At 41.6% G+C, this 71,207-nt stretch overlaps 6 protein-coding genes across 9 annotated transcripts; 3 read left to right on the top strand and 3 right to left on the bottom strand.

Moving 5' to 3' along the window:
• Positions 1 to 13,805: 13,805 nt before the first annotated feature.
• Positions 13,806 to 23,424, bottom strand: stoml2 (stomatin (EPB72)-like 2). Its single transcript, XM_084051179.1, has 10 exons — positions 23,236 to 23,424; positions 21,179 to 21,331; positions 20,706 to 20,805; positions 19,564 to 19,622; positions 18,706 to 18,807; positions 18,192 to 18,326; positions 16,071 to 16,215; positions 15,231 to 15,310; positions 15,012 to 15,140; positions 13,806 to 14,504 (listed from the first exon to the last, which is right to left on the bottom strand). Exons 1-10 carry the CDS (start codon positions 23,293 to 23,295, stop codon positions 14,385 to 14,387), a joined length of 1,083 nt encoding a protein of 360 aa, XP_083907305.1. The 5' UTR covers positions 23,296 to 23,424; the 3' UTR covers positions 13,806 to 14,384.
• Positions 23,425 to 26,583: 3,159 nt separating this feature from the next.
• LOC311040662 (carboxypeptidase O-like) lies at positions 26,584 to 29,152 on the top strand (the record flags this gene model as incomplete). Its single annotated transcript, XM_084050991.1, has 8 exons — positions 26,584 to 26,622; positions 26,715 to 26,816; positions 26,910 to 27,014; positions 27,180 to 27,296; positions 27,753 to 27,855; positions 28,016 to 28,218; positions 28,694 to 28,778; positions 28,887 to 29,152. The coding sequence occupies 8 exons, from the start codon at positions 26,584 to 26,586 to the stop codon at positions 29,150 to 29,152; spliced, it is 1,020 nt and encodes a 339-aa protein (XP_083907117.1).
• Positions 29,153 to 30,609: 1,457 nt separating this feature from the next.
• Positions 30,610 to 36,740, top strand: LOC311040749 (carboxypeptidase O-like). 3 transcript variants are annotated; one of them, XM_084051101.1, is made up of 9 exons: positions 30,610 to 30,711; positions 31,356 to 31,395; positions 31,648 to 31,749; positions 31,908 to 32,021; positions 32,116 to 32,235; positions 33,432 to 33,528; positions 34,579 to 34,781; positions 35,237 to 35,306; positions 35,656 to 36,740. In XM_084051101.1, exons 1-9 carry the CDS (start codon positions 30,644 to 30,646, stop codon positions 35,976 to 35,978), a joined length of 1,137 nt encoding a protein of 378 aa, XP_083907227.1. In that variant the 5' UTR covers positions 30,610 to 30,643; the 3' UTR covers positions 35,979 to 36,740. The 3 variants fall into 3 exon arrangements, with proteins under 3 accessions (XP_083907227.1, XP_083907229.1, XP_083907228.1); XM_084051103.1 differs by lacking the exon at positions 35,656 to 36,740 and adding an exon at positions 35,551 to 35,602; XM_084051102.1 differs by having other exon boundaries at positions 30,649 to 30,740.
• A 2,920-nt stretch (positions 36,741 to 39,660) lies between these two features.
• Positions 39,661 to 41,202, top strand: LOC311040661 (GTP-binding protein 2-like; the record flags this gene model as incomplete). Its single annotated transcript, XM_084050990.1, has 1 exon — positions 39,661 to 41,202. The coding sequence occupies one exon, from the start codon at positions 39,661 to 39,663 to the stop codon at positions 41,200 to 41,202; it is 1,542 nt and encodes a 513-aa protein (XP_083907116.1).
• A 3,243-nt stretch (positions 41,203 to 44,445) lies between these two features.
• Positions 44,446 to 61,877, bottom strand: gart (phosphoribosylglycinamide formyltransferase). Its single transcript, XM_084051047.1, has 22 exons — positions 61,746 to 61,877; positions 59,310 to 59,459; positions 58,690 to 58,785; positions 58,363 to 58,537; positions 57,608 to 57,719; positions 56,935 to 57,003; positions 56,653 to 56,778; positions 55,862 to 55,949; positions 55,219 to 55,304; positions 54,617 to 54,785; positions 53,373 to 53,604; positions 52,520 to 52,614; positions 51,984 to 52,093; positions 51,427 to 51,625; positions 50,904 to 51,155; positions 49,659 to 49,811; positions 48,955 to 49,158; positions 48,077 to 48,232; positions 47,382 to 47,512; positions 46,864 to 47,005; positions 45,329 to 45,444; positions 44,446 to 45,127 (listed from the first exon to the last, which is right to left on the bottom strand). The coding sequence occupies exons 2-22, from the start codon at positions 59,452 to 59,454 to the stop codon at positions 44,930 to 44,932; spliced, it is 3,054 nt and encodes a 1,017-aa protein (XP_083907173.1). The 5' UTR covers positions 59,455 to 59,459; positions 61,746 to 61,877; the 3' UTR covers positions 44,446 to 44,929.
• Positions 61,878 to 63,584: 1,707 nt separating this feature from the next.
• On the bottom strand, positions 63,585 to 68,690 carry LOC311041191 (uncharacterized protein). Of its 2 annotated transcripts, none has more exons than XM_084051723.1 (5): positions 68,333 to 68,690; positions 66,395 to 66,696; positions 64,925 to 65,191; positions 64,308 to 64,460; positions 63,585 to 63,890 (listed from the first exon to the last, which is right to left on the bottom strand). In XM_084051723.1, the coding sequence occupies exons 2-5, from the start codon at positions 66,681 to 66,683 to the stop codon at positions 63,727 to 63,729; spliced, it is 873 nt and encodes a 290-aa protein (XP_083907849.1). In that variant the 5' UTR covers positions 66,684 to 66,696; positions 68,333 to 68,690; the 3' UTR covers positions 63,585 to 63,726. The 2 variants fall into 2 exon arrangements, with proteins under 2 accessions (XP_083907849.1, XP_083907850.1); XM_084051724.1 differs by having other exon boundaries at positions 68,371 to 68,690.
• Between the last annotated feature and the right edge of the window lie 2,517 nt (positions 68,691 to 71,207).

Below are 71,207 nucleotides of genomic sequence, written 5' to 3'. Positions count from 1 at the left end.
CCTTGGCCCCAGTGTGACCACTCTGGCTGCACTGTCTATACCAGGGGTCTTCAACGTTTTCAGGCCAAGGACCCCCTAGCTGAGAGAGAGATGAAGCAGGGACCCCCTACTCTATATTGTATAAAATTGTGTTTCAGATTAAAGGCTTTTTTTTGTACTTAGTCTGCTATTTTTTCCCTCTACACCTATAGCCTCTTTGCCAAAAATAGTCGATCTACAAGCTCTCAACGCCTCGCAGCGTGAGGCGTTGAGAGCTTGTAGATCTGCTATTTTCGGCTAATGTTCCCCTCAGAAAAGGAATTCTAGGGTTCAAGTGGTTAATGTAAAAAAACAAAATCCTATCACACAAAGATTTGGCGGACCCCCTATATGACCTGGGATCTGATCATTATTCTACTGTAAAAGAGCAACAGTGAAATGAATGGATTGTAAATATCTCTTTGTGCATCGATTTGTGACCCATGACCTTTGTGTTTGACCTCAGTGTGGATCCATTGTTGAGGGAGTCGATCGGGATCCTGATGCAGAGAACTGCACCTTCTATAGACCACACCCTGCCAGAGTGTTACCAGAGGTTAACACTAACACCACCCTAACACCACTCCCTGCCAGAAATTTACCAGAGGGTAAGAATTTAACCCACACATGAGAACTGAGTACCGACGGTACTTTCATTGAGGATTTCAAATGAGCTCCAACATCATTCAGGACAAGAAATATATATATATATGGTTTGAAGCTATTTTCCTTTTGACTGGATGGGTCATTCATGTTAGAATCATTTAGAAATTAAAGCACAGTGATCCACTGCTTTCTCCCATCTTTCTCTTTTGTTTTGTCTGTGATGCTTTGCCTTTAATTTCATGCGAATCGTTTTTCAGTAAGTTAGACATTAGTTTAGTTACTATTAGTTGATTGTAGTGACTGATGTAGGATCTGATCCTTGTACTCCTCCTTACTATTGGTTGATTGAAATGTCACAGTTAGGCCTGTCAAAATTATTAAATCATCACCGTCATGATCCATGTTGCAAAATGTTCATATATTTTCCAACTTTTTCAAAAATAGTGGAAATAGCAGATCTATAAGCTCACAACGCACCATGTGACATGTTGTGAGCTTGTAGATTGGCTATTTCCACTACTTTTGTAAAACATATTTTAATTTCATGATCATGATAGCCCTAGTCACTGATGTAGGATCTGATCCTTGTACTACTATTGATTAATTGTAATGTCACTGATCTAAGAAGAACCCCTGCCCCAAATTAAGCTGCTCATTTTGTTATCAGACTTTTTTACTTAAACAAATGAAAACCGTGGCTGCGTTTTCAAGGGTATAGAGCACCGAAGTCTGACGTAATTTACACATCCTACCTGGTTCGCGGTTTTCCACTCCCGTTCTGAATTCCCATAGACGTCTTTAATATCGCGTCAAATAAGAACTGTGTTCCAAAAATAAACAAATGGCCCCGGCGGTTTGACTCTTATGGATATGAAGCATCAACTGACGGTGAGAAAATGATAATGTTACTTCCGCCGAATTAGTTATTTATTTTATTTTTTTAACACAGGCATACTTTTGTTTCAAGACGTAATCTGAATCACTTTCAAAGGGCCCGTTCTTGGCCCAACATACTGCAGGTGGGCCAAGAACAGGACCCCCACCCTAAGGGCCCAAGTGTGACCACTCTGTCTGCACTGTCTATACAGTAGCTACACCACTGTGATCTAAATCTGATCATTATTTTAATGTTGTAAAAGAGCAACTGTGAAATGAATGGATTGTAAATATCATTGTGTGCATCGGTATGTTACCTATGACCTTTGTGTTTGACCTCAGTGTGGATTATTGCGGGAGTCGTTCGAATCGGGATCCTGATGCAGAGAACTCCACCTCTACACCACACCCTGTCTGGATGCTACCAGAGGGTAAGAATTGAACCCTAACACCACAAAAATACAGCCTAACACCCACCCTAGCACTACACCTTGCCAGAATGCTAAGAATCATCCAATGCTTCTGATCCCATCTTTGATGCTGCTTTAATTACATGTAAATAGTTTTTCAGAAAGTTAGACATTAGTTTTGTTACTATTGGTTGATGGTTGATTGTAATGTCACTGATCTAGTGATGTTGCTTATCAGTGGTGTAGCGTAGTTACAGCTGGGCCCCAGTAAAGGCTATTTAGGACGGATGTAGTTTTTATAGATTGTGAAGGCCAGAGACTTTGTTTTTGCTCCTGTCCCTCTGTGTGTGTGTGTGTGTGTGTGTGTGTGTGTGTGTGTGTGTGTGTGTGTGTGTGTGTGTGTGTGTGTGTGTGTGTGTGTGTGTGTGTGTGTGTGTGTGTGTGTGTGTGTGTGTGTGTGTGTGTGTGTGTGTGTGTGTATATGTGTGTGTGTGTGTGTGTGTGTGTGTGTGTGTGTGTGTCTGTGAGCACCAATCTCCGGCACTGCTGGACTGATGCGACGGGTTGTGAACTTGTAGATCTGCTATTTTTAAATGTTTTTAAAATAATAATAAAAATGTAATGGTTTTGTACATTGGGTTGATGATGGAAGATTGGCTGGATTTGTAAGTAGTTTTCTGACCGATGCTTTTTCAGGACAGTTTTGAAAGAAGCTAGTGAGTAGTCAGGGCATTCCACATTATAGTGTCAGAGTAGTAGAATGAGTATTTATTTTCCAATGTCTGTGCTAAATTTGGGGGGTACAAGATCGTAGGTGCTCCCTCTGATGTTGTGACTGTGGGTATCACTCACTTTGGAGAAGTAGTTAGACAGGTATGAGGGCACTGTCCCTCTGAGTATCTTAAATGTCAATCCCATTGATATTTGCTTGGTCTTCTACCCTGAGCCATCCCAAACTAGCAAAGTGTTTTGGAATTAGGTGGTCATGTGCTTAAGGCCGAGAAGTAGTCATATCAGTTTGTTCTGGGAGGTCTGAAGCTTAGTTTTTTGTGACATTGAGATGCTGGAGAACCAAGAGGTAGAGCATGATCAAAATGGCATTGAATAAGGGCTCCAGCTAGAGTCTTAAGAGCACTTTTGTTGACAAAATAGGAAGTCCTGCCCAAAAATCTTGTTCTTTGATTGACTTTCTTAATCACTTTTTATTTAAAAAAGTTGGTTGTCAAGGATACAGCCTCTTCTTTGCTTGTGATTACTATATCGTCAACTCTGACCTTGAAATCATTTGCATTACTAAGGGTATGTTTGGACACAAAAATATTGGATTCTGTGTGTGATACACACTGTACTTGGTCTGTTCTTTTCTCCCTCGACAGCAAATGTCTTTGGCAAAAATCGCCGATCTACAAGCTCACAATTGTCTGCGAATGTTCCTAGGGTTGGTTTTTATATAGGCCTACTGCTACTGTATAGCAATTCGTTTTTAAAGCACTAAATGGACTAGCACCACCCTACATCACTGGACTACTGGGCCCCCCGGACAGCACTCGGCCATTGAGATCCTCTGACCAGAGGCTTCTCAAGGTTCCGAACGCCCGGTTGAGGCAAAAAGGCGACCGAGCCTTTTCCGTGGCTGGCCCAAATTTGTGGAACAGCCTTCCATCCACGGTTAGGTTCGCACCATCCCTGGACACTTTTAAATCCCTACTCAAAACACACCTCTTCTCCCTAGCTTTTGATCCACCCTAGATCTATCTCCATCCAGCCTGCACCCCCCATGCAACCCCCCTCCCCCATGCTCTTATCTTGTGGTCTGTCATTGTTTTAACTTTTTGCTGTTTTTGAAATATTTTTGCAATGAAGTTTATTTAAATTTTATTTTGTATGTTGTTTTTATCATGCTGTACAGCACTTTGGTCAACCTGGTTGTTTTTAAACGTGCTTTATAAATAAAATTGACTTGACTTGACTTGAACAAAGGCGTACTTTAGAGGTGCAATCTGAATCACTCGCAAAGGGACGTTTTTGACCCATTCTTCTTGACCCAAGACTTGATTCTATAAATGCCTTCTAAATTTTAACAATTTTCTGAAAAACTTTTGTTGCTTTATAGCGTCTCTGTCCGGTGGAAACCTCATATGTCCAAAACTGTGACTTTTCAGGATTCAAATTCAAAAATAGCAAAAGTAGCAGACCTACAAGCGCAAAGTGACACGTTTCCAGCTTGTGGATCTGCTACTTTTGATACTTTTGCGTGACGGACGCTGTAGTATGATGAAGTAGGGTGTTAGTTTACGAAAAAAACACAACAAGTTAGAATATGGAGATAAGAGGTTTCTGACTGACAGCAACGATACATAGCTAAAATCTAAAATGACACAGACGCTTTCCTGGTTTTAATGGGTGAATTGACCCAACATACCACAGGCCAACATTTAGACCGGGAAGTTCGTGAACGCATCTGTGTCATTTTAGATTTCTTTGGCTGTTCAAAAATAGCAGCTCTACAAGCTCATAGCGCGGCACTCGGTGCCGCGCTATGAGCTTGTAGAGCTGCTATTTTTTAGAAAAATCGTGAAAATGTTTGCAAATCTTTTATATACATTTTTAACTCAAATCTTTGCTTCTGGCGGTCCCTGGAACAAAATATGTTTAGATGGGAGGGGGTCCACGGACAAATACATGTTATTATGTTGTGGGTCCTTGAAATGAAAAAAGTTTGAAATCCATTGATAATAATATTATCAATGGTTTTCAAACTTTTTATTTATAGCAACATAAGTAAAGAAAACAAAACATAAAAACGTGTAGAATCCCCAGAAGCAAAGATTTTAGTTAAAATGTAAAAAGTATATATATATATGTTCAAACTAAAGATTTGCACACGTTTCACGATTTTTCAAAAACAATTGCAGATCTACAAGCTCATAGCGTCATCATCATGAGCTTGTAGATCTGCTATTTTTGAATAGCCCAAAGAAATCACACATGACACAGATGCGTTCCCCGGTCTTAATGGATTAAGAGGCGAGTGGCAGCGTTTAAGAGGCGAGTGGCACCCCCCACCCCACGGACCCCCAGTGACCACTCTGGATAACGTGCGCGCCGCGCACACACACGCACACACGCACGCACGCATGCAAACACACACACATTGACCACTGCTTCCGTTCCAGCGGTGCGACTGACACTGTCACAATAATGCACTGTCTATAGCTACACCACTGTTGTTGAACTACGATCTGATCATTATTATTATATTGTTGAAATGAATGGGTTATAAATATCACTGTGTGCATTGGTTTGTGACCTATGACCTTTGTGTTTGACCTCAGTGTGGATCCATCGTTGAGGGAGTGGATCAGGATCCTGATGCAGAGAACTCCACCTTCTATAGACCATGCACACCCTGGTTGAATGCTACCAGAGGGTAAGAATTTAACCCTAACACCATAAGAATATATACCCTGACACCCCCCTAACACCACAAGAACATACCCTGACACTACCCTAACACAGTGGTTCTCAAACGTTTTCATGCCAAGGACCCCCAAAATGATATGTATTTGGCCGCGGACCCCCATTTCAAAATATTTTGTTCCAGGGACCCCCAGAAGCAAGATGTAGTTACAAATGTTTGCTTTAATTTTTTTTTAAAATACGTTTTTTTTAAATAGCAGATCTACAAGCTCATATGAGCTCGTATATCTGCTATTTTTGAATAGCCAAAGTATAAAATATGGACAAAGGGGTTAAAATAATTGTGATGCCAAGACACCACAAGACACCAAGGACAAGACACCACAAAACGACACTATTTGAGATTGAGAAACAGGTTTTATACACCTGTTTAGTCATGTTATTTTAGAGTTTTTCTGTAATAATTATATCTGCTCTCCTCCCAACAGACACGCACGCACGCACGCACGCACGCACCCACACACGCACACACACGCACACACACAAAGGAGTTGTTACAGACCTGAGTTACAGACCTGTAAAGGTAATTTAAGGCTATGGCTCTTTATGTGTTTCTGGTAATATTATTGTCTGCTCATTTGTATGTCCATGGCAAAAATAGAATTTTGACAAAAATGTCCACCACAAGCCAGCAGTGAAGTTTACCATTTGTTGAGGCCCATGATATAAGCTGTGTTGTGAATGAAGCCTAAATAAACTATAATGTGGGACATCTCTGATAGCCCTGGGCATTTACAGAGCTATGAATCACGAGCCATGGCTTGACTCACACACTATATAATTATAATATAATTAAGAATATCAACTTGTTTCAAAAATAAATATGTCTAATGTATGAATCTATCTAATACTTTCTCTTCTTCATTTGTGATAGGCAAACATGCACTGAAGAGTGTCCTATTTCCCTGGAAGAGTACATGTTACTTTCCGGTCTCAAACTGGTCTCAACAAAACAGAGAGTGGAGGCCAAAGCCCAGAGAAAGAGGAAACTCCCAGACACTCAACCTAGCGGACGACTTTGCCGTTTCTGCCGCCAGGGGCTCAAGCAGGGCCCAAACAGTCCGCATATCCATACTGCGTTTCCAGGAGTGACTGGGAAGTACATTTACTGTCCATCAAAAGTGCTTTTATTGTACAAAGGCATGGCAAAGGAGATGTCATGGAAGGAATTCCAACAATCCTCCTTCTATGCCATGGAGAAGGATAGGTAGACAGCAGAGAGGAAGAAATGAGAGATATGCCAACCCCCCATTTTTCCCAGCGGCTTTTAGTGCCCTGATCATGGACAAGGTCTGAAAGAACTGAATCTAAACTGTAAAGAATCCTGAGCAGCTATTTGCAAAATGTACGTACTGTACATAGACAAGTGAAATTCCATTCATATTGAATGTATGGCTTCTGCTTCTTGGACATTTTTATATACTGTGAATGATGGCTGCTTCTAGCACATTTTATGTACATGTATGACTTCTGCTTCTTGCACATAACCCACGGCTGCAAAAAATATCATATATGCCTTAGGACAGTGGTTCTCAAACTTTCATGTCAAAATATGTTGTTCCAGGGACCCCCAGAAGCAAAGATTTGAGTTACAAATGTTCGCTTAAAAAAATATTATATTCAAAGATTTGCACAAAGTTTTACAATTTTTCAAAAATAGCAGATCTACAAGCTCATAGCGCAGCACTCGGTGCCGCGCTATGACCTTGTATATCTGCCATTTTTTAATAGCCAAATTATAAACGGTTAAAATTATCATGATGCTATATTAACACATTTTGCTGGGGACCCCCTGGAACACCCCCAAGGACCCCTGGGGGTTCCCGGACCCCACTTTGAGAACCAATGCCTTAAGAGTTCTGTCATACCTGCCGTTCTACCTGTACAATATTTACCTCTGTCTTACCTATAATGTGTGTGTATATATATATATATATATATATATATATGTGTGTGTGTATATATATATATATATATATATATATATATATATATATATATATATATTGTATTTCATTATATCCAGAATTATTACGTTTTTATTATCTTTTTGTATTGTGTTGCATTAGCAGTGCAAAACATATGGCATAAACATTTCAATAAGTCAGTATAAGTGACAAAATAAATCCCTCTTGATTCTCTGAAACTATGATCATGTTTTCTCACAATTGAAAGCTGACAAATGACAATTAGCATGATATGAAAATTGTAAAGCTCTGAATAAATATCTGGTTCATGTTTTTTTGAAAATAAATAGTTTCAGTGATTCTCAACCTTTTTACTTTCATGGACCCTTACTTTGATAGGCATTAGACCACGGATGAAAAAGGTTGTGCACACACATCCGTGGCCCAGGTGCAAGACAAACAAAAGTATTATAAAAAAGGAATAAAGTCTGTACACTGGTAATGCTGAAAAAAGCGTTTGTCAACGTTTCGGCCTGTTCAGACCTTCATCAGGACATATACTGTATATGTCGTAATGAAGGTCTGAACAGGCCGAAACGTTGACAACCTCAATAATTAATGAGTTCCAGGGACCCCCAGACGCAAAGATTTGAGTTAGAAATGTTCGCTTTAAAAAATATTATATTCAGATTTGCACAAATCTTCACGATTTTTCTAAAATAGCCAAAGTATGAAAGATTAAAGTGGTTACAATTATTGTGATGCTATGTTAACACTTTTTGCAAACTGAAAAATGAAATGATTCTTAGAAACGCTAGTTTTAACATTTCAGTGCTTTTTGAAAATATTCGGATACATAATTGCTCGCAGCAGGATTTTACATGAAGCAGAGCATCTGAGAGACACACTGCCGTGGTCGGGTCTTGAACCTGTGACCTTCTGCTCACCAGACAGTCACTGTGCCCATTCACCTATGGCTCCCTTTGATCACAGAGGTTCTCAAACATTTTAATGTGAAGGACCCCCAAATATTTGGCCGTGGACCCCCATATGAAAAGATGTAGTGCCAGACAGATTTATATTTAAAACTTTTTAGAAAAATTGTCAAGGAAAATTATTTTTTGTTGTTGATCAAAGCAGAGTAAAGAATGTAAGAACACTGTAGTACAGAGAGGCAGCAAATAGCTTAGCCTGTTAAGACGCTGTCTACATGAACTAGATGATGCGGGTTCAAACGGTAACCCACTCTACTCTTTAACCTGGGGCTATCAGATCTACAAGCTCACATTGAGTCACATCCTAAGCTTGTAGATCTGCCATGTTCACTACTTACCGCAGCTAAAAGGTTTGGGAACCTCTGGTTTAAAAGATGCTAATAATATATTGTTTATTGTAGCTACTCCACGTATTCATTAACTAATCTACTAATCTACTAATCTACAATGCTATTAAATGCGCCATGCATGCAATGTTGAGATGACATGGAATCCATCTATTTATATATCTGCAGTACCGTCCCGCCGTCCGCGGTGGTAAGGGGTGTGTTTTTGGGACGAGCGTTCCGTAACGCAAACTGAGAATTAGGCTAACAACTAGCCTGATTTAACAGGCTGCACGCGCTGAAGCTGCATAATGGTATCAGTCAAGCAAGGGATAATGCATGGGGAGGTAGTCATTATTGAAATTTAAAGCCCGACAGGGCGATTAACCACCGAGGCCAAGCCGAGGTGGTTAATCGCCCTGAAGGGCTTTAAAGATGGTTAATTGATGTGATGTAGGTGGACGCCTTTTTAGGAGACAGGAAGCAAGTTGGAGTGTATTGATTCCAATGGAAGAATCGCGCAGAAACGGGAAGTAAACCGGACATTGCGTATCTTGCTGAACTAACCATCTTTGACTGATAGCATTACGCAGCTTCATCGCGTGTAGCCTGTTAATCATGGCTAGTTGTTAGCCTGATTCTGAGTTTGCTTAACTACCGTTACGGAACGGTCGTCCCAAAAACACACCCCTTACCGACGCGGGTAACGGCGACCCCCGGGAAATTATATGGCTGGGAAACTTCTGGTTGCAAGCCCTGTATCTAAACCACAGCTCCACCATGGCTAATAGTTTCTCTGGTCTCTTGCATGCTCTTCAGTGAAAGATTAGATAAAGGTGCAAGAGTAAGGTAAAAGTTGGAAAAGAATCCTGATTGGATTTCAACCGGGAAACCTCTGGTTGCAAGCCCTGTATCTAAACCACAGCACCACAGATATTCTTACACATTCTGTTCACTTGCGTGGTCTTCATTAAAAGATTAGATAAAGGTAAAAGCCCCAGGTAAAAGTTGAAAGGATGTTCTTGCTGGTTTTGAACCAGAACCTTCTGTGTGCAAGGCCTGTATCTTAACCACTGTTCCACTGTGATTAATACTTGTTCTATTATCCTCTTGAATATGGATATGAACTAGCAACCCACAGGTTGCAAGGCCTGTATCCTAACCACTGCTGCACCATGGTTAATACTTTCTCTGGTCTCTTGCACGCTCTTCAGTGAAAGATTAGATAAAGGTGCAAGAGTCAGGTAAAAGTTTGAAAAATGTCCTGGTTGGATTTAAACCAGGAACCTTCTGGTTATAAGTCCTGTGTCTAAACCACTGCACCACAAAGGTTCTGACTCAGTCTGTTCACTTGTGTGGTCTTCATTGAAAGATAAGATAAAGGTAAAAGCCCCAGGTAAAAGTTGGAAGGATGTCCTGGGTGGTTTTTGAACTCAGGGCGGTAAGGGACCTGGATATTGATAGGGAAGAATGGCCCAAAAAAGGTTGAGAAACACTGGATTGCGTCTCTAAAGTACGCCAAATTATCAGTGAGCTGCTGCCATTTGCTATACAGTATACTGTATAGCAAATGGCAGCAGCTCACTGATAATTTGGCGTACTTTAGAGACGCAATCTGAATCACTTGCAAGCCTGTCCTTGGTCCAACAAACAGGTGGACGAAGAACGGGGGCCCCACCCCTACGGGCCCCAGTGTGACCACTCTGGCTGCACTGTCTATATCTATACAGTAGCTACACCACTGTTGGTGATCTAGGATCTGATCATTATTCTACTGTAAAAGAGGAACAGTGAACTGAATGGATTGTAAATATCACTTTGCGTATCGATTTGTGACCTATGACCTTTGTGTTTGACCTCGGTGTGGATCCATTGTTGAGGGAGTCGATCGGGATCTTGATGCAGAGAACTGCACCTTCTATAGACCACACCCTGCCAGAGTGTTACCAGAGGTTAACACCACCCTAACACCACTCCCTGTCAGAATGCTACCAGACTGTAAGAATTTAACTCTAACACCACAGAAATATACCCTAACACCACACCCTGCCTTAGCGTTACCAAAGGGTAAGAATTTAACCCTAACACCACCTCCTGCCAGAATGCTACCAGAGGGTAAGACACTATAACAACACAAAACCCCACTATATGTGACATTAAGAACATGTTCCATATACCCATATTGTTAGTTGTATGGTTAATTGGAAATGTAATTAATTCATTTACAGTAATATTGCTTTCATTTTTCTGTAATAATTGTCTGTTCTCTTCCCAACACAGACAGACAGACAGACAGAATACACAAAGGACCACAATTTGACAGATGTTTATTCATATGCATTCTTGTCAATAAAGATCATGAAATCAAAACCCATCTGTTCATAGTTTTTTGATGACATAGGGTTAGTTAGGTTAGGGCAGGGGTTTTCAACAGGTGGTCCGTGAAGGTATTGCATGTGGTCCCTGACCATGCATTTAGTAATTCAAATTTATTTTCTTCCACGGAACAGTGCACTAAATTATCTCTGGTGACCTATGATGGCTGTCAATGTTGTCAGTTACTGGGAAGTCGGAGGTCAAGAAATTCCACAGAAAAGGGAGTTAGCATTTCAAGAAGGGGAAGTGTACCAGATTGAAGGAGCATGGAGGCAGCCCACCTCCAGAGGAAGGAATAAGACATGCACATATTAAGCAATTTTAAATATTTGTATTAGCTTGATCTAACAGTTATTTCATTTTACTGAGGCACTTGATGTATCTATTATTTGAGTTATATTAAGGCATCTGAACCATTTTTAGCCGCCAGCTGAAAGCGCGGCTCTGTATTCACTCTGACTCTGACCCGACAGATTTCCGACATGTATTCAACACTTTTTAGCCGCCAGCTGAAAGCGCGGCTCTGTATTCACTCTGACTCTGACCCGACAGATTTCCGACATGTATTCAACACTTTTTTTGCTATTGGCTGTCCTGGCTGTCCTTCACTACTTCACAGCCAATGGGGAGACACTACTTTAAAGCCAATGGACGGCCGTCCTAGCCAATGGACGGCCGTCGTTTACAGCACCCGCCTTGGTATGTTGTTAGCTGCTAGCATGGCCTGCTACTTGTATTGTGTAACTGCTGGTTCATAATGCAACCTGATAATAATGTCCAAAGCATGTCTGTGAACGTTTACATCCATTACTGTGTTGGCATTAGTTGGGATTAATGATTATTAGCCAAACCAACTTAATATGAGCCGTTAGCGTGTTGCTAAGCTAACGGACGTTTAGCGTTAGCATGCGGCTAACGTTAATGCTAACGTCGTCACCGTGACTGAACTAACAATGTAAACATCTCATCTACAAACTTTATGAACCTTACTGTGGTTAATGTTATCAGTGCTACCCAAGTAGTCCATTGAAAAGTATTATTTTGGTGTATTTTGTGTATTGTAACTTGGACACTGTAACTTAATGGTAGAGGGGGACGCGTTGTACGTTCAGAATGCCTCATGGGTAATGTAGTCATTTTCTGCTATTTCGGTTCTACTGTGATGAGACTGTATTGGGGCAAAAAAAGCCTGCCGCTGGCGGCTATATTATGACTTGTCATATCTTGTTTTTGTATGGCACCAGTTAGATTTTTATAGTTGTTATAGTTTGTTTATAGTTGTATGCGTTTTTTAGTTTTTTTTGTTGAATATAGAACTTTCAGTCTATAAACCTCTGACCTTATTGCTTGCGCCATACTGGCATGGAAGATATGAGTGAAAACGAAATACTTAACCGTGTAGAATTGAGATGGAGAATGGAAATGTGAAAATGTGGCCAATGGTGGTCTTGAACCCCAAACCTTATGCTTAACAAGTCCTGACTGCAGCTCACGTGCCACAGAAGCACGGAAGATGCATCTGAGAACGAAATCATTAACCTTGTAAACTTAGGTGGGAAGTGGAAATGTGAAAATGTGCCTAATGGTGATCTTGAACACCAAACCTTGTACAAACAACTGACTGCAGCTCTTGTGCCACAGAACCATGGAAGATACATGTGAAAACGAAATACTTGACCTTGTAGCATTTAGATGGAGTAAACGTTTTCTTACCACTGGTATCAAACTAAGAACCTTGTGCATACAAACCACAGACACATAGCCTGTGCTACAGCAGCTATGAACTTTTATTTATAGCACCTATGAGCCATTTTAAGTTTAAATCATGCTTCTACCTGACAGTATGCCAGAGTAATGCGGCTCTAATGTGAGGTGGGTTTGATGATTCTTTTGGACTTTTTCACCATTCGTGTTTTGCCACCAAATTTACTGGTTTGTGGGGAAAAGCAAAATACCCCTTTTAGGCCCTAAATACATTTTCATCCAACACATAGCTAAAATAACTGATCTACTAGCTCACAACGGTGAGCTATTTGACAAATATTTTTTACTAGAAAAATACATTTGAAAGCTAGGGACACCAGGGTTAATGTGGTTCAAAGTAGCTTTGTGCAAACTGTGCTCATGGTCTAGCTGATGTGGGAATGTATTATTTGACAAGCTGCATTGCCAGACCGATTTAGGTGAAATATTTTAGGCAAAATATTCCATCTATGTAAACATATAAATGGTCCACATTGAAAGCCCACATCCTAGAAACCACACAACTGTAGTTTGTGTTAAATCAAACAATGTATTCATCATAGAAAATAAATGTTTTATCTGTCGCTGCATTAGTGAGTACAACGCTGAAGTTTGACTCACATACAGTAAATGTTTTCAGTATACACAGGTGGAAAGATGGAATTCCCACATCATAGAGAAACCATTTAACTCTACAATTTGTGTTAAATGAAAGGACTTCAGTTCCATATAGTAAAACACTTCTGAGTTTTATCTCTGCCGCTCCACTAGTGAATATCAACACTGCATTTTGACTCATGTAAATACTTTTAGAAGACGCCCGATGCACACCTCAAAAGGTTGGTGACATAGAACAAAGGTGTAAATGTTCAGAAGGTGATTGCTGATAATAAAATAAAAGAAAGAGGTCCCGCACACCGAATTTGCAAAAAAATTGCTCTTTATTAAGTCAACAGTCGTTAGACCTTCATCAGGACAGACATGAAGGTCTAATGACCGAAACGTCGGACATGTCTGTCCTGATGAAGGTCTAACAACTGAAACGTCGACTTAGGAGCAATTTTTTTTTTCAAGTTCCAGACAGTGTGCAGGACATTTTTCATTGATTTTATTATCAGAGATCCCCTTCTGACTCAGTGTGTACTGAAAATATTTAATGAAAAGGTTTAAACGATAAACAAATGCTTTGAAATGAAGGAAATCTTGCACTTTTACATTGGCACATAATGCCCATATATTTTTTATTCACAATGCTTTATATCCAAAAAAAAAGAAGAGGAGAACAAAAAACTGCTTTTACTCTACACCGAGTAGTGAGGCACGCTGTATAAATGGATGATTTTTTATTATTTTGGGATGGCAGTTATTATGAAATAATTAACAGTATTTTGGAACTGTTGCTGCACTAGTGAGCAAGGACAGTTAACTTTCTGGAATAAACGGCACAACAGTTAAATTGTACTGTGCGCAACTTCAGGGGTCGACACTCATAACTACGTTGACACTGACAAAAACTCTGCAGAAACCCCCAGTTGTGCAGACCGTCTTCTATTGTGTATTTTCAAATGAACATTTTTTACAGAACAACGCGGTCGTGCAACAAACTATATAAATTATCCTTATTTGTTTCCAATGGTTCAAGCTCCACTACTGGGTTGATGTGGATTGAGGCGCATACTGCTCTTGGCTCGTCTGCTCTTCTGTGCTTGGTGTTGAGATCTCTGCCTTTGGGCTCTGCTTGGCTAGTGTGCTGTAAATGGTCATAGCCTGAGGGCAGAAGAGCGAGACGGAAGTCACAATCTGATTCATAATCCGACACTTTATTGTCGAGTATAGATGTCATACATGGACTCTACTTTGGAGCGTGGGGTAGTCATTTAAAGATAAACACAGAGCTAAGGATAAAGAATGCGACATAAAGGACTCGCATACTGGAGCATAACATTGCAGCATATACATTCAGATATCAGAAAAGCACTTATGTTGTGACAAAAGACCCTAAGATGCGTAGGAATTGCTCTCGACAAGTAAAGAAGCACTGTAAAATATTGAATGGGAATAATTTATATGGAGACTTAACATGTGACAGAGTGGTAGATGTCCGCAAGAACAACCAGTTCAGAGTACACATGTAAACAGGTTAACTTCTGTATTGATCGCAGCTTGATTTGACTATAGTAGCCCATATAGCCAATATGTGACATGAAAGACATTTGAACTAAGTGCACCTCTAGTCTTTTACATTTATGAAAATAATTGTGCATGCACACATACCTGTGTGACCATTCCACTAATGTCACCAGTATTGGTAGGCAGAAGGATGGTGTTTGACTCTTTGGCCAGTTTTGAGAATGCAGTGACGTACTGTTCAGCCACACTGAGGGAGGCTGCTGCATTGCCATTCTGTACAAAAGAAAAATCAAAGATCTCCGGATTACTCAAAATGTCCTTTTTAATGAGGTTCTAATTATGAAACTGCCTAGTTCACTGTACCTGTTCAGCTAGAGCGTCTGACAGGAGACGAATGGCCTTGGATTTGGCCTCTGCTTTGGCTAGGACAGCCTGGGCTTCACCTTGAGGAAGCACAATAAGAGCTGGACGTCACAAACTATGACCTTGCATAGCTCAAGGAGACAAGACGTTCAGAAAGATACATCTTTAAGTGTGAATAACACACATGACCATGTAAATATTTTAGAAATACGGTGTGTGACATGCATATCCAGATCTAGATGCTAGGCTCAGTGCTGACAATAGACTACATTAATCTTATTATTATTATAATTATTCCAAAAGATTTTCAAAAAGAAAAAAAATAAGCCATTTTCACTAGTTTGGGTCCCGGGGAGACAAATTTCTCTTTTTGGGTCTCGAGCTACAAAAGTTTGGGAACCACTGATTCACAGAGTAAATTGTTATCACAAACATGAGCTCCTTGTTTTTTCATGCATACATACAGAAATGAAAATGTTGTAGCCATGTAGTTTTTAAAAAATGCAATAAATAATCTTGTATTTTGTGTATAAAGTGTATTTTTTGGCTATTCTAAAATAGCTGGTCTACAGAGAGCTTGTCAACATTTAGAAAAATGTTGACAAATCTTTTCTTATGGGGTCCCTGGCACAAAACCTTTTCAAATGGGACTCCGCCACCAAATAAATCCTTGATATGAAAGAGTTAGAGAACCACGGGTCTAGGATGCTGCGTTGCTTCTGTCATGTTAACCGCTTAAATAATGAGATGCAGAGCCATCTATGAAAAAGGACATGGAAAATGAAGGACAAGGAAGTACCATCCACAGATATCTGATCTATAATGATCGGATGTGCCTACCGGCTGCTCTGTTGATCTGCTCTGCTTTCTCTCCCTCGGAGGCCAGGATCTGAGCCTGCTTATGACCCTCGGCCACGTTGATGTGTGCCTCCCTGGTGCCTTCAGACTCCAGGACTGTAGCTCTCTTCCTGCGCTCAGCCTCCACCTGCAGAGACAGAGAGCAACGTTAAGTGACTGACAAAACCTTTATGATGTGATGTTACACCATCTATGGGCCACAGGGAAACGACAATGAAACTTACTTGGGAGTTTATAAATAAAGAATACAAAGCAATCGTTTCCCCCTTGTTTTGATGTTATTATAGAATTTGTGACAGCCAGCAATATTGGATAATGATGCATACAATGGATGAATCACAGCTCTGGACAGAGAAGGCAGTTCAGCTGTCACTAGTGCACGTGTCGGCACATCAAAGCAGTGTGCATCCCACTTTAGAATGAAATGATTGTATTACTAATGAATGTATTATACAGTCTGAGAACTGCTGACAGTTACATTGAAAAACTGAGTATTTAAATGATATATTATATGATTATATATAATGAGCTATATTTAAGTAATGTATCTGTGTGTATGTTTAAATAAATCAGGGTTATTCCTTCTTAAAACATTAGTATTCTGTGCAAATTACAAGCATGACCGGCTGCTCAACTGCCATACATGCATATGCAGAGATTGCACACCGTGCTGAGTGCAAAAATGGAGACAGAGCACGCTCTGCTGGACAAAGTACATAATTACACAATTTTTGATATGTTAAGTAAAAGGTCAATCTGTGCATATTGTAAAACACATAAGCAAATACCATTACCAATATATCTGTGATAGGCCAATATCGCCCTAGTCAAAAGCCCAGTTAATCTATTAACTACTTTAACCCTATACTGAGTTGCATGTCAAACAAACAAAAAGAGACGATATACAAGACAAGCTCTCAAGCTTGTAGATTGGCGCCTTCGCTTATTTGTTTATGAGTTGAGTGCTATTACTTTCATACAATTGTGAAGTACTTTGAGCAATCTGATGTCCTCATCCGTTGCGCTACTACAACATCCTAACTTGGATGTTAAGAGGAATAGACCGTTCGCTAGGCTCCACCTATCACCGCCCCCCTAAATTAGGCACCCAGAGAGCTTCTCCATTGACTTGAATGGGAAATGCATGCATTTTCCACATTAAATTATGGATGATTTGTGGTGCCAGAGTGCCAAAATCTCTTCCTAATCTCAGTCATCAACAATGCCTGTAGAATGCACCGGGAAAATGTGCATTCCATTACTATTTCAACAGAATACAGGCTTTATCAGTCCCAAGAAAGAGGGATCTACCGGAATCTCTATATCAATCAACTAAGCGTTGTTAAGTACATTATCAATGGAAATTATCAATGGCAGATAATAAATAGACAAAAAAATGAATAAACACTTTGACGAGCAGAATGACAGAGCTTTGCTTCGCTCCGCGATTCTGGTGTGTTGAACTGGAACTGACCGATCCAAACTCCTTATGGAAGTCGCAGACTGTTTTCATCACAAATACACATCTGTGATTTATAATATAACATACTGCACATGTTTCTAAACATGCTTATGAGTCTAAATAGTGATTCAGGATGCATCATGCCAAACACATCAGTATCAGTGACGAGTGTAACATTTGTTCGTTTTCTATGATTTGCAACTTTATTACGATTAATGTTATTATACAGTAATCATTAATATTATTGCCATCACCTGGGCCGGTGAGCCGTGACGTTAACCTGTGTGTGTCTTCAGCAACGGTCACAGCCTGCAGTTTCAGTGCATATTTCAGCTTGTGGAAATGGATAAAAAAAAATAACCATTCCAACCACTCTGGGCACGTGCAATCATTATTGCAGATTACACAGTAGCAATGTTTGACCTGGTATTCCTATTCATGTTATTAATGTTCTTAGTTATCGTTTATGTGCGTGTAGATTACTATCGACTCCTATGGTAGAATGGGAGCGTTGTCTAACACGGTAACAGTTGCTGAGCTAGCATTGGACAATAGCTATTGTGGGGTGGGACTTAGCGATCCATCAATAGAGTGGGTACGTCGTCAGGGGTTATTAATTAATTAATTAGAATGCATCTTACCTGCATCTGCATGGACTCTTTGACGCGAGGTGGAACCTGGATGTCTTTGATTTCGTAACGGAGGCAGCGGATCCCCCAGTCATCTGATGCTTGATTGATGGAGTCGACTATCTGGGAATTCAGGTTCTCCCTTTCCTAAAAAAAAAAACATTTTAAAAAGAGAAAGACTGCATGTTCAAGTGACAAGTACATGCATTGCAATGTGAAACAAACAACTCTTTATGCACTTGTCACAGTAGCTCCAGCTACTGTCACCATTTATTAACAATGTCTTATTTATTGATTCATTTTTGTAGACTAGGCTGTATGCTATTACACAGTATGTAGCGTGGATGGTGTAGATGCCATGTGGCCTTCCAGCAGGACAGATGACCAGCCCCAAGAATTGACAGACAGACCTCCCCCTGCAGTCAAATGTTACTCTCACTCTCTCATGGTCTCATGCAAACTAAATGAACACATAGTCAGTTTCTGCAAGCGTTTGCTTAGTAGCCTTGCTAATGTAGCTTCTTACCCTGAATACTTTGTCCAGGGTGAGTTTTCCCAGTTCTGAGCGCATGGTGGTCTGTGCCAGCTGTGTGACTGCATATTCTGGATCCTCTACGCCATAACTAGCCTAAAAAACATTGAAACATTCATCAGTTTCTAGGATGTGTACTTGGAATTGTTTTATTCCAAATCTGCTACCATGGCTGAAAAAAAAAACACAGCCATAAAGAGTGTTATGCTTTTATTTTCAAGTTATGAATAAATAACAAAATTAGGTTTGCAAAAAAAACAATTTTGTATTTTATAGCCCCAAAAAACGTTTCCAAATTGGATATGTAATTATGTATCATTTATATATGTGATACGTTCATTTTATATATACTGATATGTGTACTGTATTGTAAAACCCAGAACTCACAATATACAATAGAGTACCGAAGCCCTGACGTCACTTGCTCATCCCCTGGGTCACAGAGGCTTTTCTCTATGGAGAATAACATTGGGTCGTCTTAGAATCGTCTCATATAAGAATTGTGGTCTAAGAATAAACAAATTACCCTGCCGATATTGTCAAGGAGGTGGCTCTGTATCGTTAGCGATAGTCAGTCACTCATATTTGATACAGTCTGTTTCTGGTGAAAATGTTATTGATTTGGCGGTGGTAACGTTTCTAATTCATTTCTCACCGTCAGTTGATGCTTCATACCCATATCAGTCAAATCGCCTGGCTCATTTGTTTATTTTTGAAACACAGTTCTTATATGCCGCGATATTAAACACGCCATGGGAATTGAGAAGGGGGGAAACGTGACCCAGGTAGGATGCGTAAATTACGTCAGACTTCAGTGGACTATAACCAGAGATTGATAATAGAGAAACATACTTTATATGGATTCATAATCCTCAGATAAAGGACTCCATCAATCTGTAGTGTTACATTATCTGTGTGAAACACAAAGGAAACACCATTAGTTGCTCATTGAGGACGTTCACAAAGTCAACCTTTATCTAAACTAGAAAACATGAGACATTTATTAGATGAGTACTAGTACACCAATTTATTATTTCTACAAACGTTAAAGCTACAATCCAGGACTTAATTCAATTTAATGAATACAACATTTTATCCAATCTGTATTGAGTATGTTAATACAATATAACTAGTACAACTGCAGCGGTTGGAGGTGGTCTCCCTACTCCCCTACAGGCACATTTAGACCCTGGTGTTGGGTAGGACACCAACAGGTTGACAATCAATATTTGAACCAGACGGACCAGATTGGACACTAGATTTGCGACAACGGACATTTAAACCGACGGAATGTAGCTTTAAAGGAATCATTGAATGTAATTGTTATATCCATTGAGTGTCATCTCATTTGTAAGAGTATCAGCCTATTTTAGATCATGTAATGAGTCTTTGCAAAAGGAAATATTCACACCTCCACTTGGTTCAGATGCAGGTGCGTTGGACAAATGAACCAATCATGAAGACAAATTCATGAACAAAAATCCTGCACACTGCTCTTCCTCAGCAGCATCAATTGTCTACAATTGGACCAGGGGTCCTTGGGGGGCTACAAGGGGGTCCCCAGCTAAATTAGTTAATAAAGCGTCACAATCATTTTAACCACTTTATCCATATTGCTTGTAGATCTGCTATTTTTGAAAAATCTTGAAAATGTGTGCAAATCTTTAAATCTTTAAAAAAAAAAAGGGAACATTTTGAACTCAGATCTTTGCTTCTGGGGGTCCCTGGCACAACATATTTTCAGGTGGGGGTCCGCGGCCAAATACATATCAATTTGGGGGTCCTTGGCATGAAAAAGTTTGAGAACCACTGGTCTACAAGACTCTCTTGATGAAGGTCCAGGCAGGGGGACAAAAACATCCTGGCAATGCTTGAATAAAATGTATGCCGCTGAGCAAGAGCAATGTGCTATACTTTTGTTCATGAATTTTTCTTCATGATGAATTTTCTTCATGATTGGTTCAGATGACGATCAATGACATGACGTTACTCACCTAGCGATACAGCTGACTGTTCTGGGACGTCTATGACAATCTCTTTAAGACTCTGCACATAACGAACACGGTCCAATATGGGAATGAGGAAGTTCAGTCCCTACAGGAAGTAAAAGAGGATTCATTAATTATCTTCTATCATAACCCAGTGATTCTCCTAGCCTGGTCATCATCATCCATAAACCTTACACTAGGTTAAACCTATACAATCGCACATATATACACACACACACACACACACAGTCCCTTTTCACCAATAAAAAAAGTAATACAAAAATAAAAAGGGGGGAACAAAATAACACGTTTCATTTAATGAAAATGACGCTGATCACAGGTTATTGCTAAACAGATCATTAAAAGATATAAATAATAGATATTGATCAAAAGAGAGACATGCAGACAGATAATGAATAGCCAATTGCTCTTAAAAACATATTAAATAACTAGTTCTAGTTGTAATGCAAGGACATTACCGGTTCTAATATGCGATCAAAGCGCCCCATCCTCTCCACTACCCAAGCCTCCTGCTGTGGAACAAACATGACGGCAGTGTTTATGGGCAGAGAGGAAGCCCATCTCTGTTGGGCTGCTGTTACCCCAAACCTGGGCACGGTCCGCTGCGAATGCTGAGGAGAGACACAATCAAAAGAGAAATTATTTAGATTAGTATGCAAGTTGAATTTGACACATAAATAATAATAATTATCTATAGTAAAAGTAGAACATCATTCGGTGGTCCAGGGGCGCCGATTTATGATTTTGCCAGTGGGTGCATTTATATTAATACAAACGTATTACTAAAAGTCTGCGTGTGACCAGTAATTATGAAGTATTATGATACTTCACCTTATAGGTCATTATAAAAGGGGTATGATGGCATTATGAGTACTTATGAGTGCCTATAACTGTAATTATACAGTGTTATGAGTAGATTATAATGCATTATAAGTATGTTTATAAAGCATTATAGATAGGATTCATAGCAAGTGCTACCAAAGTGACTGACTGAACACACTACAGTGTGACATTTTACAGTTTAAGGCCCAAGTCGAGTTCTCTTCACATCAATTCTTGTTTGTAGACAGAAAAAATGCTTTCTGGAACCCCCTCGTAAATCACTCCCAGTCTCTTTCACTCCCAATGAAACATCACTTATGTAAACAAATCCTTTCCAGTCACCAAAAGACATCAAATGCAGTTTAAAACCATTAACTTGTCTATAATAGTATAGTGTGTTAGTCCCTATGAAAAGCAGAATCTGTTTTACCCATTTGGTTAGGTTTGTAGCACTGAATGGGGCTTTAAAAAAGGCACGTTGCTAGCCCTGCTAGGTCACAACAGTGGTTCTCAACCTTTTTTCAGCACTTGGAATTGTAGGAGTTGAGGCATTACATTTAGTTAGACTCGGTTCCACAGATAAATATTGTGAAAATAGCAGATCTACAATCAGATCAGCTATTTTAAAAAATTGCCCCTTTCATTGACAATTTGGACAATGTTTGACCAGTTTTTAAAGTACAGTTTGTTGATCACTTCTGATGCAGTAATGGTCTTATTTCTTTTTCTATTAAAAAGGTCTTAAAAGTCCTTAAATTGTCACTTCACTGTCATCTGGGGACCCCCCCCCCCTCCCAAATCATGTGGGGACCCACAGGTTGAGAACCACTAGGTCATTGGTTCTCAAAGTGGGGTACGGGGACCCCCAGGGGTACTTGAGGCGGTTCCAGGGGGTCCCCAGCTAAATGATGGATAGGAACCAAATGGACCCTTATGGTTCTGTAACTCTGAGAGTGTACAAATGGAACCGTTCCATTTGGTTCCATTTGAACACTCTCAGAGTTAAATCAACATTGATTTTATAATATAAATTCGGGTCCCAGGGGTATAAATGCCATTAAATGGGGGTCCGTAGCCTAATACATGTCAAACTGGGGGTCCTTGAAGTTAAAATGGTTGAGAATCACTGCTAGAGCCGTAAAAATCTTCTCTTATGGGGGGTCCCTGGCTTATCTTTTCAAATGGGGGTCCGCGGGCTAATAAGTGTCAATTTGGGGGTCCTTGACATGAAACAGTTTGAGAACCACTGCACTAGGTTACACCAGTGTCTCAGCAGCATGCAGAATGAATGATGACACTTTACACCAGCCAGAAGGTCGTGGTTGAGTCTCAGTGCATTAAAACCAACATTAAACGTTACATATACGAGCCTTTCCTTCATAGACACACGTGGTGAACACACCAGTATTATATTACGATCACATGACATCCCTTCTATGAATGAAATGTGTGTTTAGAACAAACTGTCACATAAACCGTTAAGTAAGAAGTTAGCCAAGTTAGCATTGGAAAGCTAGCCGGCATCATAGTGGCGTAACGATTTACGGTACACTTTTGCCATGCCACGGTGTCGCGCTGCAAAGAATTGCCGATCTACAAGCCCACAACGTGTCGCGTCCGCCAAGCGTTGTGGGCTTGTCGATCTGCGCCCGTGGATGCGAAAGCGTCAGCAGCAAGTTAAAGAAGAAAGTACCTGGAGAAGGAGCGCCCCGCTGGTTCGACACAACGCCCGCAGCATGTTTGTTTGAACCATGGACGTGTTTAAAGAATGTTTTTTTTAAAAACACGTTAGTAATTATTTATCTGTTTTTTAATGTATTTATTGTCATGAACACAAACACACGCTCCACTTTGCCCTGTCCTGTCTCGCTCTGCGCGCGCACGTATCAAGCCCACAAGCAGAATTGCCAGATTCTGTGAGACAAATAAGCAATCAGGTCTATGAAAAACAAGCCCAAATAAAAGAAGCGACATGAGCACTTTAAACCAACTATTTTGAAATAAATAGCCGATCTACAAGCTCACAACGCGTCGCGACGCAACGCGTGGTGAGCAAGATCTGCTATTTTCAAAAACTCTTGCATTAAATGTGTAATGTTTGCAATAGTTTTTGAAACATTCACACAAATGCTCCCAGTCCCTGACACAAAACATTTTCATGAAAATATTTGAGATGAAAATATATATATTTTTGGGAAGCAAGCCTGAATAAGCAACTTACACTTTAGAAACAAGCCCCAAAAAAACGCAACCCGCAACAGTAATTGTTGCTTGTAAATATTATTTACAAGCAACTTTACAGAATAAGAAGCGCAAAGTTACTTATAATAAGCCGACATGGCAACACTACCCACAACCTACTTCTTCTTGGTGTTTTTTTTTTTTAAAGCGGCGGTTGACATCCAGTATTGTTGCATTAGCGCCACCTTCTGTTCACCTCGGCACACTTACGTAAAAGGATATTTGTATTGTAAAATGTTAATTTAACTTTGACAATTCCATTTGTACACTCTCAGAGTTACGGATCCATAAGGGTCCATCCATTTAGCTGGGGACCTTATTTTTTCTGCTGGGGACCCCCTGGAACTCACAAGGACCCCTGGGGGTCCCCAGACCGGGTTAAGGTAAAAAAAATACCTTAAATATTTTATTTATTTAGAAACAGTTCATATTTTACTCAAGAGGGACAATGCCTGTCCCAGGTTGTGGTCCAGCCATGGAATGCATCTGCAAATAAAACATATTTAAAATATTGATTTGAAGCTCATATTAACCTTAAGAAGTATCAAGTTGTTTTTTATTTGCACATGCATTCCATAGGGCTAGACCACACATGGACAAATGACATCATGAACTTGCATCATCAACAAACTTAAGGTGTTTTCATTTTTTTAATTTTAGTTATAGAGGGCAATAGGGGGGTAGATGACTTGTCTAGGACCATTTGCTCTTTTATGGCGCTTTTGAAGGAGGGTAGGTAGTCCCACTTTTTGATGGCTGTTGGTAGGGCATTCCACGTACGTTTTGGTGGCATAACCCTGGGAACTCTCATTATGGGGAACATGGAAAGACAGAGTCAGAGGAAATTAAACCAGAGAATGGGTTTCTTTCTTTCTACTCTGCATCTCACTTTGAGTGGCCACATTTTAAGCAACACCAGAGCTATCAAGACAGGACAAATCCAGCTATCAATAATCATGGCATCGGGATAGTTGGCATCAACTATCCAACCTCTGAGGAAGTCATGAGATCAATGTAGCTAGTAAATGATTCACAGGGGAGTGTTTTGAGTATAGTGAAACAACCAGATTATGATGTTGCAATATGTCCTGATCAAATATACTGCAAAGGAGGAAAGATGGGATGAGACATAGTACAAAATAGTAGCATGAATATACAAAGTCAGGGATTTCTCGCCTGGATGCCATGATGCCATCTGTGGTATTTGCTTTTCTCTTGCTGCTATCTCAGATTGGGACGGCGATGGAGGAACGTTGAGTATGGAAAGGAGATAAGACTCTCTAAAATCTGTCACCATCTGTCATTAAACATTCTCATCAAAGAGGCCGGCCTCTATGATGTGGGACCTGAGACAAGGGTGTGGCTGCACAACATTAAACTGGACATCTGATGATGATACGCAAAAGAAGAAACATCCATTAAACATTAACCAGGCAACAAAGGGCCCTCTATTCTACACTATAAGACAAAGGTCTGTCTTTATCAGATCCAAAGAAACAATAAGAAAGATCTCCTTCATGCCACAAGGTCACTCAGAGTGTATTTACAGTATTTTCTAAAAAGGAAGGACAGGGAGAGAGGTGACAATGCTTCACTCTGTGGGATTTGCTTTTCTGATGCTGCTGTCTCAGATTGGGGCAGCAACGGAGGAACGGTGGGTGAGTCTGGAGTGGAGATGGCAGGGATCTCCTGTGTCGAACACTATAGAGTATAGTGTGTTCTGCTCTGCACAAGAAATTGCCAAATAATTTGTTGCAGTACAATAGTACTATATGAGTGCATACATTTGAATTAGTGATTACTTTCATATACTGTATGTAAATTACACAGTTAGTCCCTTAAAGGTCTGGCTCCTCCGGGATTCTTGTCAAAGTGTCCCTTAATTTTTAACTGGACGCTATTAACCATATAGTTGCCTATGGCTAGGGTGGGAAAACTGCAGAGGTTGAATTCTAGCTGTGCCAAATGTAGGCTACTTGGCAAATACTACAACAAAAGGGGACACCATTTAGTATTGCTGCCGACCATTTTCCAAGGCATACCGCTTTGTTTGATTTTAGGGGTAGACTGGATGGACGAAAGTACATTAATCAGTATGTAATTCAGTATGGTATGGCAATCAACTTACATAGACTTGAAATGTGTTTGAGAAAGGTAATCTCAACAAACATTGTTGCATTTTAATGCTGGCCCAAAATAGTCCCAGGCAAAAAGATTTATTTGCAAACTAATTTCTCAGCCATCCAACAAAGTTTAACATTAACTAAATTATTCAGGTAAACTTGGTAACATTTCAATGACTTTTGTAGAAAATGTAAAACATTTCAAAATATAAAAATAAAACCAGTAAGAGAGAAATGGTCTTTGGTATGGTCCTTTAACTAATTCTGTAAGTAATCACCTAGTGCAGGTCTGTGGGCCAGAACTGCCCCGCCAGTGATAATATTTACTAACTATATACTATAGTTAGTAAATAATTTACAATATCTGACCAACAATCCCACATATGGGCAGGAATGACATTGCATTGATGAAACCGGGTATGATGAACCCATAGTTCTCTTTCAAGTCTTCTTCGAATGTTCTGTTTTCACTGGTCAACATTACTTCTAAGCCAAAAACAAACCAAAACTGTGTTTCACATTGTTTGCTATATCTCTCTCTCTCTGTGTGTGTGTGTGTGTGTGTGTGTGTGTGTGTGTGTGTGTGTGTGTGTGTGTGTGTGTGTGTGTGTGTGTGTGTGTGTGTGTGTGTGTGTGTGTGTGTGTGTGTGTGTGTGTGTGTGTGTGTGTCTAACAGAATGGAATATGACTACTACAAATATCACCCAATGATAGAGGTAAGTGAATGTTTTGGAAAGCACACACACACACACACACACTCTGTACATCCGTGTACACACAGGCCTTGCAGCTCTGTTCCTCCCCACAGATCACCTCTTGGATGGAGCAGATTGTCAGGGAAAACCCTTCACTTGTGTCCATAGTGGCTTTCGGCAAGACTTATGAAAACAGAACCATTAGCCTTCTCAAGGTAATCCACCTCCCTCTCATACAACATATTGTATCATAATCATACATCATCTTTCTTGAGGTAATTCACCTATCTCCGAAACCTGTGTCATAGATTGGCGAGAGCACTAGTGTGAAAAAGAAAGCTATCTGGATAGACTGTGGAATCCACGCTAGAGAATGGATCGCCCCAGCTTTCTGTCAGTACTTTGTCAGAGAGGTGCGTACGTGTGTGTGTGTGTGTGTGTGTGTGTGTGTGTGTGTGTGTGTGTGTGTGTGTGTGTGTGTGTGTGTGTGTGTGTGTAAATCAACAGTGAATCAGGTAGAATTTGTGCATCTCATTTGTGTTCACAAGTGCATATTCACTGAACTCGCCCACCATCAGATCCTCCAGGCACACAAAACAGACCCAAAGATGAGTGAGATGATGAAGAACGCGGACTTCTATGTGACCCCTGTGCTGAATGTGGATGGATACATCCACTCATGGAAGGATAACACAGTGAGTACCAATGTCTAATGTTTACAGGTGCAGTAATGGACACACTTGTGTTCATAGAAAGTACCGTCTCAGTGCCAAGAATATATCATTCAGTGAACATTAGTGTCCTTTGGTGAATCATTTTACATAGATTCACTGGCATTTAACTTCTTTCTTCTCTACTGGGATGGCAGTGGCTCGGGAGGTAGAGCCTGGGGGTCGGGAATACATTTTGGTCTTGTTCAGGTGCTAAACTGCCCAGTAGAGATAGGAGAAAAAAGGCCTTTTCAGGGGCCAGCAGTTGGCAGTGTATTACATTGAAATGTAATCTTATCGGTGTGGAATAAATGATTGTGCATCACACCTGTCACTTTTATCATTCAAGAATCCTTGCATATACCAGGGCAAAATGTGAAAACATGAAATATACGATTTAAGAGTGACGCGCAACTGATTAAACCACGTTGACTTCTGCAGACTCGACTGTGGAGGAAGTCCAGATCACCGGGACCTGAGGACTGTGTTTGTTTCGGTGACGGTGGCACTGACCTCAACCGCAACTTCGATGCCCTCTGGGGGAGTGAGTGTTCTTCTACAAATCTATGAATGTATTGAGTCAAGCAAAATATGCTGCGGTCCACGAACTTAATACTTACAGTAGCAATACACTGTTTGTGATCCTAATGATTCAACAGGTGTACTCCGTACATTCAGTCAATTTATTTGGTATGTTTCCACAGCCGTTGGAACGTCACACAACTGCTGTTCTTTGGTTTACTGCGGCGCCAAGCCCCTGTCTGAGCCTGAGGCTCAGGCCGTCACCGACTTCGTAGGGAGCAAGAAGGATGACATTCTGTGTTTTCTGACCATTCACTCCTACGGACAGATGGTTCTGGTCCCCTATGGGCATCCCAATATAATTTCCCCCAACCACAATGAGCTGGTATGAAAGTCTACATTGAGGATATATACATGCAGTTAATGAATAAAGTCAAAGTAAAAAATATTACTGTACCATGAAAACTGAGCTTATACAAATACCACAAAATACGACACTTCCATTTTTACTTGCTGTATGTGGGGCAGCAGTGGCTCAAGTGGTGGAGCTGGGCATGAGAAGGTTCCAGGTTCCAGGTTCCTCCTGACTGTGTGTCAAAGTGTTCTTGAGCAAGACACTTTTAACCACTAAATGCTCCCAATTAACAGGTTGGTCCCTTGCATGGTTTCCTCTGCCATCAGTGTGGGAATGTGTCCCTCCATGAATGCATGTGGGTAATGGTGTTCGGCCGATGCTGTGTGCATGAAAGGGTTAAAGTATAGTACCTTGTGAAGCGCATTTGAGTGGTCTCAAAGAGTAGAAAAAGCACCGACCGTGCCGTGCATGACACACAACGTTATACTAATGTTTGGTTTCTCAGATGGATGTGGGCCTGGCTGCAGCAGATGCCATACGGGAGCTTCATGGGATGAGCTACACTGTGGGAATATCTCATGACATACTGTGTAAGTAGGGGCAGACCACTGCGGGAAGAACTACATGAAGAACTACATGAAAACCAAACAAATTTAGCCCACAGCAGGCTATAACTAGTTCCTCATCTCCCCCTGTAGATCCGCATTCTGGCCTCTCAATGGACTGGGCTCGTCTGATTGGGATCCCCTTCTCATTCTGCTTCGAGCTCCGGGACAAAGGCAAGTACGGCTTCGAGCTGCCAGAGGAACAGGTCAAGGCCACGTGTGAGGAGGCGTATGCCGGAGCCCTGCACATCATCCACCACGTGCACGACAAGACCTTCAACAGCGCCGTCCTCACCGCCACCGCTACGCTGTGGACCACACTGTTGGCGGCATGCGTCACCGGCGCAACGGCGATGTGAGAGCGGCGTGACATTGTTGCGTTGATGCTCTGTGCGCGTGCGCTCACCGCTCTGTGTTGTTTGTTCGTTGATCGTTAGGTCTGGATATGTGAAGAGGAAGAGATCTGAAATGTTTGATTTGATTAAAGTCAAGGGGCCTGGGTAGTTGTGTACTGTCAGATATTATTTATGTTTTAATCCTAAAAAAAAAATAGTTTGGTATGGGGTGTCATGTGTCCAATTGTGATTTTCAAAATGTTATCACATTCAACTAACAAACAAAACTACCACTACAACAGTACATATCTGCATAGGAAAATTCAACATGCAAGCATCTATGACAAACTTCAAGGACCACTTCACACATTTTCAACCTATCTTCATAATTGGTCCTCACTAATGTGGCGTACCATTTATTTGGGCGTGGAGTTTTCCACTGGCGAATGAATGCCTTGATAACAGTCTGTGTCTGATAACGTCTCTGGTACAGCTCCTGACTGGTAAACAATACTGTGGCATAAAAGTTCATTGTCCGTCGATGTCATAGTGCACGGCAAACGGCAAATATAACACACAGTAATAAATAAAACAGCATGCATAATCAAAATCACAGCATGCTATAAACTCACAATATAAAGTAAACCATCAATTTACAATAAGTAAACCAAGAATCTAACTAGAAAAAGTGCTCCTCGGAGCACAGGTCTGCGCCAGGTCAGGTAGGTTATTGGGGCCTTCTAGTGGCGCTATAATAGGCCAATGTAAAAAGGGTGGCATTTCTTCCTCGGCCTAGTGGGAAAAAATTAAGTCATGCTGCTTAAACAATGGCCTTTGTGCATTATCTGTGACACTCTGTTAAACCCAAATGGCATTATTCACTCTATGACAGATATATGGATAGGTTTGCACTCCTGGATGACGTATTTCCGCTTTTTCTTCGCTTCAGCGTTTTTCGAGCCAAAGACCCCTTAGCTGAAAGAGAGATGAAGCAGGGACCCCATACTGTACATTGAAATTAATAGCCAGCTATGTGCAGTTTTGGAGAAGTAAAAACTCCTGACTAGAATAGAAACCCAAAGTAAGAGTGCTCCTCGTTTAACTATTAAGATGACTCATCCTGCCTTCTTATTTTTGGTTTCTGTATTGGTTTTCCTAAATCCAGCATACAAATGAGCCTCTGGCTGAAGGTGCTCCCCTTCTGTTAAAGTAGGCAGACGGGGAGCATGAGGCTAGGGAGGGATTCAAGCCCCTGTTGGGCCACATTTCCTGCAAGAATGGACAAGAGAGATCATGATATCAGTGAAATGATTCACCGGGGAGTGTTTTGAAATATAAATATAAAAAAAAGTACTGAAATGTACTTGTATGATTTAATTGGTGGAACCAGATTATGATGTATTGCAATAGTAATTCCATTGGTCAAATCTACACTGCTTGGGAGGAGAGGTGGGCTTAGAGACAGTACAAAGATATCTGAAAATTGAGAAGTCAGGGATTTCTCAACTGGATGCCATGGTGCCATACGTGGGATTTGCTTTTCTGATGCTGCTATGTCGGATTGGTGCGACGACAGAGGACCGGTGAGTCTGGAGTGGAGATGCCAAGGAGGGTAACAATTTAGAATAATTACGATTCATTCATTTTTAATAGCTCATGAACAACTATTAGTAAACTACTTATTAGTGATTTGTTAATAACTTTCAGTACAAGTAAACCCCTTCTGCTGCCAACTCCTACTAATCTAAAATCAGTACTAGAAAAGGCTACATCAGAGCCTTCTTCTTTAGTCTGCCAGGCACCTACTACACCCACCAGTACCCTCCCTGCACCTAAAGCTGGCCTCAGCTGGCCTTCCATAAAGGGACCTATCTAAACACAAAATAATACATGTTTAAGAAGGGAGTAACACATTATTATTTAAAGGTTAATAAATGTATTTGTTGAGAGACCATGTCAAAAGTTTATAGAGGTTATTGGGACTCTATTCTAAAGTTTCTAATAAGTATTCCTCATTTACTAATGAACAAACATACTTTTTGTTCGTTCAGAAGCAAATGTAGCAATAATATATAAGAAAATGTACATCTGAGCCAACTGTGTTTTTTTTTTATTATTTTGAGCACTGCTATTTACCTCAGCATTGTTTTATAGGTAGAAAATCCTGTAAAACCTTGTGTCTGTACATACTGTGTTTATTTGGTCTGTGTGTATGTGTGTCTAACAGAGTGGAACATGACTACTACAAATACCATCCAATGATAGAGGTAAGTGAATACACACTCACTGTATATCTGAAGGCACCATGTAAGCTAGTGTTTTGGCAAGCACTCACACAGGGATGCACACAAACACACCACCTTTTCCAATCCTTAATACTGTAGCACTATAAAACCTAGCTATTTCAAGACTGTGATGAGTTTGGCCTTTTTAAAGCAGGTGCTTGTTTGAACCTGCAACATCGCAGTCATATAACAAGCTTTTACCATACAGTATTGCTACACTGATCTTCTCCACAGATCACCTCTTGGATGGAGCAGATTGTCAGGGAATACCCTTCACTTGTGTCCATAGTGGCTTACGGCAAGACTTATGAAAACAGAACAATTAGCCTTCTCAAGGTAATTAACCTTCCACACAATGTATTCAGTAATTATTACACACAACAACATGAAGTAATAAAGAACAGAATCAGTTCCCATTTTGCATTTGAAGGTATTGATTCTGTGTGCGTGCGTGTACCATAGCAATGAGTCTATTCCCCAAATCTGTTCTTTAGATTGGCAAGAGCACTGGAGAGACAAGAGAAAGAAAGAAAGCTATCTGGATGGACTGTGGAATCCACGCTAGAGAATGGATCGCCCCAGCGTTCTGTCAGTACTTTGTCAGAGAGGTGCGTGTGTGTGTGTGTGTAAATAAACTATGAATGCAGAATGTGTTCCTCTAATTTGTGTTCAAGAGTGCATATTCAACTCGCCCACCATCAGATCCTCCAGGCATACAACAAAACCGACACAAAGATGAGTGAGATGATGAAGAACGTGGACTTCTATGTGACCCCTGTGCTGAATGTGGATGGATACATCTACTCATGGAAGGATAACACAGTGAGTACTAATGTCTGATGTTTAATTACAGGAGGTGCAGTAATGGAAACCCTAGTCTTGATGGCCAGAATGAATAATTCAGTCATTATGTGTGCCCTTGGTGAATCTTTTAGACATACTCTAAAATGTAGATGGTTTAGACTTAGATGATGAAAGTAAGTGTCAGCATGACTCCAAAAAGACTGCTTTAGTTGAAATGTACTTTATACCATTATGAATTCCATCAATGTTTTCTTTGTTTTGGCAGTTATCTCTGGCTTATGTTCAACTTTCAGCAGCCTGGAAAAGATAAGAAAAAGTGCACCGTATTAAATTCAGTTGATTAATTACTTGGATATGTGAAGCTCAATGGCATTGTGCGGACAGAGTACAGCAACTTGCTATGGGCCTGGTCTTCAAGATATATCACAACATTGGGATCCCCCTGTATTTGTCAAAATACTTCCAAAATGTTAACGATGTCCATGATCACAATACCAGAGGCAGCTCCACAAACCTTGTCCAACCCTTTTTTGGCTCAACAAAGGGAAGTAACTCGTTCTCATGCTATTCATCAAAAATGTGGAACGCCCTACCAAAAGGAGTAAAGGAGTGTAAAACCCTACTCTCTTTCAAAACAGCCCTAAAGATACACCTTCAGGAGGCTGCAATTGGAAAATGGCCCCTGTCTAAGTCCTAACCTAACCTACCCCCCTACCCCCCCCCCCCCCTCTCTCCTTCTCCTTTTGTACATATTTCTCACTCTTCATACCAGTAACCTGTAAACTGATTGTATGACATTCTATAGTAGTTGTGTATATCTGTCTGTCTCTTATATGTCATCATGATTTGTGTGCATGGGGAACTCATTTGAAACAAGCTCAGTGCTTTTATGAGTCTTCCAGTTTAGTAGACCTTGTATTGTGAATTTGTACTTCCATGTACTGTTGTTCTCATGTCTTACTAAATAAAGTACATCAATCAATCAATCAAAGCAGGTGCCAAACTGCCCACTAGAGGGGCCAGCAGTGGAATGTGTCATTCATTCATTATGATTCCAGGGAATATTTGAAAACTTAAAATAAGCCTACAGTATAAACAACTTATGAGTAGGACAACCATATTTGTACAGAAATATGAAATGCGATTTAATTAATAAATTGATTGACTGATAGAATGCCAGGAACAAATTCATTAAACCATTTTGACTTCTGCAGACTCGTCTGTGGAGGAAGTCCAGATCAACGGGACCTGAGGACTGTGTCTGTTTCGGTGGCACTGATCTCAACCGCAACTTCGATGCCTTCTGGGGAAGTGAGTATTGTTCTATAAATCTATGGGATGTAGCGGTGGGTCTGACAAAATATGTAGAGGTCCAAATTCCAAAATTCAATATGTGTTCAGTTCAATTCTCTCACACACACACACACACACACACACACACACACACACACACACACACACACACACACACACACACACACACACACACACACACACACACACACACACACACACACACACACACACACACACACGCTTAATACCATTATGTTGTACATTAAATTAAGGTAGGGTAAGTGATGTTTTTTGGTAAAAATAAAAAAGCCTTCTAAAACAGTAGTCCTCACACTTTCAAGATTTTTTCAAAAATGTAAAAAAATAGCAGATGTACAAGCTCGTAGCGCGGCACAAAGTGATGCGCTGTGAGCTTGTATATCTGCTATTTTTCAATAGTCAAAGCAAAAATCTAGAATGACACAGAGGCTTTCCCGATTTTAAAGAGTTAATGTATGCAATATGTTCAAAACACACTTAATTACATTACGCATTCAATATTATACTTATGCTGCTGTTAACATGAATAATAAAACTGTCCCAGAGAGAGCAGACACACTTTGGACTGCCTATTCAGACAGCTAACACTAGCCATGGTTAGCTCTAGCTAATTAGATGGCATATAGTTTTTCAAGAATCAAGTCTGGAAATAAAGAAGAAAGTACTCAGCTCTGCAAAAAGGTTTGTTAGAGAACCAACAACATCAAACAAGAGCCCCATTCAGTCCCCACTCTGACCAGCTAAAGACCCAAATCCATCGTAAATGCGTGCTCTCATGGCAACACGTGACATGGCTAGCAAATGGATTTGATTGAATAAACATACTTAGCAGTAAAGCATTTTTTATCTTAATGATTCAACTGAGTTCAAAAGGTGATACTTGGTAGCCTGGCATTGGCCAGACTGATAACGTGGATTCACTCTCACGTTCCATACTGGGAAGGAACGTGAGAGTGAGTCTGGCCAATGCCAGGCTAAATACTTGGTACAGTACATTCAGTCAATTTCTCTGGTCTGTCTCCACAGCCGTCGGAGCGTCACATAACTGCTGTACAGAGGTTTACTGCGGCACCAAGGCCTTGTCTGAGCCTGAGACTCAGGCCGTCACCAACTTCATAGGGAGAATGAAGGATGACGTCCTGTGTTTCCTGACCATCCGCTCCTTTGGCCAGTGGATTACCATCCCCTACGGGCATCCCAATGTCACTGTCCCCAACCAACAAGAGCTGGTATGAAAGTCTACATAGAGGATAGGATAACCATTCCGTTCATGAATAGAAACAAAGTAAATCAGAGCTTATACTGATACTAAAAAACAGCACATCCATTTTAAACATTGTCTGTATTTGGGTCAGCAGCAGCTCAGGTGGTAGAGCTGGGAGCCGGAAGGTTCTGTGTTCGACCCCTGGCTTCACCTGTTGACATTGAACCGCAAATTGCTTCTGATGAGCAGGCTGGTCCCTTGCATGGTTGCTTTCGTTATCGGTGTGTGAATGCGAAACTCCATAAATGCATAACGTGTAATGGTGTTCCGCTGTTGCAGTTTGTGTGAATGGGTGATGTGAAGTACATTGTAAAATGCATTTGAGTGGTCGGAAACACTAGAAAAAGCTCCATATAAATGCAGACAATTTATTTACCATGTACATGACCTTCAACATTATGCTATTTTTTGGTTTCTCAGATGGAGGTGGGTCTAGCGGCAGCAGATGCCATACGGAATGTTCATGGGATGAGCTACACTGTGGGAAGATGTAAGTAGTGGTAGAACACTGGGGGCAGCAGAACTACACGAAAACCACCACAGCAATGTTCTAAATCACTAGTGGCTTTCAATGTCCTAATCAACCAGTTTCCTAAATGAGGTGCTCCTGAGGTATGCAGAATTCAAAATGAAGTTGCACATTGGATGACATTATTCATCATTTAAATTGAGTGAACCTCATCAGGACTGCAACACCACTCCATTTTCTAGACTTAATTTCCTTCTGTCCCCAGTACTGACTGGCTCTATATGATTGTACATGCTCTGTGATGCCCATCGGAAGCCTATAAATGCAAATGTAAAGAACAGTGCATGATGAGTTTTTCATCTTATTGCAGATGATCAGAATTCTGGCTCTTCAAGAGACTGGGCTCGCCAAGTGGGGATCCCCTACTCCTTCAGCTTTAGGCTCCGGGACCAGAAGGGCCAGCACGGCTTCAAGCTACCGGACGAGCAGATCCAGCCCGCATGTCAGGAGGCGTACGCCGGAGTCATGCACATCATCCACCACGCGCACGGCAAGACGACCTTCAACGTGCGCAGAAATATCTTGAACACACGCATGACCTTAAACAGTGCCGCCCTCCCTGCCACCACCACGCTGTGGATGACACTGCTGGCGGTATTAGCCATCTCTAATCTTACAGCCACGGTGCTGTAAGGTTTTTCTTTGATTGCTTCCACTGTGCTCACACAACCCCTTCTGTCCGCTCATAATTGTTTGTCTAGGCCTGGATAGACTAAATGTGTCAGAAACTGGGAAATTACCCCTGCTCTAACCCCTAACCCTAACCCTTGCTCATTTTGCTAGGGTCGGATGGCTCAGGGTTGAGGACAGAGTACGGCAACTTGCAATGGGCCTGGTCTACAAGATACACCACAGCATTGGGATACCCATGTACCTGTCAAAATACTTCAAAAACCTAAATGAAGTCCACAATCACACCACCAGAGGCAGCTCCACTGATCATGTCCAACCCAGATTTGGCACAAACAAGGGAATGAACCCGTTCTCATGCTATGCAACACAAATGTGGAATGCCCTACCAAAAGGAGTAAAGGAGTGTAAAACCCTACTCACTTTCAAAACCGCCCTAAAAAAATACCTTCAGGAGGCTGCAATTCCAAACTGTCCCCTGTCAAAGTTTTATCCTAACCCGCCCCCCCACCCTCCTTGAACTGTTTATTGTACATATTTCTTGTTTTTCATACCAGTAACCTGTAAGCTGATTGTATGATGTTCTGCATAGTAGTGTATATCTGCCTTCTTAAATGTCATCATGATTTGAGTGCGTGGGGATCTCATTTGAAATAAGCCTTTGTGCTTTTATGGGCGATCCAGTTTAGAGGACCTTGTATTGTAAACTGTACTTCCATGTACCTTTTCCATGTCTTTCTAAATAAAGTACTTCAATCGATCAAAGATCTGAATCGTATGATTGAGAACATTTCAAGGGGCCTGGGGAAATGTGTACAAACATGTCAAATAATATGTAATATTTGAATCCCAAAAATGTTTGTTTTGTTTTTGGGGTGTAGCTATCGTTTGTTTTATGAAGAGAAAAAAATAAGTTATTGGTATTTTCACATTTTGATTACATTGTATTGTTTAGTATTTGTTTATTCACAAGTTCAAACCATTTTCTTTCTATTTGAAATGCGGCTGCAGCATAGTGATTAGAGAGGCCGCCTGGTAAGCAGAAGGTCACTAGTTTGTGTCCCTGAGCAAGACACTCAACCCCCACCCTGGGCAAGACCTGGGATGTTGGTTGTCTAGGAAGTTGACAACCGGAAATGGTTGAATTTGGCGGAAGTACCGCCCAAGGAAATGACGTTGATGCTTTACAAATCTGTTAACATTTTCCGTGAATGAAACGAGTGTTGTGATTGGTCAAAAAATATTGTTTCCGGGAAACGGAAATCCTGTCCACTCAGGACTTCCTAGACACTCGCTGCTTTAGGTCGTGACCAGGCTCTTCTTTTCGCAGATGAGTGAGGCTGGGACCGAGGTTACTCAACCCCTAACTGACACATTTAACCAATGCGTAGCAACTGCGTTAAGACAGCTAACTGACTGATGAAAAAATATGGGCTCTTTAAATTCTATTGTCTATCTACGATTAAAAAAGGGGAAAGAAAGAGGGTAGAAATAGTAATTTTCCCCCTACTGCACACTGTGGGAGGGGGATTCGGAACAGCTCCCAGGTGTGTCGCTATCCTACCCGAGCGTAGTAACTTGGCAACGCCCCCTTCAGTGACGCACGGCCAGGGAACTGTTTCGCCTCTAGTCACTGCATATTCCAAGAGGATAGCACTGGCTGGCTTTCCTCCGTGGTGGAAAATAGTGCTCGGCGCTGGCACTGCATGGGGAGAGGGGGTAATTTACGATTCTGTGCCAATCGGTACATAACTCGAACAGCGCTGAGTCGGCTATAGTGGACTTCGGCACGGCACGGCGACTGCGTCTCGCTCGACGGTGCCTCTCGTTGCTCAAGTCCACAAGAGAGGGCTCGCCTGTAACTACTTCTTATTAGGGGCTGTAGTGTAGTCTGTTCTCACCAAGTGGGTCGAGCGTTCTGCTTCGCTGGGGCGACAGAAACTATGCCTGAACCTAACAATAATCCTAATAAAATAATTTGCGACACTTTTTAGATTAGATAAATAAACAATGGCGGGGGAGGTAATTGATCCCTGGGCGCTGGGATTGGAAGTCCTATGCTTAAGGTTGCATGCCATGGAACCATGTGGTAATGCAGGGGTTTGGGAGTTATTTAACGTGGTCTGCTCATGTGAGAGGCAGTTTCGCGTGCGTCACATATAATTAATAAATCTTTTGTTGTGCAATTATAAATTCTGAAACAAATTCTCATTGCAGCATTCAGCAGTAAATCTCATTGAAAATAAATAACACAAAACGTTGAAAAATGTAATACTACAATTATTCACTGCAAAACAATTTAACCAACTATATTTAGGGCTAAACCAAAAGCTGAATAGCTCAACAGTCCGACAACGGCACTAACGGGAGCAGCAGTGAACACATACCAACCAGTTGACAGTTCCAGTGACAAGAATGAACATCTCAGATTTAACGTACCGAGTGTAGATAAAATAATTAGTTTGAGAATGCCATTCAGTTCTGAGAGCAGCAGCAGCAGCAGCACAGCACAGCACACCAAACGTGAGGGGTGGAGAAGAGGAAGTGACCTCATTTAACCAAGCTCCCTGAACCGGGGGCAATAAATGAAGGGGCTAACCCCTGGTTTCCGACTCTGGTACTGACAGCTGGAGCCCACTACATAAAACGAGCGAAAAGGGTTTTGACCAATGGGCTCGACTCACAGGCTTTTTGTGACGTAGACACATAAACGACACTACTGCGCATGCGAAGAGGCCCCATGAACACAACTGCGCATGCAAAAGGGCCCCACAACATCACAAACCAACACGGGAAGAAGCAGGAAAAAGGGAATATATGGGGATTTACAGTATCCACTCTAGGTTTTATAAAAACTCTATGCATTTAACCCGGACATTTATACAGTTCTGGACTGATTGTTACCTTTGTTACCTACTTACTGTAAGTTACAAATGGCTGTTAAAAGGCTTTTCACTTTCACTTTCTGAGTGAGTTCAGGTTGTTATGGTTACCACTGAAAACCAGAACACTAAAGCTAAGTGTGACATCATGGACTCCGTTTTTGGGCATGATGTTTGTCATCATGATGATGTCATGATGACAAGAGTAAACACTGCCAGACGGTATAAAAGCAGTCTGAAAGTCGGTACTTAGACATTCAGAACAATCTACACAATACATATTTTGCCATGCCTTGATGATCTTTGCAAACTATGCTCTGACTTTAATGAATGACGTTACTAAGACAGGAGTCTTATCACTTTGATGTAACGGTTTAGACAGATTGTGCATGTCTTGGGTGACGTATGCGGAAGCACGTCAGATGTTATGTTGATACCGGTGTCGGAGGGAATAGAAAATAAATACTACTGTATAATAACTACAAAAAAAAACAACACGACTCACAGAGTCAAGAATGGATCTGCACTTGCAGTTATCAGAGCTTTTTGGTAACATTACATTATCTGATGAACAGAACTCCGGCTCTCAAGGAGTTGGGACTAACCCGGGTAATGGCTATGGAATGGTGCAAAATAAATCTTGTGCAAAGAATGAGGAATCAAAATGTCAATCATCACCTAGAAAGTTCAAACCTGGCAATAACCCCCCAAATCTACCTCCAGAGGTTGAAGAGGGAAATATTGAGTACAAGCGGAAGCTGGTGAATCCCACGCAATATCGCTTTGAGCAGCTGGCCACGCAAATGAAATGGCGTCTACAGGAGGGGAGGGGTGAAGCTGTGTATCAAATTGGTGTCGAGGACAACGGCATGTTTGTGGGCCTATCGGAGGAAGACATGAAATTGTCACTAAAGACCCTCCAGAGGATGGCAGAGAAAGTGGGAGCAGATATTGCTATCCTCAGGGAGCACGAGTTGGACTACGATTCTGACACTCCTCGTAAGACTGCTGAGGTGCTCATTCGCATGGTGCCAGATGACCAGCAGTTCCTGGACCTGCGAGTTGCTGTTCTAGGCAATGTGGACTCCGGAAAATCCACACTACTCGGTGTTTTGACACAAGGTGAGCTGGACAATGGACGGGGACGCGCACGGCTCAACCTCTTCAGACATCTCCATGAGATCCAGACTGGACACACCTCCAGCATAAGCATTGAAATCCTTGGCTTCAACAGCAAAGGAGAGGTTGTAAATTACAGTGACTCTCGGACAGCAGAGGAGATCTGTGAGAGTGCCTCGAAAGTTATCACATTCATTGATTTGGCGGGCCACCACAAGTACCTGAACACTACTATCTTTGGCCTTACTAGCTTATGCCCAGACTTTGTGATGCTGGTCATCAGCGCAAATACTGGCATTGCCGGAACAACACGGGAGCACCTGGGGCTGGCCATGGCCCTGAAGGTGCCCATCTTCATAGTGGTCACTAAGGTGGACGTATGCACACAGGTCCGCACGGAGCGCACGGTGCAGCAGCTGGAGCGCTTGCTGAAGCAGCCAGGATGCAACAAGGCACCGCTGGTTGTTAGCAACACCGACGACGCCATCACAGCAGCACAGCAGTTTGCCCAGTCTCCCAACATCACACCTATCTTCATCTTGTCAAGTGTGTCGGGGGAGAGCCTGGATCTGCTCAAAGTCTTCCTCAACATCCTCCCTCCCCTCAGCAACACCAAGGAGCAGGAGGAACTCACCCAGCAGCTCACAGAGTTTCAGGTGGATGAGATCTTCTCGGTGCCTGAGGTTGGGACCGTGGTGGGAGGTATTCTGTTCAGCGGTGTCTGCCGTGAGGGAGAGCAGCTAGTGGTAGGGCCCACACACCTGGGCGAGTTCCACAAGGTGACAGTCGGTAGCATCCAGAGAAACCGCTTGGCTTGCAGGGTACTCAGGGCCAGCCAGGTTGCCACTCTATCACTGGGTGACTTTGACCGGTCGCTGCTACGCAAGGGCATGGTCATGGTGAGCCCAGAGATGGACCCTACCATTTGTTGGCTGTTTGAGGCTGATATTGTGCTGCTGTTCCATGCGAAGACATTTCACAAGGGGTTTCAGGTTACCGTTCTCGTTGGTAATGTGAAACAGACAGCTACAGTGGTGGCAGTGCATGGTACGGACGAGTTGAGGACAGGAGAGAAGGCGGTGGTGCAGTTCAAGTTCATAAAGCAGCCAGAGTACCTGAAGGTGGGGGCCAAGCTGCTGTTCAGAGGGGGTGTGACCAAGGGCGTTGGTCACGTCACAAAACTACACCCTGTCTTGCGGTGCCAACCCAGCCGCGAGGAGGTGTAAAGCCTTAAAAAGGTATCGCCCAGAGGAATGAGAGAACCACACCCTTCCTCCTGACACAGAGTTAATGGTCATGTTTGTTTTCTTAACAAAATAATAATAATAATAATAATAATAATAATAATATTATTAATAATAATTTGTGAATCATGTGTTTCACACTTAAATCTTGCTTTTCTTGATCATAAATTATGGTTGTTTGATAACAGGCCTTGTTTGGAAAGCAATCTGAGGCAACAAATTTGTTGTTTTTAGATAACTTAACTTTTCTTTTTTTTTCGAGGTGAGCCGACTACGGACGTCACCATGACTCAGCTATATAAGGAGTTCCCAATGTAGCTACACCCAAATATGGTGTGAGTGTGTTGTCTAACCTCAATGTGTCATTAAAGGGACACGGACTGACAGATAAAGAGATCTCCATATATGGGCATAAAAGGGACAAGGATTGATAAATACAGAGATCTCCATATATGGGCATATCAGCAGGCCCATATATGGGCATATACTGTTGACATCAGGGATTTCCATATATAGGCATAAAAGGGACGACGACTGACAGACACAGAGATCTCCATATATGGGTATAAAAGGGACGACGACAGATACTGAGATTTCCATAATTGGGCATGAAGGGGACAATGACTGACAGATGCAGAGATCTCCCTATATGGGCATGAAGGGGACAAGGACTGACAGATGCAGAGATCTCCATACAGTATATGGTAATATAAGCCAGATTGGCAGTGTGACGTAGGTGTGAAGGCCGCGTAGCGGCCTGAACCTAATGGGACTTCATTCTCCATTTGATAATGGATGTTTATAGAATGTCATCAGTGCAGCACATTACGTGAATGTACAAGCTTGATTGTCTTATTACCAGACGAGAAGTCGCTTTACTGGAGGAGTCTGGTCTTAGGGGACATGTCTGTCTAGGAGAGCTGGCACTTTCACAGAACGGAACCGAATTCAGGGACAGTCCTAACTGGAGAAAATGCTTAGTGTTATGCTCATATCAGTACTGTACTTAAAGGACGACTTCACCGCTTTTCAACCTATCTTCATATAATTGGTCCTCACTAATACTCATGATAAAATGGTACAATTTTTTTCTACTTGGTCTGTGTCTCATAGGAGGGCTGTGGACAGTCCAGAAACCCGTCTACCAGTGACATCATCGTTAGGCATGATTTTTTTTCCCAACAAGATTTCACATTTTTTATTTCGATTTTTATTAACACGAGAACAATGGCTTCTTTTATTGCATTGCAACTTTCCAGGAATAGAAAGCCTGCAGTTTCTATTAGCTTGGATTCCCCATTGATGATGTCACTGGTAGACGGGACTCTGAACTGTCCACAGCCCTCCTCTGAGACACAGACCAAGTAGAAAAAAGCACACCCTGTGTGAAGGAAGCGGTGCCTTTGGGGCGGGCCTTCACTCATTTCAGTTCGTCCCTATTGGTGGTCTGAGTCCACTTACCAAATTTGTACTTGGTAGCATGCTGCAAACTGGAATGATGGCTGTTTAGAGCCCAGCCAATGGGCAGACAGAGGGGGCGGGGCTTAAGTAATGACAGTTAGTCCCTATTGCTGGCTTTAGTCCATGTACAAAATTTGTACTCCGTTGCATGCTGAGAACTTGAGTTATGGCTGTTTGAAGGCCAGCCAATGGGAAGACAGAGGGGGCGGGGCTTCAGCAATTCATGCTGGTCCCTATTGGTGGTCTAAGGCCACATACCAAATGTGGACTTGGTGGCATGCTGCAAACTGGAGTTATAGCTGTTTAAAATCCCGTGCTCATCCCGTGCTCATACGGGCGCTGGGGGTCCCTGGACCCCTCTTTGATAACTTCATCAATTCATGCTCGTGCCGATTGGTGGTCTAAGTCCACATACCAAATGTGGACTTGGTGGCATGCTGCAAACTGGAGTTATAGCTGTTTAAAATCCCGTGCTCATCCCGTGCTCATACGTGCGCTGGGGGTCCCTGGACCCCTCTTTGATAACGTCATCAATTCATGCTCGTCCCTATTGGTGGTCTAAGTCCACATACCAAATTTGGACTTGGTGCCATGCTGCAAACTGAAGTTATAGCTGTTTGCTTCTTTGCCGTGCTCATCCCGCGCTCATACGGACGGACGGACGGACGGAGTGGCACGTGTGGCCAATGAGAGGAGAGATGGCATAGGCAATCTCCAAGTCCGTGTGTGTGTGTGTGTGTGTGTGCGTGTGTTTGTATGCGTTTCCTCTTTGCCGTGCTCATCCCGTGCTCATACGGACGGACGGACGGACGGACACGGAGACAAATGTCAAATGTAGAGCGGTTGGCACCGCTAAAAATGGTATCATTTTATCATGAGTATTAGTGAGGACCTATTATATGAAGATAGGTTGAAAAGCGGTGAAGTCGTCCTTTAATGTCGGACACCTGCAACTGTGGAAGTAGTTTTGTTGCTTAGAAAGACACAGAGCCTTGGTTTGAGATGGAACAAACATTTATTGTTGTTGAAGAAATTACAGTAAACATACCCAATGAGAGTGGATGAAAGATTCTTTTTTTCTTAGTTTTTTGTTAGATTAGCCTATAATTATCACAAAGTTATTCATTAGTTTGCCATGGAGGTCAGGGTGTATTCACGTTTTTATTCCAACCCAACACAACATCAGGTGATTAAGCTAATTATTTGTGCATCCTGGTTGATGGCAGCCTAGCAACTTGAAGTGCTCCGAGTCTGACCAAACTTTGTCTGACGTATCCCACCTGGGCCCCAATTTCAACATTAGGGTTTGGTGCCATCCCATTTTTTAAACCGTAAAGTCCCCAAACCTTTTAACGCACAGGCTGTTGCACATAAATGTATTCAGAGGCAGCTATACAGTCTGCCATCAGAATGTGGCTGTATTCTTCAGTGAGAATAATGGCATTCATAATATCTATTCTATCATATAATAATCAATATTGAACAAGAGAATGTTTACAACGTCACTTGTTTCTCTCTTTACAGGCTAGATAATGGCTTCTAACAAACCCTACTCCAGCACTAAATCTATGTACTAGTATGGAGTAGCAATCTTGGCATGGCAGTAAGACTAAGTGGCATAAAAATATGAATATACTCGCACCTCCATACCATATGAGGTACTTTACAGAAGTATATGAAAATAACTTGATATGAATAAACTGACATTCAATGGGTATACAATTCGTGGCTCAGCAGGTTGGCGACATACCATGTACTCACAAAATCACACTTTTGTCCCTTGACCATTTTTGGAGGTTTCCTTACTACTGTATATGGTTTGTTTCTCCATGATACACTATCAAATAAAATTGAGATGTCTCACAAAACAATTGTAATTCATTTATAACAGTCGTTTCAGTACAGACATTTAATCATAATAATTCTAACACTTGGTGATCCATTCACACGGCATTGCAAGTAACAATTGAAAATAAATGTGTTATCTTTTTCTTCAGACATTGTAACATTGGTCTAAAAGGTACCACAAATGGAATGTATAGTTCTTTCAAGTAGAGATAAAACACAAGGCATGTTTAGAGGATAGAAGTATCTATAATGGATCCACTACCAGCCTTGTAACCAGACTATTATTACGCATCACATCACAAAGTTACCAGCATAGCGTGTGATAATTCCCCACTCAGTAAAATAGTGTTGCATGTAATGGGTGAGCTTTAGGTTGGGTGGGGTCTCTGTCACTAGCCTCTTAGCTCGGTACAGCAGAGTTCCAAATGATACGGCCGTCTTCTCCAAGCTTGACAGCGCCGCTGGCCACCAGCTCCAGGGCTGTAGGGAAGGCACGGTGTTCTGCCTCACGTATCCGATCCGATAGGCCCTCCTCTGTGTCCCCCACCAGGACAGGCACCGCCTCCTGCGCGATGATGGCCCCCGCGTCAACCTCTTCCTAAACAACAAAATGAAGAGACATTGGGAATTTAAGTTTTGAGTTTTCTGTCACCATGTGTCATCATTTTATTTTGTATAACTAACAAATACATAAGACGTGATGGCTGCGTAGTCTGTAGGCCTTATATAATGCACAAGCTTGGTGGAAGGGTAAGTCTTCAATAGTATTATTGACTGGTAGGAAGCCTTTTGTACTTACAGCCACAAAGTGGACAGTGCAGCCGGTGACCCTTGCCCCAGCCTGCAGAGCCTGTTTCTGGGCATTCACACCCTTAAAGGAAGGCAGCAGGGATGGGTGGATGTTCAGGAGTTTACCTGTGACACATACAGACACACCTGGTTAGCACACTGAGAGGTTTAAGACTAGTTTGGATAAAAAACATGTTCTGATATGAAACTACATGTAGGCCAGTGATTAAATATCACAATCTGGGCCCACACAGATGTACAGCTTGCCCAACTGTATGAGATCCATGAGAACTGGATTCTACCGGGCATGGTAGCAGCATGTTACAGCCGCATCACGGGCACTAAGCTAAAAACTCATCTTTCTGGAGGCCATAAGAGGAGGTAGTACCAGTTTCCCGGTAGACAGATGACCCCCCTCCCCCTTTTTTTGTATATATATATATTTTTTCATGCTTTTTTTTGTACATAGTGGTATTTTTTCACTGTATTTTTATGTTGATTTTTGAACTGTTTGGTTACTACAATATATGCAGGGGTGCACATAACTGGTGCGCAGGTGCGCATGCGCACCCAAAATAAAAAATGCGCACCACATCAGGCGACGCGAGGCGCTTTTGCGCACCAACAGCTGGGACAGGAATTTCCAAGCTTTTATTTTTTAGCAAAACTAAAAAATAAAAGCCTGGAGATCGAGGCTAGGAATTTACTTCCTGAAGCCACACTCACACAATCACTCTAAAGCACCCGTCGGCCCCATGTACAGCCATTAGGTACAGGGGGAGAGATATGACTCGCGTCGCCTCGCATCGCCTCGCATTGCCTCGCTGGCTGCGTGCAGCAGCGGCTGTTAGAGGCACTCGTCACCGATGATGAACGCACCGTAATGGTGCAAAATATGCCGTGAACGTCCCAATCTGGCGGATAAAATCAGCGCAGCAGCACAGGGCACCAACCTTGGGGGCTTTATCTAACAGCGTGAGAAAAAAAAACGGCGAAAATCGGCGGAATTTAGAAGCAGAGCGTCCTTTTTTTCTCCCCCCCCCCCCCCCCGTTGACAAAACTGTCCGGTGGGCACCGTGCTGAACCCCCCCCCCCCCCCCCCCCCGTTGACAAAACTGTCCGGGCTGACCCCCCCCCCCCCGTTGACAAAACGGGACGGGCGCCATGCGCACCAAGTCACATGTCCAGGTGCTCTTCTGCGTACCAGACCGAAAAAGTTATGTGCACCCCTGAATATATGTCTATGAAATTAATTCAAGGACCCCAACGGAAACAAGTCCGCAAGGACTTTTTGGGTCGGACCAATTAGACAAAAGTATTATAAATGTAACTGTGTTGTTTTACATTCTTTTGCCTAATCAAAATTTCAACCAATCAATCAATCAATCAAGCGCACGTTATGCACCTGGTCTATTTTTTCTGTTGCATTGCAATGCATTCCGAGCTTGTAGATGTGGTATGTTTAACTAATATTTGCCGCAGACTAGGGACGTTGTGTTCATGTGGTTAAAGCAGTCCAGATAGAAGACAGCAGCATGGTCTCACCGTTCCATTTCTTGACAAAAGTTCCAGTGAGGATCCTCATGAATCCAGCCAGACAGACCACCTCCACCCCAAACTCCTCCAGTACGCGGTCGATGGTTTTATCAAACTCTGCTCGGCTTCCGTACTGCTTGTGGTCTACCACCTGGTCAGAACAAGACAAGAAATCAACTTCTGTTTCCATACCGATGCCATTATCTGGAGTGAACAGGTACAGCGTCTGTGTCAAGGACATCTGTTGGGCTGTTGATCTCTACCTTCCAGCCAAGGAAATTATGATGGCTCAACCAAAGTATGTATCACATTTAATCACTCAATATCAATCCACAATGTGGAATTGCTGCAAATTGTGAAATACTGTCTTTCCTCAATCGCTGATTATTGATGGTTATCACATACAGTAGTAGTTGAACGTAACCCTCAAGTTTCATCCTAAACCTTGCGATAACATTTTGTGTGTGTGTGGTACTTTGTTTTGATAGGAGCAACAGAGGTGCTTATGAGTGGCACTTGCTCCGTACCCTTGTCTGGATGCCAGCTAGGGAGGCTCTCTTCAGGCCCTGCACGCCTGGCCGGTTGGAGATGACCACCAAGATCTCCGCTGAGCTGGACGGACGTTTGGCTTGTTCAATCAGGGCCTGGAGGTTGGTGCCTGGGACACACAATCACAATACGACTACTACAGTAGAATGGAAGATGGATTGGACAGAAATATCTAAGGACATCTATTCCAAGGATTTCAATGAAGACTGATGAAGTCAGACTATAGATTTCCTTTTGGAAATCGCTTACGGTGGAGGCAATATCAGACTGAAGCTATTGATTCAGATATCAGTTTGTTTTTGTCAGTATGGTACTGTTCATTCAATTTTAACCCTGATCTTTGTATTGCTTTTTTATAACCCGATAATCAATAAACAGAATTCTTTGATTTCTTTCTGAAAAATAAATAAATAATGAGTCTCACCAATGCAGCCACATTTGTCATTTGTCATATTATACCTAATTCTTTGTTACATTGTCAGGAATGTTGCCAATTAGATGTGCTCATAAAGACCTACAATGTGATAATGAATTAGCCTAGGTGGTTATGCAGTGTCAAAATCAAATAGTATAGTCATAATTGATTATAATTACGATCATGATTACAATGTGTAAGGGAATAACAGATGACATTCCTGATTTCCTGTATTTACAGTCGGAGTCAGAAACTCACCTGTGCCGGAGATAAGGACGCCTACTCTGGTCCTTTTGTGCGGTTTGTCGCCGTCGCCATGTTGACGACCATTCAGCGGCACCTCTAAATCCCCGCTGGGGGAGGGGCCAACGCACAGGCTGTGTTTCAGGTTACGAACCACTACAGGCTCTGCCCCTGCAAAATGGTGATATAGTTACAGTACTGACGACAGTCATGCACTGACCAACATTAACTGGTTATAGTTACTGATCAACAATCATGGAACAGTGAAGTACATATGTATTTTTAACAGTAGAACAACACTTAAGGAGTGCAAATATCAGGAGGCATATACAGATGACAGGTAATTGATAATGTTTTGTTTATTGTCCAAAATTATTTTCTATTTATATTATTTGCCAAGATTTTTTATTTTTGTCTGTCAAGCAGAGAAAGCAAAAATACAATATTATTCTTATATTATTTGCATAATAAAAATTGTCTGTCAGCTTAGGTACTTTATAATAGGGTTATAAAAATACATTGATAAATCGATCTTAAGGTGGCAATTTTTTTTTTAAATTGTGAATCAATGTAATTGTTTTCCCAATACAGAGTAAATCAGTTTCTTCTGTCAAATATGTTAATTCAAAAAAATTCAAAAATCTTATTTTTGGACAATTTTGGTTATTAAAATGGATTAATCGTATCAAAATTATCCAATCATTGTGAAAGAAGAATCGTAATCGCATTATTGTGAGGTCAGAGATTTACACCCCTATTTTATGTTTCCCTGTTTTATTATTCAACTTAATTTTTTGTTATTATTAGTTAATTTCAGGGTCTTTAAACCCCTTGCTTGAAGAAATGTTAAACATTAAATGCATTCAAGTCTGAGTATTATCTCACTGCCTCACCAGGCTGCTTGTATGCCAGCGAGCCGACAATCCAGGCGTCCTCGTGGGCCTGGATCTGACGCAGGACCCTCTGGGCGTCGGGAGGGGCCACCACCAGCACAGCCCCCAGGCCGCAGTTGAAGGTACGAGCCATCTCCTCTTCACTCAGACCGCCCTGCTTCTGGAGCCAGGAGAACACTGGAGGAATGTTCCAGCGAGACGCATCTGCATACACAGTCAAATCACGAGTGCTTATTTAATTCTGAGAGTGTATAAATGGTAGCTACCAAAGGGACATGTAGTACAGATAGTCATATCTGTACTACATGTTCATTAATATATCAATATATTGACAAGAAACTAACAATACAATACATGGTGTGTCACGATACATGATGCAACGCTATACAATTGTATCTAATGATAATACTGGGAGAGCTCTTACATTCAGATTTGATTACCTTAGTCCCACAGCTGATGTGGAGACATAGACTGGGGCTGGGAGGCAAACCAGTGACCTGATTACCAGAGGGCCTTTCTACCCACTAAGCGACCGCCCTTATATCACAATGTTGTATTTGAAATAATGGCAATAGACGATTGCATTCTGTTTGATAAAATACTCATATCTTTTATCATAAATTAGGCTTAACCTTGTAACAAAGATACACTGATAACTACTGTGCTGTGTGTGTGTGTGTGTGTGTGTGTGTGTGTGTTCTCACCTAGATCGACTGCTAGTGCCTTAGGCAGCACTCGAGGGATGTTCTCGAGGAGCCCCCCTCCTGTGATGTGAGCGTAGGCTTTGACTGCTCCACTACGCAGGATTGGCAGGAGCAGGCGGCTGTAGATCTTAGTTGGAGTCAGCAGCACCTCACCTGGAAGCACAATCCAGTCCAGTCATGTGGGCTTTGGGGTGAAATAATCATTCTATAACTTGGCTACCTTTGTCTTTTTATTTATAGTTGAGCTGAACAACTGTGAGACTAAATAATATTTGTATTCAATACTTTTTTATTTTGTTTCATACGTTGTAAAAATGTATTGGAGAACTGAAAATTAAGTTTGGCAACATAGTTGATCTACAAGCTCACAACGCATCATGGTGCAAACTTCTAGAGCTATTAGTTGTCTGACACAGGTTGGCAGTGCACCTTGCATGGCTGCCTCTGACGTCAGTGGGTGAATGTGAAGCAGTGAATTTAAAGCATACGTCATAAAGCGCTGTGAGTGGTCGGAAGACTAGACTAGAAAATGTGCTCCTCGGAGCACAGGTCTCCGCCAGTACTGTTCCTGATTAATCCTGTCTTAAGTGTTACTTGATTAATCCTGTCTTAAGTGTTACTCCGCCATTTCTCAGCCATTTCGTGATTATTCCTGTCTTACCTCACTTTGAAAGAGACCAAAACTCTTTCAAAGTGACATATCTATTTATAGGCCGCTATACGTCATGCGTCTCACTAGCCAATCAGAGCACACTCTTTCAACGTATTGTCACGTGTCACGTGAGGCTTGACCAATGTTAGCTTGGCCGAGGGGGGGGGGGGACGAAAAGTGAAAACATTGTCTCCTGGCGGAGACAACAAAAAGGTGCTAAAATGGAGTATATTAACTTTTAGTCTTTAGACTTTCCATTTTCAACCCTAGAGTCCCAATTCTGGCCATGTCATAATAGCGAAACATTCTGCAGATATAGGCGAACATTCGCAGAAAATATCCAATCTACAAGCTCACAAAGCTGCGCACCGCCAGGAGGATGTTGGTTCGACATTTTCAGTTAAGAGATTTGGTGTAGATGCAAAAAAGGAGGGAGCCAAGTACAGACCCCTGGGGGACCCTGGTCAACAAAGTATGTAGGTTTTAGTGGTTAATTTAGCACATTATTCATTCAATGAAACAACCAATAGTGCACCTTGCTCCGGCTAGAGCAACTGAAAGACAATGGATGATGCACTGTGTGCACTGTTTACCGACAGTCTGTCCTGGTTTGCCGAAGGGAGCCGGGGAGCTGTAGCTGAGGCTGGCCTTCTCCAGGACCTTGCGGACGAGGCTGAAGCCATTGCTGTGTACTCCAGAGGAGGCCATGCCGATCAGCAGGTCGCCCTCTGCAATGTCACCCAGCCGGGGCAGCATGGCGCCGCGCTCCACCGCGCCCACGCAGAACCCTGCTAGGTCATACTCCCCTGCAGCGTATACACCAGGCATCTCTGCCGTCTCACCACCTGGACACACACACAAATCAGCCCCACATTTACCTGCTGCCACATTACAAGTGATGATGCACATTAATGCACTACTGATCAAGAAATATGTGAAATTGGCCATTCTGCATTATGAGTAGTGATGCCCGGTGATGCTAAATCTTTTGTACTTTTACTGCAGTAAAATTTTGAAAACAGGACATTTACTTGTTACAGAGTATTCACACACACAAACAAATGGCAGAGTGCAACAATCTCAAGAGAGATAAGACCCTCCAACTACTATACCAACCCAGCAGTGCACAGCCGGCCATCTTGCAGGCGTTGGCGATGCCCTCCACCACAGCAGCGGCAACGTGCACGTCCAGCCTTCCACAGGAGAAGTAGTCCAGGAAGAAGAGTGGCTCGGCACCCTGGGCCAGCACGTCGTTCACGCACATGGCCACCAGGTCCTGACCCAGCCCACCGTGCTGTCCACAGGCCTGGGCCAACTACAAGGGAGAAGACTTAGAGTTAGTCTAAGTTAAAAGAAAAAAAAATGTTATATTGGATATAAAATACACTATTACTATGTTTTTTGTGTGTGTGTGTGTGTGGGGGGGGGTTTCTGTGAGACAGAAAACAGGGACAGAGCCGTGGAGTGACATGCAGCAAATCCACCGCCAGGCTCAGGAATCGAAACTGGGACAAACTGTCAGGCATTAAAGCCTATGCAGTACGTGCCTTAACCACTTGCCCCGACAACAGTAAGACAAATTCTCCAAATTAAATACACAACACTTGTTGCTAAGTCGCACTGGACAAGAGTGATGGCTAAACTGTCAGAAAATTAAAAGGCTGAGGTCCAACCTTGAGCTTGGTCCCCACTCCGTCTGTCCCCGACACCAGGATGGGGTCCACGAAGCCAGCAGCCTTCAGGTCAAACAGCCCAGCAAAACCGCCCAGTTCTACATTACAACCTGTAATTTCAATTAGACAAGCGAAATTTAAATAAAAAAATAATGCATCTTTTATTCAATAAAGGTAAAAGAATTGTTGTAATAAAGCTGCACACACACACACACACACACACACACACACACACACACACACACACACACACACACACACACACACACACACACACACACACACACACACACACACACACACACACACACACACACACACACACACACACACCTCCTGTGGATGTGTATACTTTAATTTCAAATCTCCTTACACACGGTTTTTATATCCCTTAACTGCAAATCAAATTATATTGAGAAGGCATCCATATGCAAGATTATTCCACCCATACAAAATGCATTTGTTAAGTGCTACTGCTTTATGCCTTTGTCATAACTGTATTGTGTGTGCATTAAATGTGAAGACGGTTAAATCACCAGAGCGGGAGGTTGCCTTGGCAAAAGGTTTTATCATGTCCACCAGCTTGTTCCCCGCTGCAATGTCCACTCCACTGTCCTTATAGGTCAGGCCTCTGTTAGAGAGATACAAGTACTGTTCACTTAACTGTCCTTATAGGTCAGACATGTTAGAGAGATACAAGTCCGGTTCACTTCACTGTCCTTATAGTTCAGGCCTCTGTGAGACAGTTACAAGTACTATTCACTCCTACTGTACTTATAGGTCAAGCCTCTATTAGATATCCTAGTACTGTTCACTCAGCTTAGCAGCTTAGCTGCAGACTGGTGTTCAGTCTAACGATCGAGCCAAAGTAGTAATAATTTTCAGACACTTTATTCACAAAAATATACCACTGCAAACATAAATATTTGAAATGTCTGAATATTATGTAAAATGTCTTATGCTTTTTGGTTGGATTATCAGTGAGTTAAAGGTCTATGATGCCAATTCACTTGATCATATGAATGGTCATTGATCCTCTTTCATCAAAATACTAAATATAAACGAATACTTCTTTTCTTTTCTTTCTACAATCTGAAAGTCAGTTCTGGCAGAATGTGCCTTCATATCCTTCATTAAGACACAAACGTAAGCGCTGGGTATTTGCAAAGTTAGTTTATTAGAAAATTCTACATAACATACAAAATATCGTTCTGTCTAATAATGTTATAATGAAGTCAAACACTGATCTTGATGCCTTCATATTCTTTTTTTAGACTGATGCCACATGTTCTAAGCTGGATGATCTATAACGGAAGACAAAATTCTGAAATACTACGGAATGCTGAAATAAACGGGGGTGGTGTCGGCGTGCCCTACACTCACACACACCTGTGCCGACTCAGGTGGGCGATGGCACGGTGGCCGATGTCACGACGAAACGTGGCTCCCGGGAAGCCCACGGACGCCACACCCTCGTTGGCTGCCTGAAGGGCTTTCTCCAGCGATGGTCTCACTGCTGTGACTGTGAGGACCCGCCCGCCGCTGGAGACCACTGCCCCGTCCTTCAGGGCGGTGCCAGCGTGGAACACTTGTGAGCCCATTTCCTCCACCTGGGACAGACCTGAGAGACAGACAGATTTGCACACATTTTCACGAATTTTCAAAAATAGCAGATCTACAAGCTCGTAGCGCGGCACTCGGTGCCGCGCTATGAGCTTGTATATCTGCTATTTTTGAATAGCCCAAAGTGTAAAATAATGCTTTTTTTAGCTCAAATCAAAAAATGACACAGTTCCAGGTCTTAATGGGCTAATCTCCCCTGCACAATATTGTAATCCTTTTTCCTCTTGTCTACTGTATATGTACAGTATGTAAAATGTACAGTATGTAAAAAAGGTATGCGATGCGCGCATCGCATACCTTTTGATCAGTCATCTGTGTTGTTGTAGTCGTCGGCTCACTGGTTCCTTGGTAGTTAGTATTTGTGCAATATTTACTACTTTTGTGAAGTGTTATATTTGAGTTTGTGTGTGTGTTTGCAGTAAGAACTGTGACATCTCTGCGGTACACAAACTGAGACTACACACTGTGGTGGTGACTACACATATTAGCTGATTGGGTGACATGACCCATCACCAATGTGTCATATGCCCCCTTGTGGCGTGTAATAATAGTAACCCATAAAGTTTAAAATAATACTTTCAAAGGAAATCAAAACAAAATGTGTTAGAACTCGTGACAATTCTCATAACTCAATTGGAGCCACTGGTACACAGGGTTCTTTTTTAGTTATTTCCTGAAAAGGAATGGTTTTGGACATACAAGGTTTCTGCCCAACAGTGACAATATCATCTCTGTTGGGTGGAAGACGCCTATGTCCAAAACTGTGACTTCTCAAGATTCAAATAAAAAAAATGGCAAAAGTAACAGATCTACAAGCGTGTTTCTGCCCGACAGCAACGATGCTCCTGATGAGTCAAGAGGACTCGAGTTCATCTCTCTCTATGTCCTTCATGTCTCCCCTCTGTCTGTCTGCTCTTGGTACTGTGTCCCGTCTCTACGCTTCCTATCTAAAAAAAGCAAAAACTACAAAATAAAATAAATGAATAAATGACTTCAGTGTCTTGCAGCACCTGTGATCTCCACTCCTTTCTTGTATGCTCCAGGGTAACCCTCGCTGGCCATCACCACAGTAACCGCAGAGCTGTCCTGGTGCCACACGGGGGTGCTAGAGGCCAGCTTGCCGTTGAGGGTGTCCAGCAGCACTTCATACAGGTCACTTTTCAACAGAGGTAGGAGGACCTGGGCCAGCGTGACAGCAGATATCCAACACAAACACATTTAGTCAGCATGCATACTAGATCACTAGTTCTCAACGTGGGGTCCGGGGACCCACAGGGGTCCTTGAGGGGATTCCAGGGGTCCAAATCTAAATGATTGATAGTAAGTAACCAAATAGACACTTCAGACTTGAGGGTCTGCAACTCAAGAGTGTACAAATGGAACCAAATGGACCCGGTTAAATGAACACCGATAGATACCTTATTTGACATTATGTCAAATGAGGTGTAATGCACATCATTTGTGCATCGTCCTTGAAATTAAAGTTTGAGAATCATTGTACTAGACCACAATGACCAGGAAGATGTAACCAACCATAACTGATTAACTACGAAGATAAGAGCGAGCGTGCGCACACACACACACACACACACACACACACACACACACACACCTGACACTCGGGGTCTCCAAAGCGACAGTTGAACTCCAGGACCTTTGGTCCCTGCTTGGTTAACATCAGTCCTGCATACAGCACACCTGGGAGAGTCAGAGACACAGCAGATAAGAGACTGAGGCAACCAGGCTGCATTCCATTCATCTACCAAGGGTACCATGTCCGTCCCAATAGTATACCCCTCAAAAGGAGAGCAACACTTAATCGACCTAATCAATTAAAAAATCATCGATAATTTCGTAAATTAATCGATTAATAATCGTTCCCTAATTTGGCTATGTCATTATAGACACAAACTTGAAAAAAGGTGATCTACAAGCTCACAATGCATCACAATGCGATGCGTTGTGAGCTTCTACATCTGTTATTTTCACAAAATGTGCACGATACTGTGGTGCGACAAAGTATAAAATAGGGCTTTAGTAGTTAATTGATTCGTTGGTATGTATATATACTGACTAAAAACAGGCTCCTGGATTATTAGATTAATTGAAAAAGTAATAGATAGAATAATTGCTGAGAAGATAATTGATAGATGCAGCCCTACCCCTCAGTGTCAACACAGGACAAGCAGAGAAAAGGTCACACATCTGAGCTCAGTCATAAATACAGAAAAGGCTGTGGGGGAGTGAGATCTTACCCACATAAGGGACTCCCTCCGCCTTCATTCCGTCCACAGTCTTCTGAAGAACCGTCTTTGTTATCTGCTGTAGCAGCTCCTCACTAACCTGGACAGAGATGACAGAGAGATCATGGCCCAAACCAAGACAAGAAATGGCATTTAGATTCACCGATGACTTTGCTTACCAAGACATGTTTGAATCTAAACATCTAGGCATGTGTGAATGTGGAGCAGCTAAACATGCTCCTCAAGATATAGATCCAGAATGCAGGAAAGAAAAAAACAATACTAACAACCTAACGTCGTTTAACATCTTCCATCCTAGGGCTTCTAGAGAAAGTAAACTTTAGAATTGTTCATTACTTCGTTTTTTGTAGGAGGGGCAGTACATTATTAACCCATTAAGACCTGGAACTGTGTCATTTTTAGATTTGAGCTAAAAAGCATTATTTTACACTTTGGGCTATTCAAAAATAGCAAATATACAAGCTCATAGCGCGGCACCGAGTGCCGCGCTACGAGCTTGTAGATCTGCTATTTTTGAAAAATCGTGAAAATGTGTGCAAATCTTTGAATATATACATTTTTAAAGTGAACATTTTTAACTCAAATCTTTGCTTCTAGGGGTCCCTGGAACAAAATATTTTGATGGGGGTCCGCGGCCAAATACATATAATTTTGGGGGTCCTTGACATGAATAAGATTGAGCACCACTGATACAGAAACATACGTTTTTCAGAAAACTGTTGAGATTTAGGAGACATGTAGAATCGGCTTCAGGTCTCAATGGGTTAAATGAGTTTATGTACCTGAGGTGTAGGGCAGTAGGCCCCCATGCCACCAGTGTTTGGCCCCATGTCACCATCCTGCAGCCGTTTATGGTCCTGGGCTGGGGGCATCGCAGACACGGAGTTACCGTCACTGAAACATAAACACTACAGGCAGAAAGAGAATGGAATTAACAGCTTTTTTATGTTAATTCCATTCTATGTAGCTCCATTTTAAGTCCAGTGCATAATTATGGAGTTATGTGCCCCCGCATATTTGCCAAAAAGAAGACAACAAAGAACATGGGAAAAGTTTTTACTCACAGACACTTCCTCTCCATCAAGAAGTTCCTCAACGACTACAGTCTCCCCCGCGGAACCAAACGCTTTGTCCTGTGACAAAATACAATTCTATAAGACACAAATAATAGTGTAATCTCCCAAAAATCCCTGTGTAGTAACAGTCATTGTTTGAACAACATCAAATTTAACTGTTTATGGGTATATAATACAAATAAAGTTTCCACTGTAAAGCATGTCAAATCTACATAAATGTAGAGAGCATGTGGTTTTAACATGCCATGCTACAGAAACATTTTCTATTGACAAGCATTTCTAAATGTGTTCCATTCAAATAATGCATAGTGTCTATAATGGTCAAATAGAAGGCTATAAAGTTGGCAATGTCTGTCGTTGCTAGCTAAGCAAAGGCTTTTTAATTCTTTGATAAACAATACTCAAATTACAATTAAAACTCAAAACAATACTCAAAAACTGTAATACTAACTAAACAATATTTCCATAATTGTATGTCCACAACACAAATCAAACAACAATTTCAAGATTTTTTTTTTAAATAATGAAATAAGTAATACAATTATTGTCAATCTTATTTTGGTTGGTTGTTTGTCACAAGTCCACATCTAGCCAGGGTTTTCTTCATATCTCTATCCTTGTGAGGAAACCTGATTCTCTCAGACACACACAATTACAGTACCTTCATGATGTCCAGAACCGCCTGACAGGCCTCGTCCTGGTCTTTGGCCACAATGACTCCCTTCCCTGCTGCCAGACCACTGGCCTTAACCACTAAGGCTGGGAAGCTGGCCCTGGGGAACAACAGACAGACACGGGTTACAGTAAAAAGCTTATGCATCGGTGATCGTTCCGTATAGAAAGAAAATCTAAACATCTGAAGCATTCGGATAGATTTTCTCCACTTTTTAAAAGTATTTTATTCATCACTAAAAGCAAAATAAAGGTTGTGTCTCGGACTAGTGTGCTTAGTGGAGCACATATCTCCGCAAGAGAATCTGTGATGTCATATTGATGTCAGTGTGAAACTCCAAATTTGGACAAGATTGTCAAGATCGATGGTTTGACCAGGACAGGGGAGAATCTGAATTCACAAAATGTGAAAGATATTTGAGGATCGACTTCTTTGACCAGCTGGCAGCCTGCACAAAAAATATGATGCTGATGATTGATCGGTGTAGTGGTTTGAGAGATTAGACACATGGACAGGGGCGAAAACATAGTCTCCTCTCTACCTTTGGTCAGGCAGAGACAACTAGAACGACACGTTCTGCAATACAGCAATGACCGCAATCTATCTTTCTAATTCACACCATGTGTCACAATATGAACGTAAAGAAAAAACTAATATGTAACGGATCAAATCAATATTGCACAGTTCATATAAATGCTGTACAATTATAATTCGATTATAAATATAATTGCTATTTGACTGACGTGCGGATGTAGTTGCAAGCCTCCTGGGGGTCGGTGAAGGAGCCCCAGCTAGCTGTGGGTATGCTGTGGCGATCCATGAATGCTTTGGAGAAACTCTTGCTGGCCTCCAACTGGGCTGCCTTGGCAGAGGGGCCAAAACATGGAACCCCAGCAGCTGTTAGGTCATCTACGATGCCTGGAAGAGGTCGAGGGAGAGAGATAAAGAGCTCCCATCACCCCACTGATATTGAGCCTAATCCAACTCATCTCACAACTCTGCCATGGGTACTCTGCCCTTCTACGCTCATGAAAACAAAACTTGTATACATTAGTGATAAAGACACTCACCTTCTGCCAGTGGTACCTCCGGTCCAACCACAACCAGACCCACCTTGTGGTCCTTACAGAACTGGGCCAGGATGGAGTGGTTACTAATCGACACCTCTGGATGGACAGACACAAAACAGAGCAGATGGATCACTTCAATTAAAGTCCTTACACACCAGGGGCGTTTTTTGCTTACATGTTAAGTTTCATTCAGAAGAAGGTTGATGTGTCTGACTCTGAGCTTCCACACCACGAATAATAAAAGCATGAACCTGACTGTATGAGTGATGTCATTTTTATGCAAACTGCGAATATTTCCCATTTTTGTACAGTTACATTGTCATGGCCCAAGGTGTAAAGACCTGTAAATTGACATTTAAAGTGTTCAGATCGGTCATCCCCAGTGTCACTTAAGGCAACAATAACATGGTTGATGAATTGAATACACAGGACCATAATGGAAACAATAAGGCCTTTTTGTGTTATCCTTTCAGCATTATTGTATAACTGTACCTCTGTATTATTTGCAAACTGTTAATTAAGTATTCAAACAATCAATCAGCATGCCATTTCTGTACCACTTCAAACTCCCACCCCACTCCCGTGGTTAAAAACATACATGTGTATATACACGTGTTTACCAGAGTTGCTGATCTTGCCGCAGTTTGCTGTGCCCGCGTTTCCAGGCGCCACCAGAACCTGCTGGATGTGTGCTGATTGGGCCAGCTTCCACGCCAGGGTGTGTTCCCGCCCACCGCTGCCAATCACCAGCACTCGTTCCGCCATGGCACCTAAGAGACAAATGGAAAGAATGAAAATATTTTTATTGCCAGTTATGTTTGCGCATGCAACCTCAGTGAGGTGCCTCTGATCTACTCACAACAGACATGTAGAATTTCTGTATGAATGACAGCATGGTCCGATTGTCCCAGTGCACTGCCAGTGATTGAATGACAAATTATATTCTGTTAATTGTGCTGAAGAACCAATCCTTTATGAAGTAACTCAAGGCAGAGAGGCCTTTGGTGGCCAGACTGGCCATAGCAGAGAACTAATAGCTTTTCATTCATCTTTTAAATTGGATTAATGTTTATTTAATTGTATGTCAAAATTGACCTATAACAAAAGGAATCTGCCTGGTTGTGAGAAATTGCTGACCTTTCCTGTGTTCTGCGGCTTTAAATTATCTTGTAATGCCACACTAACAAGTCAACTAGAAAAATAAAAGCTTTGTGGTCAACAATTAACTGGCATCCATCCATTTGCATGACAGAACAAAGACATTATGCAGTTGATATAGACCAGCAGCCATGGCCGCAGACAATTACAAGCACATGACTTGAAGTCAGGCAGCAGGATATGTTTAGAGATACTCCAGAATGGCTTTACGGTGAACAATTCATTACACACTCTCTCTCTCAATAATTTTGCGGCTCAACTAATTACTACTACTACTACTACATCTACACTAACACTACTTTCGTTCATGTCAAGGAATTCAAGCTCAAAGTGCACTACAAGCCACTCTAGGACAGAGAAATGTAAAGACAAGGCAAGACAAGACAAAAGAATGTAGATGTAGTATTATTTTTGGTATTTTTCCCTCAATTATTGCACACATTATAATATGTAAGTTATGAACACCCAGACACGTTTTATCCTTATTAGACGAAAACTGAGTAGATCATTGGACTATAACATCCTGTATATCAAGTACATACTGTACCTGATTATTGTTTCTGATTCCTGCACTTGTCTAAAAGAGTAAAAAAGTAAATCTGGTTTCTTGTTTGTTTTTTCCAAGCCTATAAGAGATAATGATATAACTGACAAATCCACATAATTGTCTCGATTTGTGGCATTAAGAATGATGACTTGGCCAAATGGAATTAGAATGCAATCATTTGAAGAGACATTATTGGTGCTGAGATATATCCAAGCTTAATTTAGTGATAAGAATGCAATAACATTTTGCAGTCACAATGAACAGCATAGAACAGAATGTACCAAATATCATACCCATAATATGCATTCCTAATTCATGTGGCATCATCATCTTATAACCTATGTTATAACCCCAGCAAATGTAATGAATGAGGGGTAATATCGCCCTACTATAAAATGTATTATATATACTATACAAATTGACTCAATCATTTGAAACCAAGGTTACTTTAAAAGACAATTCATTCAGCAGAAAAGTAATGCTAGACCTAATACAAATCTTCGCCAAATCAAAAAAGTGTTGTTGAAATTGGGGTTGCAATTTCAACCATTGTAGTGGGCATTACATAGCAGCACCCAAGCCAATCAATTATACAGTTGTTTAAGGGATTGGATAATGTTATGGCAACGCATTCAAGGACACATTAAATGATGTTTTAGTGCTCAGGGGAGGTTGTCTTATTGAGGACAGTCACAGAACACAACACACCCTACATGAATCCCACCTTAATGTGAGTCAACAACACAACCCCCACCCCCAAATATAACTAGAAGATCAGCAAACAAAAAGGGGTCAGAGTTTCAACAATGATCACTTGGACTGACCTCGAAAGCTCCAGCCTGTTACAACTGCATGATGTCTGCAACACCATGCATGGGATGTGTTACTTTAGTCAGAATAGCCTATACATGGACTCCAAGATAAGGAATGCGTGTGTGTTGCATGAAAGCGCGTGTTCTGCAATTATATAGCTCACTGACTGGCTTTGATTGGAATCACTCCTCCTCATGTGACTCACGTGTCACTGAAAACTATTCTAAACAACACTTTTCAAAATGTTCATTTTCAGTTGAATATGCCATTGATGCCAACAATATAGCTCGTAAAGGATTGTATATTGGATAAACGCAGATATATCATCACACAGCAATGGATAGCATGCTCACGACTCCTTTGACAAATGTCTCCCCAGCAGAAACACACTCTTCCAACTCACTCACACTACAGACTTGAGGATGCTGAAAACAAAGTTATGTGCTAATGCGTTAGCTCCAGTAGCAGAAGTTCAAGTGCAGTCATAGAAAAGTCATGATCTGCCGTCCAGAGATCCAGATCTTCTGGACAAACTCACCTATAGGAGTGTGAAAGTGGATGTTTAGTAGTCCGTCCTGCTGCAGTAGGTCAGTCGGTCACACACAGCTGGGAGACTGACTTCCACTACTACTCTGCTGCTCTCATCTTCGCCACTGGACATCCCATAGCTTGGAGGGGCAGTCGCGCTGTGATTTGCTAGTGGTTGTCAGGCAACCACTAAATATTACAGTGGCAACATAATAATTAAACATGGTATTGATGGACTGTATAATATATGGACAGCAACTGCAAATGTAGATTTTTTCCCCCATACATTTTCTTTTTATTTAGTTAATACAAAATTATAATATCATCCATGAGTTAAAATTACTCAGTCTGGTCTAAACACTTAAGTGAGTATAAATACAAAAACTAATGCATCTGATCTACCGTAAACACAGTTTAAACCAGAGTTCAAGTACTTTAAACATGCGGATGCCTGACAACGATCCATCTAATCTCAGCGCGACCGACCCTTCGGACCATGGGATCTTGAATAGACTCAAAACCACGTGGAGCTGAACCTGATGTGTTGATCATAATAAACAAAGACAAATTTTGCATCTTTAAATAGATAAAACTCCAACTTGAGCAAAGGTTTGTTATTCTTCACTAACGTTGCGCAATTTGGGATCCTAACTACTTGCAAATGTATGAAATTCTTGAGGCTTCAACTTCCTTTACCATGTACCATTCAAGATGCATCATGGGAACTGTAGTCAACTGCCCATTAATCAGTGGTGGAAAAAGTACTCAAATGTTGCACTTAAGTAAAAGTATCAATACTACAATGTTAGAAGTAAAAAGTCCTGAATAAAACATTTACTTGAGTAAAAGTACAAAAGTATTGGTATCAAAATGTACTTAAAGTACCAAAAGTAAAGTACTAAAATCTTTGAAAGTAGCAGATCTACAAGCTCACTGTGAGCTTGTAGATCAGCTATTTTCAAATAGCCTAGGTATAAAGTAGGGCTAAAGTATTTGATTTATGTTTTATAATGTAATAATTGATTTCTGCAAAGTAACTAGTAACTAGTTGTAATAATTGTAATGTAGTGGAGTACAATATTTGCCTGGAGTAGAAGTAAAAGTAAAAATACCTCAAAATTGTACTTAAGTAAATGTACTTAGTAACTTTACACCACTGCCATTAATGTGAGGAAAATGTCTCGGAAACGACTTTGAAATGGTCATGTAGGCTATATATTATTTTGGACATTCCCCTATAATCTGCCACATGTAAAAGGCTAAGCTATAGCGAACAAGGGAAACTATGTTGAATACAAAAAGTTAAATAAGGTTAGAAAAAATAGTTTCACATTTTTCATTTTACCGACACTTGTCATTACGGGTTTCTTTCTTTTTTACACTTGAAATAAATTGACAAGCTGACTTGTATAAGTAAGCAAAACACCATCTTGAACTTGAATACTGTCTAAAATGAAATACCCTACCTGCCTAAATCATGCAGTATGGATGCAGTGTTAAATCAGTTACAAAAGTGCAGTACTTCCTCTTGTGGTATAAGTTAACATGTAATACAAGAAATAAACATTATTTTATTTACATCCCATTATGCATGTACAAAGAGTAAAATTATCTATACATTGTAAGTTAATGTATTTTTAATCTGTAATTCTTAACAGCAATATTAATCAATTACTGATTCATAATTAACATCCCTAATTGGCATAGGATACCGCAAGCCTCAAAAACGATTTACTCCGGACCCCACTTTGAGAACGACTGCTGTGAATTAAACCACACGACTAAGCACAGATGATGTGCTGCATGAGCTCTAATGCTGGAGCCATATTTATAAACAAACAAGACAATCAATAAATAAATAAAACTTTATTTGATGCTAAAACCGCATCAACCTTGAGCAAAATGTAAAATTGTACGTCGTTATAAACATAAATTAACAGCACAATAAATGACATGAAATGGCATTCTGAGTTTGAGTCCAACATTAACCATCACCACAAAGGAAGCTCAGGAGCGTTGAGAAGCTCCCCTGCCAACTCTGAGTCTCTCAAGGCGAACAGGGAGACTCCTGAACTGTAGGCAGCAGGGATCTCTATGTGTGTCATCTTGGACTGGTCTTCACACTCTGCCTCCTGGACCACCTGCTTCACTTGGCCTGGAAAAAACACACCATGAAGTGATGAATAGCTTGTCTGTGTGACAGAGGAGAGAGAGACAGAAAAGAGCAGAGTGACAGAGAGAAACACAAGCAGAAACATGCAGAAAGACAGAGAGAATACTAGACCACATCCAGTAGGACAGTGATTCTACACCTGTTCAATTTCAAGGGCCACCAGTTAGATATGCATTAATCCATGGACCCCCATTTATTACATTTTTTTTACCCCTGGGACCCCAATCTACACTGTGAAATCCTCAGTGTTAATTTAACACAGAGAATGTACAAATGGAACCAAATGGACATTTGTGCATACTCTGAGTTACAGAATGGTAAGGGTCCAATTGGTTCCTAACGATCAAATCATTTAGCTGGGGACCCTACAATGAGAACCAGTGCAGTAAGGTTATTCACCCTCCACATCCAAGGCGTTCCAGCGCAGGTCAGACTGGCTCTCTGACAGGCTGGATAGATGGCAGTCAGGTGTCCATCTCTGCAGCACATCCTCCCGACGAATCAGCAACACAGACTCACTGCAGAGTCGTTGATGCAACTCCCTCGCACTCACTGGAAGCAAAAGTTAACAAATCCCTTTATGAAGCCGCTATAATCTTAAGAAAAGGAAACATGGTTGTTGAACTTTACGGAACAGGGTTTTCTCTCTAAGCACCAGACCAGCAATACTTTGATAAGTGTTATCTATACAAGAACGGTCGGCACCAATACCTAGTCGGCCCCAGTAAAATTCTATTCCAATGCTAGTCGGCACCAGGTATAAAGCTTATATTATTATGCATCCTTAAAATAAAGTGGCTACTACAACGTGACACCAAATAATGTGTACCTTCATTGAAGCAAATAACTCACACAAAGTAAATAACATTCTATCTATAGGAATACATTTTTTCTCGGCCAGAAAAACCTGGTGCCGGCCACTCAGAGGTCGCCGGAATTTGACTGGGGCCTAGTAGGTACTGGTGCCGACCGTTCCGGTTACCTTTAAATACACACACACATGATACATCTCTTACCAACATCTATAGGATTGGTCATGAACACCGCGTTGGGTGCAACGCCAAATATGAGCTGGTGGTGCCAGGCGTCTGGCACTTCCTCTCCCTTGGGCACAGCTCTCTGCATGTTCATGGTGGCCACGGGCACTGCCCCCTTGCGGATCCATTGTGCCAGCCAGGGCACCAGTCTGAGCCGCCTGGGGGGATGGAGGTGGAAGAATCGTCCCATCACCTTGCCCTGACTCGCTAGCTTGGATCCCGCGATAAGCTGGCTGTGAGTCGCGCCTGGAGGGGGGCACACACACACACACACACACACACACACACACACACACACACACACACACACACACACACACACACACACACACACACACACAAACACACACAACACAATATTAAAAGAAGAAGAAACATAAATTGAGGTGTCACAGGCGTAGTTGAGGTGTCACTCAAGGCGTAGTAGGAGCTTTTTCCCTGCGGCTGTCAGTGCTGAGTTCATACATGGAAAAACTAAACTAAACAAAAGAGGGGGTAATAAAAATGTATATGCACAGATGTACATGGATAAGTGTATTGTTGACATATATGCCTATATCTAACTTCACCAAGCATGTACTCTGCCCCCTAATTCAGCACATTCCCTGTTGCTGTTAAGAAAGATTTAGGGACCATGTCACAGCACCCTTTCGCTGCTTGTACCTGTATGAGGGAGTGACAAATAAACCTATCTTGAGTCTCTCTTGATTCATAATAGAACCTTGAGCGTTTATGTGACGAGTTAAAACAAGAATGACCAAAGTCATAATAAAGCCGCATGCGGCAGGCTTTTTTTGCCCCAATCTTTTCATAGACCTGATTACTTGTTTTTTGGATTGCTTGTTTCTCTCGCCAAACCTGGCAACTAGCGTCGCAGATTAACGCTCTAATGTTTTTTATATAAGTGGTGGCAACATCACACGGGTCTTCCCAACAATAGCTAAGATTGAAGTCAGTGTGAACATGGCCAAATAATAACTTAATAGCCAAACTAGGTCTAATGAAGCACGCTAGCATTTTGGCTAACCTCCCTTTCTCTCTCTCTGCTGCACAGAAGGAGAGGCAAAAGCGCCGTCTCCGGGTGCTGCAAAGCGCCGTCACCCCATTGGCTTAAAGGGGGGGAAGTGTGAAGGACAGGCAGGACAGCCAATGACAAATAGGTGTGAAAGGAGGATAGGCGGGTGCTTCAAAGTACCGTCTCCCCATTGGCGTGAAGTGTGAATGACAGCCAGGACAGCCAATGACACTCAGGTGTCGACACTTTTGACTCGGGTGTCGGACTAAGACTGGTGCTGTTTACAGAGCCGCTGCAAACATGCGGCTAAAAAGGGATTATGTAATCAGCTGTAAGTTGCACTTCATTTTCTCTCTAACCAAGCCCCTGATGGCTTTGACCTCTATTGCATCACCATCACAGTCATGGTTTCGGGTGGACTGAGGACATCTTACCGGCCTCACTCCGGGAGAGCAGGTAGTCTGGCAGTGGCGACTCGTTCCTCCTCAGGCGCGTTTCTACGCAGCGGTCGGCCTCCTCTGGACACACCTCCACGCCGAGGGCCCGGATAACATCCACCACAGCTGTGGCTCCGCAGGCAGAAGCTCCTATCTGCAGGGTCTGTCTCTCCAGTGCCTCCTTTATGGACCACATCATGGCCATGTCGCCTCCTTCTTCCTCCTCCTTTTCCTCCTCCAGCACCTCTCTGTCATCCTCACCTGCCCGGTCGCACACCTCCTCCATCAGAAATGGTCAACTGGAATTATTAAGAGATGGTTGCTTATGCAAATTAAGTTCATCCTCAGGAGATTGTATGTAGCATACAACATGTATGCTACATACAAGCCCTACATTTTGATAATAGCTGGTTTTGATTGATTGATTGATTGAATATTTTATTAGACAGAAATGTAAAACAGCACGAGTACAGTCAAACACTTTGTCTAAAAGGATAACACCAAAAAAGTTCTTGCTGTTCTTGCTGTTTCCATTGGGGTCCTATGTATTCAATTCAACAACAAAATAGCACCAAACATTCAATATCATCACAAATATAAAACACTATATGTACACAGTATGGGGAAAAAAGGGGGGGGGGGGTCGCCTGTCGGCCAAGTTATAACTACCTCCCCATTTGGCCTCCTGAAAGGTGAATTTTCAGGGCTGTTTAAAGGAAGCCAGTGAACCACATTATGTATGGTCATGTGTTGTGGTCTATAACACAACACATTGTAATGTGAAGCGTTACTGCTATTTTGACTTCACTTCCTTTCTAATTTCTATTCTAATACTTTCACTTATTTGTAATTGCAAGTTTGCAACACTGATGAGTCGGCACAAATAATAATTTCATCCACTTTTTATGTGATGTGACAATAACGATTGATTGATTGATCTGATCATACGCTCAACAGGCTTACTCGTACATTCACATGCACTGTATTCCCACTGATGATACCCTGTTGTACCAACATTACAGCCAGCCACCAACTCATCACATATTAGCTCTGTCATTTTTCCTCCCCAATTTTGACACTGCAGGACTATTTGTGAGAATGTGTTGACAAAGCATACAATAAATTCCCTTTACTGTAGCCTATATGGGCAAAACCAACAACACTCGCTCAATACAAAATAATACAGCATGAACAAGAACTGTTACAGAACTGTAACAGTTCTGTTACAGTATCAAGGGAAAATACTTCCCTTGATTAAAATCTTACAGTTAGATTTATATTGGCAACTCTAGGCTGTAAAGAGACACTTCCAGAGACACTAATCTGATTCTAGTGGGTGCTATAGACAGAGGTGAAAAGTAACTAAGTACATTTACTCAAGTACTGTGCTTATAAGTACAATTTTGAGGTATCTTTACTTTACTGGAGTATTTCCAATTTCCAGTACTTTTACTTCTACTCCACTACATCTCTGAGGCAAATACTGTACTTTTACTCCACTACAATCATTTGAAAACTTGAGTTACTTTGTAGATTTTGATTATTACAAAACATACATTTACCACATCAGCCCTATTTAAACTTTGGCTATTTGAAAATAGCAGATATTGCACAATTAAACATGCGAGTATGTTTTCCACCACTGATTAGCAAAACATCAACATTAGACATAGCCCTAGAATGGCTGTGATCTTACATACATTTCATGTATCCTGATCTACAATCATGGAATACAATGTATGTAAGATCACAGCCATTCTAGGGCTACATTAGACAGTGTTTTCATTATGGTGCACTTCAATACAGCCCCATTTAGAACCTCTCCCGAGCTATACAGCTGAGGGAGCTAACTTCAATACAGTGCAAGATAGTACAACGTTTAGCAATAGCAAGCGTTTATTAATAAATACATAATTGGTTTAATGTAATGTATACCTAAAGTATTGTTCAATAATCCATGTTGATGATCTTACTCGGTCTGGAAAATGTGTCAGAATCGGATCAGATGCATCGAGTGTGTAAACAGCAGCTGCAACAGTGAAACCAGTGTCGCCAGATTGTGTGAAAGAAATAAGCAGCTAGGTCTATGAAAACAAGCCCCAACAATCTATATTCAGCAACTATTAAAAAATAAGAAAAAACAATCTTGGAGAAAAAGTGAAAAAGATTAAAGAATTCTAACACAAATCTGGGTGAGATCAGAAGGGGGTTTTAGGGGACAAAAAATACATATTAATTTGGGGGTCCTTGACATACAAATATTTGAGAACACATCATAAGCAACTGCACTTTAAAAACAATTGAGCCCCAAAAACCGCAACCACCAATATTTACAAGCAACTTAACAGAAAAAGAAGCCCAAAGTCGCTTATAATAAGCAGACATGGCAACACTGTCAGCGCATGCTCAAACAGCACGGCGTTTGACGGTTTCGAAGAGACTGTGGACAACTAGCTCCCCCTACTGGTCACTTTATAGGAACATAGTGGTCCAATGGAGCAAAACCACGATTTCAGCCAGGTCAGTTTATGGCGTTCAAGCGATTTGCAAGGCAGTTTAGGTCGAAGTCCCGGTCCAAGCAGGGGGGTCCCCCTGGGTCTTGGCCTTATTGTTGCGCATTAACGGTATCCAAAGTATAAAAAAGTGTTATGGTAATCAACTGGGGAGTGGAGACCCCCAAACTATTTTGGGGGCCCCCAGTTTGGGAAGTACTGTAGGCTACTAGGAGACTAGCCTCGGAATCCCAGCCTTTCCCTGATTGATGAAGAGTTCAACAGTGCAGTGCGACACCTGCTGGTCAGTGTTAGTATAGTTTTTGATGGTATGTCTATGTCTGTATGTCTATTCGGTTCTTAAGACGTAATTTTGTAGTCCGACGTCCCGTCCGGGTCCAAAAGGCACCAGCGCCGTCCACTCTTCATTGTAAACAACATGTTGGAACCCGTAAATCTTTTTACAATAACCTCCTTTTTCAGAAATGAAACATTGAGGGTTAATAAGGGTCTTAATGCTAATATCATAGAAGTACTAAGTATTTATTTATTATTATGATTTAACATTATTATTATTAACATTAAAACACTTGGACCCGGAAGTTATTCTAGCGGGGCGCAACGTCACGTCTGAACATTCCATTCACACTGTCCACAACTGAGCAGTGGTGGAAGTACTCACATTTTTTTACTTAAGTAAAAGTATCAATACCACAATGTAAAAATTGTCTGTTACAAGTAAAAGTTTGGTATTCAAAATTACTTGAGTAAAAGTACAAAAGCATTGGCATCAAAATAATTGTACTTTTGTACAAAAGTAAAAGCACTCATTGGGCAGAATGTCCCATTTCACAAGTTTTCAAAATAGCATACCTAAGCTCACACTTCTTCGCAATGAGACGCGTTGTGAGCTTGTAGATCGGATATTTTAAAATGGTGTGTATATATATATATATATATATATATACAGTATATATATAAACATGGGGAATGTGTGATAGACATCTGCATGGAGGAGACGACTAACTCTGTCCAAAAGCCAAGAAGACTTCCTAAGTCTACTACTAGCAAACTTAACATCACTTTCTATTCCTACCATCTCAAGTGTGCCTCATCTTCAAACTACTAATTCTGTACTTGCAATACACCTTTAGAAAGATTGATTTCAATAGCAGCATGCCAACATATGTGTTGATAGAAAATGTGTATTTGCTTGTCATTTCAGTCCGATTCTCATGGAAATGAAAAGACACTGCTAAAGATTTAAAAAAAATATATATGTGCAAACCTAACATGGGGCGAGGCACAACATGCTGCACAGGATAGGACCAAATGGAAGCAGATACAGTAGTCACAGCCTTATGTTCCACGGGAACAAAGATGATTAAGTCATGTCACCGAACGATTGGAAAACTAGAAAAAGTGCTCCTCGGAGCACAGGTCTCCGCCAGGTCAGGTAGGTTATTGTGGGCCAGCAATGTTAAGAATTTGCCAATCAGGATGGAATATAAAAAATCGGACGCAACCATCTTGATCACTTGACTATAGAGATAATGCGTACTGATTTGCATGATGTTTGGGCAAAATGTGTAGGAGTAATACAAAAATAAAAATCGGCCTCGTGGTGACGCTATAATAGGGCAATGTTAAAAGGGTGGCGTTTGTTCTTCAACGTAGTGCAAATGTGCATGCAAAGTTCCACCACAGTCGGACGCTGCGTTCATGATTTGCGGCATTTTGTTCAAAACGGGCCACTCCTGCAAATTATAGATGTCAATGTTAGCCAATCAGGATGGAATATGGAAAATCAAACAGATCCATCTTGATCACATGACTATAGAGATCATGTAAACCGATTTGCGTAAAATTTGGATAAAATATGAAAGCTTAATATCAAAATATGTGTTTTACATAAGTCGACCTCCTGGTGGCGCTATAAAAGGCTAATGTGAAAAATGCAGGGCAGCTGTTTTTCCTTGGCCTCTAGGGAGTATGCGTGCAAAGTTTCACGAGATCGGTGCAGTTACAGTTAAAAACGCAAATTGGGCTTTTATAGCGCCACCATGAGGCTGATTTGAAAATGCTCAAGTGGCATTTCTTCCTCGGCCTAGTGGGAATGTGCCTGTAAAATTTCACGGAAATCGCAAGCTGCGTTCATGATTTGAGGCATTTAGTTCAAAATGGACCAATCCTGCAAACTTTGGAAGCCAACCTTAGCCAATCAGGATGGAATAAGGAAAATCAGACAGATCCGTGTTGATCAGATGAATATAGAGATACTGTGTAGATTTGCGTGATGTTTGGATAAAATCTGTAGG

Source organism: Gymnoscopelus microlampas, assembly GCF_963454915.1.
Source record: "Gymnoscopelus microlampas genome assembly, chromosome: 24".
Classification (NCBI taxonomy): Eukaryota; Metazoa; Chordata; class Actinopteri; order Myctophiformes; family Myctophidae; genus Gymnoscopelus; species Gymnoscopelus microlampas.
Note: the sequence above shows the minus strand (reverse complement) of the source record. Positions and strands in the feature narration are given on the sequence as shown.

Bases quoted from the DNA above. Each gene is read 5' to 3' on its own strand.
- gart (XM_084051047.1), bottom strand. From the start codon at position 59,454: ATGGCGGAACGAGTGCTGGTGATTGGCAGCGGTGGGCGGGAACACACC. The intron at 58,538-58,689 runs GTGAGTGTCTTT...GACCTCTTCCAG, and splicing joins GGAGGTACCACTGGCAGAAG to GCATCGTAGATGACCTAACA. The intron at 51,156-51,426 runs GTTGGTATAGTA...GTGTGTGTCCAG, and splicing joins GGCCGGCTGTGCACTGCTGG to GTGGTGAGACGGCAGAGATG.
- stoml2 (XM_084051179.1), bottom strand. From the start codon at position 23,295: ATGGTTCAAACAAACATGCTGCGGGCGTTGTGTCGAACCAGCGGGGCG. The intron at 21,332-23,235 runs GTACTTTCTTCT...GTCTCTCCTCAG, and splicing joins GCGGGGCGCTCCTTCTCCAG to CATTCGCAGCGGACCGTGCC. The intron at 20,806-21,178 runs GTAATGTCCTTG...TACTTCCTGTAG, and splicing joins TTGATCGCATATTAGAACCG to GGACTGAACTTCCTCATTCC.
- LOC311040749 (XM_084051101.1), top strand. From the start codon at position 30,644: ATGGTGCCATACGTGGGATTTGCTTTTCTGATGCTGCTATGTCGGATT. The intron at 31,396-31,647 runs GTAAGTGAATAC...TCTTCTCCACAG, and splicing joins AATACCATCCAATGATAGAG to ATCACCTCTTGGATGGAGCA. The intron at 35,307-35,655 runs GTAAGTAGTGGT...ATCTTATTGCAG, and splicing joins GAGCTACACTGTGGGAAGAT to ATGATCAGAATTCTGGCTCT.
- LOC311041191 (XM_084051723.1), bottom strand. From the start codon at position 66,683: ATGGAGGAGGTGTGCGACCGGGCAGGTGAGGATGACAGAGAGGTGCTG. The intron at 65,192-66,394 runs GTAAGATGTCCT...GCCCCCCTCCAG, and splicing joins GCTCTCCCGGAGTGAGGCCG to GCGCGACTCACAGCCAGCTT. The intron at 63,891-64,307 runs GTGAATAACCTT...TGTTTTTTCCAG, and splicing joins GAACGCCTTGGATGTGGAGG to GCCAAGTGAAGCAGGTGGTC.